This window comes from Camellia sinensis, chromosome 10, assembly GCF_055761805.1.
Source record: "Camellia sinensis isolate YWXY chromosome 10, ASM5576180v1, whole genome shotgun sequence".
In the NCBI taxonomy this organism is placed as follows: domain Eukaryota; kingdom Viridiplantae; phylum Streptophyta; class Magnoliopsida; order Ericales; family Theaceae; genus Camellia; species Camellia sinensis.
In genome coordinates this window covers 160,275,384-160,347,472 of record NC_138970.1, presented here as the reverse complement: position 1 = coordinate 160,347,472, position 72,089 = coordinate 160,275,384, and the positions used below count along the sequence as shown (strand labels likewise).

General features: G+C 39.2%; 3 protein-coding genes and 1 pseudogene across 3 annotated transcripts; 2 read left to right on the top strand and 2 right to left on the bottom strand.

Moving 5' to 3' along the window:
* Nucleotides 1–34,959: 34,959 nt before the first annotated feature.
* Nucleotides 34,960–37,204, top strand: LOC114259296 (F-box/FBD/LRR-repeat protein At1g13570). Its single transcript, XM_028199309.2, has 2 exons — nt 34,960–35,115; nt 36,038–37,204. Exons 1-2 carry the CDS (start codon nt 35,113–35,115, stop codon nt 36,833–36,835), a joined length of 801 nt encoding a protein of 266 aa, XP_028055110.2. The 5' UTR covers nt 34,960–35,112; the 3' UTR covers nt 36,836–37,204.
* Nucleotides 37,205–39,670: 2,466 nt separating this feature from the next.
* Nucleotides 39,671–42,166, top strand: LOC114289405 (F-box/FBD/LRR-repeat protein At1g13570-like). Its single transcript, XM_028199297.2, has 4 exons — nt 39,671–39,850; nt 40,553–41,387; nt 41,493–41,651; nt 41,739–42,166. The coding sequence occupies exons 2-4, from the start codon at nt 40,575–40,577 to the stop codon at nt 42,030–42,032; spliced, it is 1,266 nt and encodes a 421-aa protein (XP_028055098.2). The 5' UTR covers nt 39,671–39,850; nt 40,553–40,574; the 3' UTR covers nt 42,033–42,166.
* A 1,904-nt stretch (nt 42,167–44,070) lies between these two features.
* Nucleotides 44,071–49,995, bottom strand: LOC114259294 (protein CLAVATA3 INSENSITIVE RECEPTOR KINASE 6-like; annotated as a pseudogene).
* Nucleotides 49,996–68,194: 18,199 nt separating this feature from the next.
* LOC145800819 (uncharacterized) lies at nt 68,195–69,772 on the bottom strand. The gene is made up of 2 exons (XM_082890566.1): nt 69,720–69,772; nt 68,195–68,789 (listed from the first exon to the last, which is right to left on the bottom strand). The coding sequence occupies exons 1-2, from the start codon at nt 69,770–69,772 to the stop codon at nt 68,195–68,197; spliced, it is 648 nt and encodes a 215-aa protein (XP_082746692.1).
* Nucleotides 69,773–72,089: the final 2,317 nt, after the last annotated feature.

Below are 72,089 nucleotides of genomic sequence, written 5' to 3'. Positions count from 1 at the left end.
TCTTAAATAAATAATGATTGTTGGATTATAATTGTTGATTACTTAAATAAAGTTCTTGCCTCACAAGTAATTGTAATTGAATGCGTGAAAATTCATATAACTCTTTTAGAAGTTAAATCCGATATAAGTATATTGTTTATATTTTAATGTTTTATGTTTCATTGAAACAAGTATATGGAGATGGGTCCAATTATCTTCTACTGGGGGGAAACATAATTCGGGATCCCGATGAAGGTGTATCATATGATGCTGAGCCGAAAGGGATATATGCGGTGCAACTTGGCACCACGCTTAGCAATTTGGAGGCGATGTTCATGTCTAAGGTGGCAAATTACGGGGAAAGTGTCCGATTGAATTTCAAATGTAGATATCCTTATCGCCAGTGGCAAGCAATCAGTAAATACAAGATATTACCGATCAATGATGATGAGGCGTTGAACACTGTATTAAGTTTCGGTGCAAGTTTCCAACCACCAAATTGTTTGGAAGTATATATTGATAAGGAGGTTGCCCAAAATGTCCTGAATATGACACAGATGGAATCTCGTCCGTTCACTACATTGCTGACACATGGGATTTGTGAGGTCCCAAATTTTTTTTTGAAACGTCATAAGATTTAAATAACGATAACTTGCTAGATAAAGTTTTAACTACTAATTAGGAAATTTTAAGTTCTTACATAGTCAAAGTCCAACAACAAAATAAAACTACAAGTTCACACACAACGTCACAATATAGTTAAATCCTAATACAAGGGATAACAGGATTTTATTTTGATAAAATCTTGACTCTAAGTCAGCCAAGGTTCGATATTGGCAGCAGCTCCAATTTCAGCCTCAGTCCCTTCTTCGACATAATCTGGCATGAAACGCCAGGGCAACAAAATATATGCCATGAGTTTTGCAACACAGTAAGAAAACGTAACCAACCTACCATTCTTTTTAAGAAAAAAATAATAAGATTCTAAACATGAGATTACAATATAATTGTACACATAAATTACAACCATTAGAATAATTTCAGTAATTTTTATAAATTAGGTGACACTCGAAATCTCACCGAAGAGATTTAACTTACCAACCACTAAGCATGGCAACGGTTAATTTGAAACCCTCCCTTGGTCAAATATATAAGTGTTACCAACCGTAACTACCAGGGATGCCCACGTTCGGAGTTATATACCCAAGTAGTGGCATCCGTGGTCTGCCCCAAGGAAACGGTTTGCCAGGGGTAAGTAACCTCCCTGTGTGCCACCTGCACATCCACCCTTATTCCAAAACCGAATACCAAAAAGGGTTCAAATAAGTCTCGTGCCATCTTAGAGTTTCGCAACACAATTTACGTGAGAATTCTCAAAACCAGGGCTCACCATGAACAACCGGTATTGACCGTCAACCCTTAATTTCGTACACTCTTTAAAACCAATACTCACCCTAAACAACTGGTATTAACCGTCAATTGTTAACTTTATATATACCATTATTCATTTAGATTAATTCATAGATCAAACCCATAATCTAAAAATTTATCATGAAACTAGACTTCTCAAGTCTCATCTTTTAGTTAGAAATTACCATATTTGGCTTAGTATAGGATTTTGAATAATTTTTCAAATACATAGTAAAATCTGTCTCACAGTTTCAGATTTAGTTAAAAAATTGTATAAATTCGTAGGAAGCTCAAAAATTGTTTCCAAAAATTTCTAGATAAACTAGACATCATTATCAACAACTTTGTATAAGAAATCATCTCAAAATTTTGAGTATAAAATTATCTAAAAATTCGGGTAACATGATGGTAGATTCAAAACAGATTATTCTCAACACAGTTTCAGATTTAGTTAAAAATTTGTATAAATTCGTAGAAGCTCAAAAATTGTTACCAAAATTCCTGGATGAACTACAAATCATTATCAACAACTTTGTAGAAGAAATCATCTCGAAATTTTGAATATAAAATTGTCTAAAAATTCAGGCAAACATGTTGGCAGATTCAAAATAGACTATTTTCAACACAATTTCAGATTTTTGTTAAAAATTTGTATAAATTCGTAGAAAGCTCAAAAATGGTTACCAAAATTCCTGGATGAACTAGACATCATTATCAACAACTTTGTAGAAGAAATCATCTCGAAATTTTGAGTATAAAATTGTCTAAAATTTCAGGCAAACATGCTGGCAGATTCAACACAAATTATTTTCAACACTGTTTAGACAATGTATCATACGTATACAATCTGAAAATTTCAATTATGTAAAAAAAAATGAGAGGATTGAGAGAGTTTTCTTACTTAGTTGTAGGGTTGAAATGGAATAATGAAATGGTAAGAAAATATGCAACCTCAACCTCCTCCTCTTCTTCCACAAGAATTCCCTGTATTTGGATGTATATGGTTTATGCTTAGCCCAGAAAATATGAACTTTTTGTGCATGCTACTAGGTGCATTATATAGACTCTCTCCGTGGCTAGCTCTCTCTCTCTCTCCCTCTCTCTCACACATTCTTTTCATTAATAAAACCATTCCCTTTCTCCAAGTTCTAAGAATTAGGCTTTCTCTAATTTCTTTGCTCACTTTCTCCAAATTCTATGGCTTTCCCTAAATCCTAAGAAAAATAATGGTTTATGGTTCTCATATCACCATGCAAACAGCCACGAAATTTTTATTTTTTATTTTTTTTATAACAATAATTATTGAACATCCATAACATTTTTATTCTTAATAAGGTCTTTGTTAGTGATAGAATTGGGTTAATTTAAAACTAATTTTTTTTTGTACTATTATATATTTTAGGTAGATTCTGAATACAATTAATTAATTAATTAATTTATTTTCTTTTAAGAATAATTTAAATATGGGTTTTCACAGGATTGACACGACAGCGTTTCAGTCTCCTATGTATGCATCAGATCAATGTTATGCAATGGGCTACACACAACAGACATTTGAGGGCCATGGTGTCGAATCAAGTTCACGTGGTGGATATGATTATGAATTTCAAAACAGTACAGAAGATGTGCCCACCTGCAGCCATCATACCACTCCAGTTGAAGTTGATGGTAATATGGCAGAAACGGTGAACTATGTGGAGCTTGTTGACAATGACATGTATGGTCTTGATGTCACCTTAGAGGATGATGAGAATGAAATGTGTAATGAAGAAAATTTATTGGGCGGATCAAATGATGATGATGAAAAAGGTGATGCTGACGCTCCCGTTGACCCTGAAAATGCCCCCATTCCACCTAGAGCTGAAATCCCTTTCTATGAGAACATTCACATGGGTGGTGATTTTGACATGAGTAGGCGTGATGTCGTTTCCCGTAACTGAATCTAGAACGCTGAAAATCTAGAGTTGGACAAAGGGATGGTTTTCGTTGATAAGAAGCAACTTGTACACACTGTGAAATTGTACCATGCAACAAATAATCAAGAGTATAAGGTCGTAACCTCCAAGCGAGACCTTTGGGTGTCTGCTTGCGAGCATGATTGTAGTTGGTGGTTGCGTGCATCTGTTAGTAGGAAACATGGTCTTTTTGAAATAAAGCAGTACAGGGGTTCTCACCATTGTTTATACCCACAAATGAATAGGGACCACACTAATATTAGCTCCAGTTACATTGCTTCTCATCTTTTGGGACAAGTTGCGGTGAGTATAAAAAATAAATATTTACATATATATACATATTTGTTTGTTTATAGTGTTCACACCCAAATAATCCAACTCATATTTGATTGTCATATGTAGAATGAACCTGATATGCCAATTAAGAATGTCATCGAAGATATCAAAAAGACCATGAACTACAATATATCATACAAGAAGGCGTGGCATTCAAGGGCAAAGGCAATTAGAATCGTATTCGGGGATTGGGATGAATCATATAGGCAGTTGCCTAAATTCATGCATGCATTACAGACATCTAATCCTGGCACCATCGTTCAATGGAAACATAGATATACCGGAGGTATAACCATTATGCCCGTCTTCCACTTTGTTTTCTGGTCTTTCAAACGCGTTATCGATGGGTTCAGATATTGTAGGCCTATTATTACCATTGATGGTACATTCTTATACAGCAAATACACTGGTGTGTTACTTGTAGCAACCATCGTCACTGCCAATGGCAAAGTATTACCGCTTACATTCGCTGTTGTTGACAAAGAGAGTTTGGAGTCTTGGTCGTTCTTCATTTCAAATATCAAGGAACATATTGTCATGGATCGACATGGAGTGACTTTGGTATCTGATTGAGCTGAGAGTATTTTAGCTGTTGTGAGACGGCATTGGCTGAATCCATCGCTCCAATTTGTTGGATATCATCGGCACTGCCTTCGACATGTTTGTAGTAACTTTAATACAAAGTTTAAAAATAAGGAGCTGAAGCAACTTCTATGGAAAGCAGGGAGTGCTCATCAACGATGAAAGTGTAATGCTTACTTAGAACAAATACAGGTTATTGACCAAGATGCCATCGATTGGGTCCGCAAGATGAATCCTGTGGAGCGGGCCCTTGCGTATGACGGTGGATATCAGTGGGGGGTATTGACTAGCAATGACGCTGAGTGCTTCAACAGTGTCTTGAAAGGTGTAAGGAACTTACCTATCGCAGCTATGGTTGAGTTTACATTTCAACGACTAGTAAAATATTTCAATGAGATGGGAGCCCAAGAAGAAATAGATGTGTGGAATGAGTTCCAATACCCTAAAGACATGCAAAAAAATATTGAGGAGGGCATGGCAATGGGGAATACTTTCCAGTTAATATCGTACGACAGGTTAGTTTGTAATGTAAACTAAATTTTGTATTATTATGTTGTGAAGTTAATTACACCTAAAAACATGAACTTCATTAGTTTGTATCAATATTGTCTTATAGGCCCCGCCGCGTATTTGAGGTGCGAACATCTTTTCGCCATGGACGAGGTCGCAATACACAGATTGTGCGCATGAATCAACCCATGTGCAATTGTGGCAAATACGAGATAAGACACTATCCATGTTCTCATATGCTCGCTGTTATGTCTGAATGCGGTGACAATCCATTCGAGTATGTTGATCCAGCATATAGGCTTCCTGTATACATGAGGGTTTGGAAACTAAATTCAATCCAATACCGCATCAAGATTATTGGGATGATCCGTAGTGGACCTTATTGCCTAATGTTCTTCGTCTACGAGAAGTAAAACGGGGTCCTAAATCTATGTCCCGTATTTCGAATGAGATGGATATATCAGATAGGCGTTTGACCGCTCGTTGTAGTGAGGTCCAGCGGACAGGTCATGATAGGCGAACATGTCCAGCGCGGCTTGGTCGATGAAGACTATGTAATGCTTACATGAGTTTCATGAATTGTGAAATTGTAAAATGGTTGCGATTTTTATGAATGAGATTGTAATTGGACAGCCTGTGTGAATTTTTTGCTTGTAATGCAAATGATCACATGTTAAAATATATTGTAATTGTTAATTGTTTAAATAGATCATTATAAAATTATTTGTAATAGATCATTTTTAATTTTTAATTCTTTATATGTTGTAATTGTTTTATATTAAAAAAAAATTTACAAGTAACATACTAAGCAAATAAATTAAATTAAAAATGTAATTATAAAAATATTTAACTGTAGCACATAGGCCTAAGTTTTTTATTATGTACTTCATTGAAAATGTGTATTACAAAATTCTATACTTAATCAAATAGTTCTTCTACCATTTTAAAAATTAATATTTATGAATAAATTTAATATTTTCGAATGCTGCAACCATTATTCACATTTAACATTTAACTATAGCAAATAAATTTACAACTAACATTTAACTGTAGCATTACAAAATCAATAATTAAGTTTTGTCAAATATGTCATAAATGTAATCATCAACCTATTATTGGAAAAACAAAATTTCTCATTCAATTTTTTGGCAAATATTTATATAGGAAAACTATCCACATGTTACTGCACTATGTTCATGGTCATTATTAAGCTATATAATGTACAAATATATATATATATATATATATATATATTTAAAAATCATAAATTATGGAATAATTAGAGTTTTTTTTTTAATGATTATACTTAGATTTGAGTGAATTGCTTCCATATATAGTATTACACAAATTTAAATTTTGAAATAGCTGAGTATACTTTTATTTTACAAATCGTAATTTATGGAATAATTACAGTTTTTATGTTATGATTAAATGAGAATTTTATTGTTATGATCTAGTATTTCACTTGTACAGGCTTCATGGCACATCTACCTGAGGAGGTCCCACTTTTCAGTCATCTACATCGGGCTGACAGTATATGGGAGCGTTCGGTATGCAATAACGTTTGTTGGACTTTATGCATTTTTTTAATATTACGTGATAATGCTATTATTTAAACTAGTCATTCTGTTATGCAGACTCACGCACCGTGTTGACCTGCCGCCGGGCAGATTCTGGCTTGTGGGAGCATCCGTTGGACCATAAAGTCTTGCAGTATATACTATGCGTAGGATTCTATAGTGTATACCGTGTTGGGCATATTAGACTGGACCACCCACTCATCACTGCTCTCGTCGAGAAGTGACGCACAGAGACTCATACATTCCATTTCCCGATCGGGGAAGCCACCGTCACATTGCAGGACGTATCTATCCTATATAGTCTACGGATTGATGGGCGAGCAGTTACTGGAGTTTACCCATAATTGACGAGGGAGCAGTGGATAGCCCTATGTGCTGAGCTATTGGGAGTAGCACCTACACCTGTAGACTTACAGGCAAGTAGACTGAGGGTGAGGTGGATGGCCGAGCAGTTTGGTCCTCTTCCAGATCAGGCTCCAGATGAGTTGGTACAGCAGCATACCTGAGCATATATTCTGTGGCTTATTGGGGGGTACTTCTCCCTGATAAGTCACAGAACCTGCTCAAGCTGATGTACTTGCCACTGTTGAGAGACATTGACGAGATCGGCCAGTACAGCTGAGGTGGCGCGGCTTTGGCATCCTTGTATAGGATGCTATGTCGAGCAGCTCAGGCGGGTGCGAAGGAGATCGGAGGACCACTTGTCTTGCTACAGGTTAGTAAGAATTTTATTACATGTCAATTCATATTGTATGACATATATCAGTATTGTAATTGCGTTGAAACTATTGCAGATTTAGGCGTGGGAGAGATTGATTCGCATTACCCCGTCTAAGCAACAAGTGGTTGCTGCTAGTGAGCTTCCCATGGGGCAAGGAGACATACAGTTGCCACCGGGACCTCGAGGTAGCCGGTGGAGGGTTGACTTTGGCCACGAGGTCGTCTCGACCCATGTAGTAGTAGTTTATAGAGACCAGCTCGACCGGATGATCGAGGGCGAGGTATGAAATTTTGCTCTCAATTTTAGTTGTCTTGTTCATTGTACATGTTTTGAGTTCATGAGCGAATTTTAATATACTTGTCGTTATTGTAGTTTATCTGGCAGCCTTATGTCGAGGTCCTCAGTATGCACCCCGACTACTGCCGACTAGGTCAGGAGATATGGATAGCGAGTAGGGGTGGGCGCGGGTCGGTTGCGGCCACGGAACCTCCAATCCGCCATCCGTCCGCCAAATTGGCGGATTGGAGAAAATCAATCCGCATTCGTCCGCCAATCCAGCGGATGTGGATTGAGCGGATTGGCGGTTTGGTGGATGGATGCGAATCGGTTTGGTGGTTTAAAATTTTATAAATTTTCAACATAATTCAACTTGTGCACTTCCTCAAAAAAAAAAAGTATTTCAATCAATGACTTAAAACAGTATTACAATCACTGTATGCCTTATCCAAAGAAAGAAAGTTTAAAACTTTAGAATATCACAATCACTGCATGCCTCATCCACATATTACAATCATAGCATGATTCATCCACATAAATTATTACAATCTGTGGTTCTTAAAATATAAAAATAATTCAAACCACCAAAATCATGAACAGAGCAGTAGTAGAGATTTTATGTCTTTGTATTGTTACATCTATATATAGTTAGATTTAAAAACCAAAAAATATAGATAAATAATACGTTTATTTTTTTCAATTCAAAAAATATATTCCAGTTGAAAATTTTTTTTTTCAACAGAATATTTAAACTCTTTTTCAATTGAAAACACAAATAAAATATTTAAACAAATTGAAAACACAAAGTCTTATAAATTACTAGGGGTGCTCGCGGTTTGGCGGTTCGGTTGCGGCCAAAGGAATCTCAAATCCGCCATCCGTTTGCCAAATTGGCGGATTGGAGAAAATCAATCCGCAACCGTCCGCTCGTCATCACGCATCTGTCCAAAATGCAGCGGATCGGTTCAGTTCGGTCTGTTTTGGCGGATCGGTATATCCGCTGCTCACCCCTAATGGCGAGAGTGCCACTTATTTGTTTTGACGTGGTTGAGTGACATCTCCCCTATCGTGTCCTCCGACAGTTTGGTCAGGTCCAGTCCGTGCCGGATCGGTTCGACACCGAGTGGCAGTTGCATGTGACTGATAGGCGTGGCCAAGCTGGCACTGACTGGAGTCTATATTATATGTGATATATACAGTTGTGGGATGCCCGTCAGGACAGTATTGTACAGGCTGACTGGAGTGATGAGGTGCTCTTCTCTTCCGACCCTTACATATTGTGGTATCGGCGACATACACGCCTACTAGTCGGTAATCCGAGCCACCTGTCTGAGTCCGGATATCAGGGAGTAGGGCCTTATCTTGAGCCATTGGTGAGTATCATAGTATGTGTCAGATAATTATTAATATCATAATTGGTTTATTTTCAGTCAACTATAGCCTAATACGTCCGAATTTTTGTTCAAGTGGTTGGAGCTGGGAGGTCATATCACTTGGCTGAGGACACCCTTTTCAAACGTGATGGACAGTATGCCTTGCAGGCAGTTGTAGAGATCCGAGACTTATTGTACGAGGCGATCCACCATGCCCATCGGGGAGATCGTCTGCATTTTGGCCACTACGATGTAGACAGTGCAGCAGTTGCTCCAGACACATCAGCGCCGTCCACGTCAGTGCCTTCTACTTCAGCGCCGGCCACATCAGGTCCTTGGACATCAGTCACCCCACCACATGCTACCCTATACATATCTCCAGATTCCCTCCACGTACATCCTACCCAGCATACTGGCATACCTTATATAGCTGACCTTGATTGGACACCGCCCCGATACATGCATGACGTTGTTACCCCACCCAGCCAGTTACCACCACCAGACAGTTCAGGTGTTTGTAGTATTGGGGTTAATACATGTACATCACATAGTCCCACACTACATACACCTACTTTTGTGGGGACTAGTTCGACTGTGACCATGAGTACACATGATGCAGTTCTCACTGACATCTCCCACGTTGAGGATGAGGCCCATATTGAGCCCCCCCAGAGCGCGAGAGAGAGGCCGAGGTTATGGTCGTGGCGGACGTCACAGCCGAGGTCGGGGTGTGGGCAGAGGCAGAGGCAGAGGCAGATGTCGAGGTCGAGGTCGAGGTCTACCTGCAGATCGTGATACAGTTGCACCAGATAAGGGAGTTTCACAGCTCATAGTAGTATCTGATCTTTGGCCACAGACTGGATCAGGGGCAGCACATGCAGGAGAGGGAGGGTCACACTCACAGGCTCCACAGGTAGTCAGTGGAGGGCCACATGCAGGGGAGGGAGTGCCACTGGATACGCATTTACGATTGGGGGAGCCAGATATTCAGAGAGTCTACCACAGGAGACCGATGAGGGAGGTCCATGGTCGGGGTTGTGGGACTGGAGGCAGGTTAGGGCATTAGCGGGTGTGATATAGAGTGTATAGTTTTTTTATTTATAGTTTTTGTAAATCAAACTTGTACAGAGGATGTAATTTTAAAATTTTTTATTCTTACATATCTTGATGATTTCCTAAATACTTCAAATATTCAAATCATGATGTCACAATGGGTTTAAACAGGGTGATTATATACATAAGAGATTCAAGTTGTGCTACATTTGGTACCATGTGAATTTTCGTTTTACAATAATAAACTATATAATTTTTTATACAGTTTTTTTTTTAAATAATTTTTTTTGAACTATATAATTATTTCTTTACAAAAACCACAAAATAAATAATTACATAAATTTTATTTATTATTCTGTACTTTTTTTCCCAAAGAATTTGATAATATAATGATAAATTTAAGAACACTTTTTTTTTTTGAAAAACACACACAAATTTCAGATTACATAAGACTACCCAAAAAAAAAGGTACAAAAATTTGTATTGAAATCGTCAGTTCGAAGTGACTTCTTACTGTATTAAAAAAGCAAGCATCAGAAAACAGTTTACTGTGGTGATATGACAACTAACTGCATTGAAATGGCAGATGCAAGCAACATGTGAAGATTCGTTACGAATTTCTCTTCCTATTGACAAGTCATGTATAAGCATTGCAAAGCCATTATACTGAATGAAAACATTTGGTCATACATGCAACCAAGTTCATTCAGTAGCATCATTATATTCCACATCAATAATGCATGAAATCATGAAAGCCTAGTTCAAGTAGCGTTCTTCAGAATAACAATAACGGAGAGAAAGCAAACGTATTTGTTATTTGTAGAATTACAAGAACTATTCAAAAACTATTGAAATTTCTTCCTTCATTGATAAGTCGTGGATAAGCATTACAAATCCATTACAAGATAAATGGTTTGGTCATTCATCTAAACAATTTCATTCATTATCATCATCATCTGACATCTCAATATCAGATTCATACATAACATCCATGCTCCAGGCAAAGTACTGGTGTGCATCATCCATTAACCCATCTTTGGCACGCTCATTTGCGGTCTTCATTAGTTCAGACCTTTGCAAACGTTGGGTCATGCGATTAACTTCGTCGCGGATACGATGCAATGCCCTTTGCAACAACTGTGGAGTGTCCGTTGGCATACGCATGGCTAACCAGCGAGGAAATTTAATATTAACTTCATGACATAGCTCAACGAGAACGTTTGCTCGAGTTATGCGAAATTTCCACTCAACTCTCATGGTATTGACGGCGGCATGTAAGTAACGCAAATTTGGATTTAATGGGTATTGAAATTCATCTCCATCTGCAACCTAATAGCGACCCATTGATGAATATAGATCAACCACCATATATCTCATGATGATATCGCTCGAAATAGCTATAAAACTTTTGTTGTGGTATGATGCGATATTTATACCACATATGCACATGGTAACTGTATGTTTGAACTTATTATAAACAACTATACATCAGAGTTGTCACGTCAACTTTTATGTCCTGAACAACTATGCATCAACCTTATAGGAGTTGTCACTTCGACTTTTATTTACTTCTCAGTGCGTATCTGAAATTTAAGCAACTTAATTTTGACTTTTAAGCAAAGTTCAAATCCGCGTAGAAATTTAATTTCACTTTTCCGCTTACAAATATAATTCAATTTATTTTGCCTTGACAACATATTTAATTTCACATTTCACCTTACATATTTCATTTAATTTAATTGGAGAAATTTGACCAATTTAATTTGAAGTTAACTATGTGTTGATTTAAGTCGGTGTTGTTCTCGTATGCATAATAGGCTAGCTTTTATCTGTAATACTTTCAACTTCTATACATCGAAAAACCCATTCATTCTAACTCTACTACAAATTAATCTTCAATACATTCTAACTATATAATATTTTGTCTTCAAAGTTTATGAATCTATTTGGAGCTGCAAGGGTGACTTTTTAAACACAAAGGGTCTAATTGTTTTGTTGTTTTGTTCTGACACCCCCGCATCTCATTATGAATTGCATAAATTCACATGGGCACAATAGCTATGGTACGATAATAAATTGTAGCTCAGCGCAGTAATACGTCCAACATTTATCAGTGATGCAAAGACTTTAACAGACGTAATAAATTGTATACTTTATTTTTTTCTCAGATGCTATGTGACTTTGTGCAACGATGCAATGATGCATGTGACTTTTTTCCTCAGATGTAGTGATGCATGTGACTTTGTGCAGTGATGCAGTGATGCATGTGACTTTGTGCAGTGATGCAGTGATGCATGTCATTTTATGCAATGATGTCGTGATGCATGTGACTTTATGCAATGACTCAGTGATGCATGTGACTTTCTGATTTTGTAAATTATGTACTTTGTGACTTTTTTCCTCACACGTAGTGATGCATGTGACTTTGTGCAGCACGACTTAGATGCTTTGTTTTTTCCTCACATTTTCAGAATTCATCTAAGTCACATTAATACGACCACATGGCAATAGTGTTGATAAACAATCATATAAAGGACTAAAGGAGTGAAGTGTAATTTACCGAATACAAAAAAAAGCAAAAAATGCAAAGAGGAGAAAAGGGGATAAGTGTGAAGTTTTGTTAAGTAAAAAAAAGATAAAATATAGACTGCAGTGCCAATCTTCCTTACATATCAGGTGGCCATTTTATTATTTTGTTTTGTTTTGTTGTGAATATTGTTTTGGTGAAAAAATCAACGATAGTTTTGTAGGTCGAAGTCAGTTGGAAGGTTGTGTATTTACTTGCACTATGTTTTGTAGTTGTTTATGAATAGTATTACTTTAAAACAAAGAAAATAAAAGCCGCTGTTTCATTTTATGATTTAATTATAATTTTTGGAAAACACCAATTTGTATTGAAATCGTCAGTTCGAAGTGACTACTTATTGTATTTAAAAAGCAAGCATGAAAAAATAGTTTAATGTGGCGATGTGACAACTCACTGCATTACTGATTAATTTGACAACTCATTGCTCGAATATAAAGGGATTGCATTGTGAAAAAGACGACCTACAATTATGATTTTATTTGACAACCACGTCCGTGACTACATCACAGGTACACAAAGTCACGGGTACTCAGGATTGCATGAAATGAATAAGATAAAATAATATCACGGGTATCACTTCTTCCATAATGCCCCAACATCTCAATTATCGTCACCAGGTCATCTCTAGTTAACCCCCAATATGATGTCTATAAATAGCGCTACCCCCAGTATGATGTTTGTTCAAGTTATAACAATAATAATATATCTACAATTACTATTATTATTAATTTTTTTTTTATTTTATGAACAATGTCTTCAAGAGGTGCAGGAAGTTCACGCCGTCAAAGAAATCTGAAAGTGTGGCTACTACCTCCATTCACTTAAGACTACAAAAGCGAAAATTACTCGAGTCTGAAGGATTATTATGCTGGTATCCGAGCAAAATGGGCGTTCAAGGTAACAGAGCAAGAAGGATTGTTCAATGATCTACGTAACTTTAGGGCACCGGTACCTCACCGTCGTTCATTGACCATGGCTAGACGAAATGTGAGTGGCTATGAAAAAGCAGTTAGCAGAATTAAGAAGGAGAACAATAGAATGTTGATGCGGAGATGTCGACATTTCATGCTTTAGCTAGCCACCGAAATGGCAGAAGCAAGCAACAAAGAATTGATAGTGATTGAGCGAAACAATGTCTTAAAAAATGAAAAATATCTCTCTGACTACTACGTATCAAATGAGGAATGAGAAATCAAACACCTTTATCTTTCATATATGTGTGTATGTTGTGTCGTATCTTCGTTACTGCAGTAAGACAATGTTGTTGTTCATCTAACTTACGGATGTATTTCAACTATTTGTTATATGAACCTAAAGTTTATGAAATCACTACATTTATAGTACACATGTCAAGATTCGTTACGAATTTGTCTTCCTATTCATAACTCGTGTATAAGCATTGCAAAGCTATTACATATGAAGTTAACTATGTGTTGATTTAAGTCAGTGTTGTTCTTGTCTGCATACTAAGCTAGTTTTTATCTGTAACACTTTCAAGTTCTATACATCGAAAAACCCATTCATTCTAACTCTACTGCAAATTAATCTTAAATACATTCTAACTCTATAATATTTTATCTTCAAGGTTTATGAATCTATTTGGAGCTGCATGGGCACAGTAGCTACAGTACGATAATAAATTATAACTCGGTGCAGTGATACGTCCAACATTTCTCAGTGATGCAGTGACTTTAACAAACGTAATAAATTGTATGCTTTGTTTTTTCCTCAGATGCTATGTAACTTTGTGCAGCAATGCAGTGATGCATGTGACTTTTTTCCTTAAATGCAGTGATGCATGTGACTTTGTGCAGTGATGCATGTGACTTTGTTTGTAATGCAGTGATGCATGTGACTTTATGCAGTGATGCTTTGTGACTTTTTTCCTCACATGCAGTGATGCAAGTGACTTTGTGTAGCGCACATTAATACAACCACATGGCAATAGTATTGACAAACAACTATATAAATGACTGAAGGAGTGATGGTAAACACACAACCTTTTCACTCAGTTCGCCCTAGGAAACTATCGTTCATCTATTGAGAAAAAATCAAATGGAGTATAGATTCACGGCAGGGGGTAGGAATCGTAGAGGTGAGAGTTCACGACGAAGAAGAGGAACGAGAAGGGGACTCGCAGCGGGTACGAACTTCAAAAGAGGTGAGAGTTCACGCCAAGGAAGAGGAACGGGAAGGGGAAGTGGCGATGCTGAAAATGAAACACCATTTGCTTTGTTAGATGCCTCTTGTGCTTATCATGATAGGTTTGGGAAGCGACATTTTGTCATGCCCAAGTACTATCGAGATCCATGTGGTTTCGTTGAGGATCTATCTGATAATCAAACAAGATATGGTTTAGTAGACGCTAGACTTCTAAAGTGGCCCGCACTATTTATAGAGCGAGTGCAAATGGAAAGATTATGTCGAAAAAATCGACTGAAGGTGCCGAAAGCACGTTCAGTTGAGATCCAGATAATGTTGATCGACTATGTGAAAGACTTTGACGTGAGATTTCTCAAATGCGCTGTAGGTCAGCCCGCAATATGAAACTTTCTATACTTAAGTCTGATGCCAACAAGAACGAAACAACACCAAATGCTGCAGCTATCAAGGTTATCAAGGACGATCCTGCACTTCTCTTTGACCCTGAGCTCTCTGATTGTTTGGACTTTGAGATTGCCGATTTGAGCGAGGATTAGGCGTCTATCTTTTTACTAAATTATGTTAGGTTATCCATAATTATATGTTGTGTGTGTTAAAATAACTCTTTCGACAATGAGTTTGTGAAAGGTTTGTCTAATATTTGTCTATGTAACTGTTAAGTGTTGTACTCATCGCTTTATTTTATGTTCTGTGCCATGTTGAATGTTTCCACAAATTATTTTTGTGGGATACTTATGTTTGGACTAGCTACGGCGTTCTAAAGTGTTATAAGTGTTATAGTCATACCTTTATTTTGTTTTCCTGTTCGTAGTAATTATTAGCAAATTAGATACTTTATATATGTTGTGTGAAGTTTAATTTAAATATTTCGTGGCAACAAAAATTTAAGGGAACAACAAATATTTAGTTTTGAAAATTCTGCAAAAATAGGCTTAATTTGGAAAATAAATTAGTATAGAGACTTAGTTTAGGAAAAGTCTCGACAAATTCTCTCCGAAACTACGCAAAATGTTCTCCGGGAGGGTGTGTGTCTCGAGGCCATTATTTTCTTCTTCTTTTTTAATTTTTTATTTTTAATTTTTTATTTTTATCCATCATCGATCTTTTTAAAATTATATTTGAATTATATAACAAAATAAAAATTTATTTAAAATTTTATATTTAAATAACAATTTCAAAAATATCAGGTAAATTAAGCAAATATTTAATTTACATTTTTTACAAAATTCACTACTCTTTAGACAATGCATGCTGTTTATTTTTTAAAAATTTCATGTATAAATTATTTATGTAAATATCAAATTGATCTGATAATCATACATATAATTTTATCATTTTCAAAAAAAATAATGGATGTAAAACATAATTTCAAAATCACATACTTTATTTTTAAATATTAAAATAATAAAATTTGGTAGCTAAGATTGTTTATTAATATGAAATTTTATATGAATAATTTATATATATAGATCTAAAAAATGATTGAGCGGATTATAGAACGTGGATTGAATAATAATAATAATAATAATAATAATAATAATAATAATAATAATCGATAAAAGCATACATAATGAATCGCGGGGTGAACAATATAAGCGTGGTTACAAATCACGTTTTCTAAAAAAAATTAAGCATAGTAAAAGCGTGGTTTGGAATCACGTTTTCTGAAAAAAAAAATTACTTAAAAGCGTGGTTTGCAACCACGTTTTATGAAAAACATTTACTTAAAAGCGTGGTTTGCAACCACGTTTTATAAAAAAAAACATTTAGTTAAAAGCGTTAATTAAAAACGTAGTTCGTAACCACGCTTTTACGATTTTACAAAATTTTCGCGCGAGGGCTGTAACAACGGTGAAAGCGTGGTTCACAACCACGTTTTAGCTTAGTTTGGGAATTACGTCCAAACTAGGCCTAGTTTGGAAAATAGGTTGCTATTTTGCATTAGTTTCGGAAAAGCCCCTAAAACCTTTGTCATAAGTATGGATTATGCATGTAATTTAAATAAATTAAATTAAATTAAAAAAATTACTCATCTTATGTGTCACTAAATTAATGAAAGTGTTCTTTATTAGATGTAAGCTCTTTTACTTACTTTTTTTTTTAATTTTTTTTATTTAAATTAGAGTTATGCTACGAACCTCAAATAAATTATTAAATTTTTTATTAAATCTCTCACATGAGTGTGGGATCCACACATATATGATTTGTATGGATTCCACTTATGTAAGAGATTTAATAAAAAATTTAATAATTTATTTGAAATCTATAAAAAAAAATTTAAAAATTATGATCCAAATACAACTTATGAATGGTAATATGAGCCCGCTCATACGCCAGCCATCATTGTCCGCATGGCCAATCGCAGTGGGACCATTCCATAAATCTAAGTATAAAACTGCAAAAATGATAGAGATCCTCTTTTTCTTTGATCCTCACAACCCTTACAAATACATGTCAATAAATGATAAGAGAAAAAAAATTAAAAAACAAAAAATTAATCAATCCTAATATATTAAGGGTGGTACGGATCAAAGAAAAAGAAGCTCTCAACCTTTTTCCATATAACTGCTAGTACCAACCACTGTTACAGATTGGACTAGCTTGGGAGCCCAATGACTTTAATCTCGGACAATTGGAACTAACAAAATTATTTCAGTGCATTTAATTTAAATTTTTAATTTTTAATTCTTATTATATTTGAATGTGGATTTATTAATAAGAATAACATATATTAAATTTTAAAATCAAATATTTTTTTTATGATACACCTCAATCAATTATATATGTTCTTCGTATTCAAATCTCTTCATTTTCTTTCTCAAATTTAAATTATTTTCTCTTCTTCTTCTGCCTCACTCTAAAACTTTAATTCACCCGACTAAAAGTAACCATTATCATTGATATCATTATTTTTTATTATATTATTATTTGCAAATAGAAGAAAATTTGAACAAAATCAAACAATAGATGAGAATAATAATCAAAACAGTTTTTTGAAGCAACCCATCAAAAAAGAGATAAGCATTCACATAAATATCAAAATATAATTATGGAATTCTGTATGTTTTTTTACATAAAAGTAAATATTCAATCTATTTTTTGTCATTATTGTGGAGATATATTTTCTGAGTACCAACACGTGGCCAAGGTGACGCCGATGTGTCAGCCGGGGTGCCGTGTGTCCTGGTTTTAACGCCGAGGTGATCTCGGCTAGGCCGAGGTTATCTCCGAAAATATCGAAGTCCGGAATAAGCGGATAAGGGACAAGAATCCTAGAATGATGAGAGACTTCAGCCTGGATAAGGATAAAACTCTTAGGGAGTTTATCTTTATCTATTAGAGAGTCCAAGATAAACACTGAGCAGAAGTCCATTGAAGCTAGGCTTCTATTGGGACTGGGATTGTGTTGACTATAAAAGAGATGCACCCCCAATGGGTCGAAGGTACGCAATTTATATTCAGAATAGTAAATTAAGCACTTAATTTATCTTTGAGAGATAACTGACTTAATTATCGGAGTGCCCTCGGGTGGACGAACCACCGCCGGAATCTCTTCTTTCTGTTGCAGGTCATTCAGGCGCCATCTATTCTGCCAGTGCTCTCCAGTTGAATACTGAGTTAGCAGTGTGGTCAGAAATTCACTCACATAATTTGGCGTCGTCTGGGGGAAGAAAAGAATAATAGATGGCCAACGACGGACAGAAAGAGAAGTGTGATAACCCTGTTCCGTGCTATGCTAATCGGTCCTTATTATGAATGTGATTATGTGTTTGATATGATTTTGTGTGCCATTTATGTGAAAATATGTGATTTTGAATTTCTATCTGTTCACCGTAGGAATATCTGTTTTGATTATCTGCTTTGGAATTTAAATTGGAGGCCCTATCGGCCGTAGAAATCGAAATTGATTACGCCATTGTGATTAGCGTAATTTTTAGAGCCTACGGTGAAATTTAATTGAAAATTGATTCGGATAAAATAATTAGATTCAGAATGATTAATTAAGTGCCATTAATTAGCTATAATCAAATTTGATTTAGTGGGACTATAAAAGGACCTCTATACACTCAATTCCTCTATTTTATTTCATTTTGGCTGATTTTGGCTCTCTAGAAAGTAAGAGAACCGAATTAGAGAGAGAGAGTGTAGGAGATTGAAGGTTTGATCAAGAAGCTTGAGAATTTGAAGACCAACTCAAGAATTAAGCATAAGTTTGGAAAATTAAAGCTCCTAGGTGAGAAAATTCATGAGTTTGAACTTGTGGTTTTGTGAATTAAAGATTAATTGGTAATCAAGAACAAGAATGGTGAGTTAGATCATGAGTTGAGTTGATTAAGTTGAAATTGTAGTTGATATGTTCATGCATGCATAGAATTGCTATGAATTGCCATGAATTTGCATAATCTAACATGTAGTATGCCAAATATGCAAGATTAGGAGTTTAGATCATACATGCAAGCATGGTTTTGTTGAATTTCATGAGAATGGACACCATATGCATCATTTGAAATGGAATTGAAGCCAAAAATTGGCATGCATGTTTGAACATTGAAGATATGGAGATTATATGAAGTTTGAAGGCATGAGCCTTGATTATACAAAGAAATGTTGATTAATTGTGAAGATTAGACCATGATTTTGAATAATTGGCCTCATGTTGTTTACATCCATATGCCATATGATGTATTTGCATGTTTTTTGTGCCTTAATTTGGGCTTTAAAGCCTTTGAATGTTGAATTTGAGCTCAAGAACAAGTTCTGGAAAACCCAGAATTCTTGAAGTCCGCTCGAGCGAGGGAACCGTCGCTCGAGCGTAAAATACGAGCTCCCAGAAGTTTTGCAGACATGGGTGTCCGCTCAAGCGGGGAGCCATGTAGTGAGGCTTTCAGCTCGAGCGTAAAAATGATGTAACCAGTACTTTTGCAGACCTCATGGGTCCGCTCGAGCGGGGAAGTCCATGCTCGAGCGGGGACCCCTATTTCAGAAATTTTGTATATATGTTTTGTGTTCCATTTTCCGTTCTCTTTCACTTCTAAGTACTCTTAGGCATGCATTAAGCATTGTAAATGAGTTAAAAGGATAAGAATGAAGCCTAAAGAGGAATATGTGAATTAAGAATGGATTGAATTGTTTGTGACCCATTGTGTTCATAGAATGTGTATAGTTGAGCTCCAGGACAAATCATCCAGCCAATCACTGTGAGTAATATCTTAATAAGGATATCTGAAATATGCTATTTGTCCAATTGCATATATTCCTATAAGTCTGTTAATTTGAATTGTGGACAAATGTTTGTTATGCCTAATGAATGATTGGGCCGAAGGCCAGTTTGACACGAATGAATGATTGGGCCAAAGGCCAGTTTGACATGAATAGAAGAATGATTGGGCCGAAGGCCAGTTTGACACGAATGAATGATTGGGCCAAAGGCCAGTTTGACATAAATGGAAGAATGATTGGACCAAAGGCCAATTTGACACGAATGAACGATTGGGCCAAAGGCCAGTTTGACATGAATGGAAGAATGATTGGGTCGAAGGCCAATTTGACACGAATGAACGATTGGGCCAAAGGCCAGTTTGACATGAATGGAAGAATGATTGGGCCAAAGGCCAGTTTGACATGAATGAAAGAATGATTGGGCCGAAGGCCAGTTTGACACGAATGAATGAATAGGCCAAAGGCCAGTTTGACAAGAATGAAAAAATGATTGGGCCGGAGGCCAGTTTGATGTGTTTGGAACCGTAGTTACCTGATACGTATATTCATATACTAAATAGAGATATGAATTGGGCCCAAGGCCGTTTGGTACATGTCGTTCTAAATACTGTTCACATATCTTCTTTATTTGATATTATTCACTGGGCTTTCGCTCACGCTCATTCATGTGTTTGTAGGTGAGCCAAAAGAGGTCCAAACCCAGCCTCAGTGAAGTTTGTGTGGAACAACCAAGGTTTTGAAAAGTCAGCCCTTACGTCTCACGCACGAGACTCGTCTTTGCCCTTTTGCTATCTTGTTTTATTTTGTCATGTTGACTTTGGATACGCCTGTATATAGTTTTGATTGGCTGACCTAGACTTGAATGATCTTGTATGTACAGAACTTTGTGTTAGTACATATTTTGATGTGAGTCATTAACATGTATATGTATGGATTGTTATGACGTGCCATATAAGCATAGTTCTATGGACAAAGTTTTAAATTTTGCTTCCGTTTGGCCCCTTTACTCTGATGAGTTATGTCTGGTTTGGTTTGAGGCCGTAGGTAATGTCAGGATTACTGGCCGGTTATGTCCTTAACCGATGGGGACGGGTTCGGGTCATGACAAGAAGATTGAGGATAACACTCCTACTGGGAGTGGGAAACCTATTGACCTTGACGTCGAAGAAGACAACTGTAACGAAGAAACTCGTGATCAAGATCATGGAGGAAAGGATGTCGGCCAAGAAGGCGACATACCAAAGAAAACGGACCAAAGCGGGTACTATAACGAGGATAATCTCCAGGTATGGAAAGATAGATGCCTATGGAGGGACGAAAAGATGAAGGGGATAGCGAACAAATTGGCAGACCTGCAATCGATCGTCAATTTCATAATGCAAAACATGATGCAAAACAACGTCATGCAGCCACCGTTCCCGCTGTAGGACACGCCGATTCCAGTGGCCAATGCTCAGAAGGGAGGGCAGAAAACAATCCCTATAGCCCCCCAGCACGCCAGGAGCGAAAGACACTCTCACCGGCCTTTAAGGGAGGTTGGGCGAGGAGAACCAAGAAGGGAAGAATCTCAAATGACACATCGCACCAAGGAGGCAGACCCTAGAGAACATCGGCATGTTCAAAGGCAGGAGTTGTGCTTCGATGCGACCAATGGAGAAAGGTCGAAAAGGGCTCACAACGAAGCTAAGAGCAGTGCACCTAAAAGATTGAAATCAGAAGATAGTTGAGCTCCTAGGCGGACCAAGGAGGACTTGAGAGATTACCTCAAGAGGAAGTAACAAAATACCGAGGTAACTTCCCCTGTTAAGTCGAGAACACCATTCTCGGTGGAGTTGGAAAAAATTGAGGCACCAAAAAGATTCAGTATGTCGAGGTTCCAGATATACGATGGGAAGTTGGACCCCAACTTTCACGTCGGATGATACCTGAACTCGATGGCACTGTACACTAGGAACGAGCCGTTGCTCTGCAAGGTGTTCCCCTCATCCTTCGGGGAGATTGCATCGGACTGGTTTCACAAATTCCAGAAGGGAAGTGTGAAGACCTGGGAAGCCCTGGCCGAGATGTTCGTAGCCAGGTTCGTGACAAACAAACTACAACCATTAAGGGTGGATGCCCTGATGGCTCTGAGAATCAGTAAGGATGAAGGCCTTAGGGCCTATGCAAAAAGGTATTATGAGGTGTTCAACCGAATACCCGAATGTAACCAAGAGGTGGCGGTCGTGTCTTTCAAGCACGGCCTAAAATATGATTGTGCACTACGAAAGTCATTGGCAAAGACATTGCCAAAAAACATGGAGGAGCTCATGGCCAAAATTGAGAAATACGCCAAAGTCGAGGAAGACACGCCAGGGATTAAGGCGACAAAGCAAAAGAAAGCAAACGGCTCGCCGAAGCGAGGCCGAGGTAACAACGGATCCAACAAACAAGAGATAGGACTGAGAACCACACAGGCAGTCACGACTGTATTCCGAATCCCAATTCACAAAGTCCTGAATAAAATCCGAACCCAACCCTATTTCAGAGCACCGGTAAGGGTTCCAGGAGAGTTTATGGGAAGAAGCCTTGGGAAGCATTGTGCTTACCATAATGAAGATGGGCATCTGACTCAGGGTTACAGAGCTCTGAAGTCACACCTAGAAGACCTGGTAAGGCAAGGCCATTTGAGGGACCTTGTAGATGAAGCCAGGACAAGGGAAGAGCAAGCAAGACTTTCTCAGGCACCAGCAGCTCCACCTCCCCCAGCACAACAGCCGTAGGCAGGCAGGCAGACCTCGGGTAATTAATGTAATTCACTCGAAGGTCAACGAAAACGAAATATGGGGGGAGACCCAGAAGGTGAAGCACTTGCAGCATGTGTACCAGGTTCGAGAGAAAAAACCTCGGGCCAAGGAGTGCCAGAGACCAGTAATGTTCTTTATTGAAACTGACCTGGAGATGGTACAACATCCGCACAATGATGCCTTGGTAGTATCCCTCCAGGTTGGGGAGTGCCAAGTGAAGCGCATCCTAATCGACCAAGGTAGCTCTTGTGACATCATGTATGTCAGATGTTACAAGGAGCTTGGCCTTCACCTAGATAATATGGAGCAATCCAATGGACCAATGGTCGGGTTCAATGGAACGCCGACATGGCCACTGGGAGCAATAAGCTTGGATGTGCAGGCTGGCACCAAGAAGATAAAGACATAATTCACCATAATCGACACACCCTTCCCTTACAACGTTATCCTGGGAAGGCCATGGTTGCATGCAATCGGGGTCATTTCCTCAACATTGCATCAACTATTGCGGTTCCCAACAGAGCATGGGATAGAGGAGGTCAGAAGAGATCAGCAGCAGGCAAAAAAATGCTCCATGACAGTAATGAAATCCACCTGCAGCATACGAGAACCAAAAAGGGCAGAGATCGAAGACGAAGACGTGGAGGTCCTAGAGGACGTCGGCAAGGAGCCAGCCGAGAAGAGTGAAAAAGCCCTAAAAAAAATCCTCGTCCAGCAGAGAGATGAAGAACGCTTCTTCCTTCTCGGCTCGGGCTTAGCCAAAGAAGAGGAAAAAGAACTGGAGGCTTTCTTGAGAGCAAACATTGAAGTGTTTGCCTGGACGCCTTACGAAATGCCAGGCATTGACCCCGAGGTCACTTTCCATAAACTGAACGTAGATAGGTCGACCAAACCTATAATCTAACGGGCAAGAAGACTGACATTGATGCATGTTAAGGCAGTAGAAAAAGAAGTAGACAGACTTCTAGAGGCCCGAGCCATTTGAGAGGTAAATTACCTGACATGGCTATCGAATACAATGGTGGTGAAGAAAAAGAATGGTAAATGGAGGGTCTACGTGGACTTTACCAGCCTAAACAAGGCCTGTCCCAAAGACAGTTTTCCTTTACCCAAGATTGACCAATTGGTGAATGCCACTTCAAGGCATGGAAAGTGAGCTTCCTAGATGCCTACAGGGGGTACCATCAGATAGCTATGTACCCGCCAGATGAGGAGAAGACTGCGTTTATCACCCCAAAAAGGCTATATTGCTACAGAGTCATGTCTTTTGGGTTGAAAAATGCCGGAGCAACTTACCAGAGATTGGTAACCAAGATGTTCAAACATCTAATTGGCAGAACAGTGGAAGTCTACATTGATGACATGGTCGTGAAGACCAAAGAACCTGAGGGTCATCTGGCCGACCTAAAAGCAGTCTTTGATATCCTTAAAACATATCGGCTCCGACTCAATGCATCGAAGTGCACATTTGGAGTGGGATCTGATAAGTTCTTGGGGTACCTAGTGACCTGTCACAGCCCAAACCCGGCCCTATGGGTTTAGCACCGTAACCGGCCAGTAATCCGAGATTACCGAAGGCCTACTTAACAGTAATACAGTAAAACAGAGTACAGGGCCTGGCGGAAGCCAATACAGTAATTAAACAATGTCCAACGAGTTGTGACAGTCTGTATGCAAAAGATTTTTCATGCATTCACACATAAACAGTACAGAACAGTATGTACAATATTCACATCCATTCAAACTAGGGACTCAACCCTACAAAACAGTACAGAAAACATTCCGTCTGTACAAAACAGTACGGTCTATACAAAATTTACAGTCACACAGTACAGGGACCTAATCCCTGTATAACAGTACAGTAGTCCAAACAGTATGGAGACAAACGGGGGAAAACAAACAAAACACCCCAAAGCCATAGCATGGCAACTCGGAACCTCGCAGTGAGGCACATAGGCTGGCTTGACAAAACTGGAGTCTAACCCGTGCTCCTAGCTCCGGTCTGGTGCCTGTACACCTACATATATATATGAGCAGTGAGCTAAAGCCCAGTGAATAACATAAAGCGTAAAGGGGTTTAGAATGAATGTCCTTACAGTAATGAAGCCAGTTCAATTCAATCAGTATTTCAGTTGTTCAGTACAGTAAACAGTCATATGTGGTACATCCATTAGCATAACAGTAACAGTAGGTCTTAAAAGACCGAACAGTAATGATGGCCATCAGTCAGTAAACAGTAGTGGCTCCACGAGGGAACCGACAGAGATCTCTGTAACAGTAACAGTGACAGTAAACAGTAGTGCTAAGGATGCCACAGTACAGTTCAGAAATAAAGGACATACATTCATTCAGTAAACAATATCAGTTCAGTAAACAGTTCAGTTCAGTAATCAGAAGATAATCATTTGTGAACATATCTTTACACAATCGTTACTCACAGAGTTCTGGGCTACAGTATGCTAGAGCGTGTCCCCCAGTCGCCAACCCTACACAGTTCACAGGTTGAACACACACTAAGCTACACAGTTGGGAAATATCATAACTTAATCCTTAATTTGCCTTGGTGTGTTCTACATCTATATCCTCATTAAGATGCCTTAAACTAGGACTAAGAATGCCTAGGATGGGATGAGGATGCAAAAATACACTTAGAAAACATTTTGCAAAGTTTGCTGAAAATAGGAGCCTCGCTCGAGCGAGACTTTCTCCGCTCGAGCGGGCTTCCAAAATCAAAGGCTTCGCTCGAGCGAGTAATCATTCGCTCGAGCAGTCTGCAAAACAGTAAAAATACTGGATGCTGAGATTTTACGCGCGATGGTCGCTCGATGGTCGCTCGAGCGGAGCCCTGGACAAAGGTGCTCGCTCGAGCGGGAAATCCTTCGCTCAAGCGAGGAAGCCAAATCTGGAATTTCCAGATCTGCCTCCCAAGCTCAAACCAAGCATTCTACCACTCCAAACTCGACCTCTTGGGCCCAAATTCTGGAAAACATAACTAAATTCAATGTATAACAAGTTTCAAAACTCAATTTGTGAATTCAAGCCCCAAAGGTGAGTCAATTAAAACCACATTCAAACCCATTTTCAAGAACAACATTCAAACATGTCATGCATGAGTTTTAAACCAAATTAAAGCTCCAAAGCTTGTTCAAATGATCTCATTTCTTTTCAAAACCAGATGAAAACATGGTCTATAACAACAATATGAGCATGCATGTACTAATGTCCATGTAATCAACCTCAAAATGCAACAATACTAACATGCATGCAAGAAATGAGCTTCAATCCACCATTAATGAACCAAATCATGACTTAGCTCTACAAATTAACATGAACCATGCAAGAACTAGCTCAAACACATCAATGAAGGTTGAGTTCTCTTACCTAGAGCCTCAATTACAAGTGTAGGACCACAAAGCAACAATCAACCTTCAATTCTCTAAGTTGTTTAAGCCAAATCTCAAGAACTACACAAACTCTCACTCTCTCTTCCTCAAGGTCGGCTAGAACAAGAGATATGGCTGATGGAAATGTTCTTCAAGTGTGTACATACAAGGCTCAAGTATGCATTGAGTGGGCCACTCATGTGGCAAAATGGTAAATATGGCAAACTCTTTAATTGGCTTATTTTAATCTAATTTAATCATACCTAATCGGTTTTCAAATACTTATACCATAAAATCACATTAATTATGATGATCATTAACCATCAATCAGTTTCTAGTTCGGCCGCCGATAAGGCCTTCAATTAGCAGTTTAAACATATAAGCATGAACAGATAATCATACAATCAAACAGATAGAATGCAATTTAACTAACATATACTCAATCAATTCAGTTTCCAATTTCAATCAGTCAGTCCAGTACTTTTAATCAGTTCAATTATCAGTCAGTTATCAGTCATTATCAGTTTCGTTTAACAGTAATCGGTGATTATCGGTAATCAAGCAGTCATTAATCAGTAAACAGTATGGGGGTTGTTACATGACCAGAAGAGGCATTGAGGCCAGCCCAGATCAGAACAAGGCCATCCTAGAACTGAAAAGCCCAACATTGGCGAAACAAGTACAGATGTTAACTGGAAGGGCTGCAACCCTAAATAGGTTCATAAGCAGAAGTTCTGACAAATGCAAACCCTTCTTCAGCTTAGTGAAGAAGGCCACAAACTTCTTGTGGACAGAAGAATGCGAAGTCGCCCTGGCTGACTTGAAGAAGTATTTGACCACGGCTCCAGTTCTCTCAAATCTAGAACCTGGAGAGGAGTTGTTCCTGTACTTAGCAGTTTCGGAACATGCGGTAAGCGCAGTGGTAATTCGAGAAGAAAAAGGGGGAACAAAGGGCTGTTTACTATCTAAGCAAAACCCTGGCTGATGCAGAAACCAGGTATTTACCCTTGGAGAAGTTAACGCTGGCCTTAGTAATTGCTTCAAAGAAGCTGAACCATTACTTTCAAGCCCACAAAATTGTGGTGCTAACTGAACATCTTTTGAAGTCCCTGTTGCAACAGGGAGATCTGACAGGCAGAATAACCAGATGGGCAGTAGCCTTGGGCTAGTATGACCTAGAATATAGATCCAGAACAGCAATCAAAGGCCAAGTTTTGGCCGACTTTGTGGCCGAATTCACTCTAGGAGCCATCGTACATCGGGCTCCGTTGAGCCGAGGTGAACGATGTCTAAGCGAGCAAAGAGGAGCCCAGCCGAAGGCAACAGAACAAAGGAAAAACTCAAGCCCTGCAACATTTATATCAGCGACTCCTTTCGACTGTTTGTTGATGGGAGTTCAAACCGACAAGGAGCAGGGGCAGGAGTAGTACTAGTACTGGTATCTCCAGATGGACAGATACTAGAACAATCCATTCGTTTGGGGTTCAAAGCCTCAAACAATGAAGCAAAGTATGAAGCACTGATTGCAGGACTAAAACTGGCAGTAGCAGTAGAAGCAGATGAGGTGATAGTCTTCTGTGACTCTCAGCTTATAGTCAACCAGACAACAGACGAGTTCGCAACCTGAGATGAACGTATATCAGCATACACAAAGGAAGTAGGCAGATTGGTGGCCTTGTTTAGCCGAGATGAGAACAATCACGCCGATGCCCTGGCCAACCTGGCTAGTGCAATACAACCTGGGAAGGCAAGGACGATAATGGTCGACTACTTGTCGGGCTCGAGCATTGAACCACTGACCACAGAGCGTGAAGCAATGTGTGTGGACATGGGACCAAGTTGGATGGACGCAATAATAACATTCCTAAAAGAAGAAAAATTACCAGATGATCACAAAGAGGCACACAAGATCAGATTGAAATCGGCAAGATTCAATCTGACAGCAGAAGGACATCTCTACAGAAGATCCTTCACTGGACCCCTTTTGAGGTGTGTACATCCTTCACAAGTTGAAGATTTTTTGTACGAAATACATGAAGGAATATGTGGAAGCCATGCTGGGGGCAGATCACTTGCTCATAGGGCCATTACCCAGGGGTATTGGTGGTCCTACATGCAAAAAGATGCAGAAGCCTATGCCAAGAAGTGTGAAAAGTGCCAAAGGTTTGCACCTCTGATACACCAACCAGCAGCTGACCTAAACCCAGTATCCAGTCCTTGGCCGTTTGCCCAATGGGGCATGGATCTCGTTGGACAACTGCCCCAAGCAACTAGGCAAAGGAAGTACTTGCTGGTAGCAACAGATTACTTCACCAAGTGGATAGAAGCTGAACCCCTTGCCAAGATTCGAGATGTGGATGTGAAGAGCTTCATATGGAAGAATATCATCACCAGGTTTGGGATCCCAAGAGCACTAGTTGCAGACAATGGAACACAGTTCGATAGTAAGCTAATCAAGAGCTTCTGTGCAAAGTTCAAAATCAAGAACTATTTTTCCACCCCAAGTTTTCCTTAAAGCAATGGACAAGCAGAAGCATCCAACAAAGTCATCTTGGATGGGATTAAGAAGAGGTTGCAAGCAGCAAAGGGAAAATGGGTGGATGAACTGCTAAGTGTACTTTGGGCATATCGGACTACGCCAAGAAGATCAACTGGGGAATCCCCATTTGCCATGGCTTATGGCACAGAAGCAGTCATTCCTCTAGAAGACGGTATCCCAGGAATCAGAACCCAGGGAGTAGAGAATGGGACTAATGATGTATTATTAGCCCGAGATCTGGATCTGCTAGAAGAAAGAAGGGAAAGAGCTGCAATTCAGTTGGCGGCATACCAACAACAGCTTGCCAAGGCTTATAATAAGAAGGTCAACCCAAGAGAGTTTCAAGTCGGTGACCTCGTCTTGAGAAAAGTCGTCGGCAACAAGAAGAATCCCAGAGAGGGCAAGCTTGGCCCAAATTGGGAGGGACCCTATAGAATCATTTCGGTATTGGGCAATGGGGCATATCGGTTTGAAGATAATGAGGGCAAAGAGTTGCCAAGGCCCTAGAATACTTGCAATCTTAAATTTTTTTTATCATTAAATTTTCTTGTTCTTTGTTATTAGCCGAAGTAGTAAATAAAGCTTGATTTTTCACACTTGTGACTGATAAGATAGTTAATGATGTTTCTAGAATACATGCATAAATAAGAACCCAAGTGGAACTTAAGTTCACATTAGGGGGCAGAAAGTTGGAAAATGGTTCCTGGCAAGGTAGAATATACAAGCTAAAATCAGTCTAACACTTGTTGAAATTTGTGAAAAATTTACAAGTTGAAGTTAGACCGAGATCATGTTTAACACTTATTGAAATTTATGAAAAATTTACAAGCTGAAGTTAAACCGAGATCATGTTTAACACTTGTTGAAATTTGTGAAAAATTTACAAGTTGAAGTTAAACCGGTATCATGTTTAACACTTGTTGAAATTTGTGAAAAATTTACAAGTTGAAGTTAAACCGGTATCATGTTTAACACTTGTTGAAATTTGTAAAAAATTTATAAGTTGAAGTTAAACCGAGATCATGTTTAACACTTGTTGAAATTTGTGAAAATTTACAAGTTGAAGTTAAACCGAGATCATATTTAACATTTGTTGAAATTTGTGACAAATTTATAAGTTGAAGTTGAACTGAACACTTGTTGAAATTTGTGAAAAAATTTACAAGTTAAGGTTGCATTAAGAGAAGTACTTATGTACTTGCCGAGGTATATTACCCCGAGAAAATTACATAGATAAGGTGTATGCTTGAAAGTATGCAAAATTATTCTAAGTGGAGAGCCATACAAGAGCAGTAAAGGGAAGACAAACATACAAAGCATTCAAAGAAAAGAAGTTGTATTTACATTCAAAAGAAGACACATCGGCCACAATGAGAGCTTATATTGTTTCAAAGAAAGAAAAAAGTACAAAGAAACAGAAAAACATCAAACTACAACTCTTCGGCGGCACTGGCTGGTTTGGTCTGGAGATCGAAAGACTGCTGAGAAGACATGTCGGCCGCCTTTTCAGGCACGAGCTCGACATCTATTTCTTGGAGGGTTTTGTCGAGGCTCTTATCGGTAATAGGCACGTCCAATGTTGCCTTCTCAGGAGTAGCATCTTTGGGAACCTCCTCACCCTCCTCATCATTAGTCAAGTCCAGGACTTGCTCATTTGGAGTAGGGGACTTGGCCCCAGCAGCTTTCTTTGACTTCCTCACCAAGGCTTCCTCCTCAGACTCAGGATCGTCGTCGGATTGGCTTGGAGTTGGAGGGAATGGCAGGACGAGGATGTCGGTGTTCCTGAGGGGGGAGTCCTCAGGGACTTCAAGCTTTTTCAGGAGAGCCATCCAACCAAGGGTGAAACCCTTGTTGCATGTCTGCTTCACCTGTTTCTCGTAGTCCGCCGTGACATCGGCCACCCCCTCATTATATGCCTTCTCATCGGCGGCCTTGAGCTCGGCGTCTTTTGTCGCCAAGGCATTCTGCAGCTCTTTCTGGGCCTCGGCCATTTTTTCTTCAGCGTCTTTCTTTTGGACCTCAAGAACCTTGTTGATAGCCTCAGCGGCATCCGCCTTTTCCTCGACCTCGTCCTTAGCTTTAACGGCCGACCCAGCCTGGTCGGATAAAGTTTTCATCTTGGCCTCAGTCTTTTTAAAGGTCTTCTGCTGACTAGCAACCCCCCTAGTCTTATTGGCCAACGCCTTCCTTGTCTCAAAAGATTGCATTGAGAAGGAGTGGGCGTGCTGGATCGCCTAAAGAAAAGTGGACAAAACAAGTTATTAGAAAATTCACCAAGTATAAAAAAGAAAAAGAAAGAAAAATACCAAGTATCAAGAACTTACTTGAACGGAACGCTGTAGCATCAGAGCAAAATTTTTGTATTCGCTCATCTGAGTGTTACGATTAAGATATTCGGGCAGAAGCAAGGTGGTGGAAAGTGCAACGCCGACCTCAATATCGTTGGCACTGTCACCAGCCTTAACTGGCTTGTCGTCAATTGTGATTGGCGGGGCCTAAGAGGAATCATGCTTTAGAGACCCTGAGGTGGTTGCAGAGGATGACCTCGGCCTCTTTGATTTGGTGGACTCGGATGGTTGGGCCTCGGCAGGCCTCTTCTCGGCAGCAGAAGAGGTCTTCTCACTCTCTGTCAATTTTGAAATTGGCAAGGTGTCCTCAGTATCAATCTGAGTCACCATTACCTTGGGTTGAGCCTTCTTCAAACGTTTTGGCTTTGGCTTTGGCTTTGGCTTTGGCTTTGTCTAAGGCTGGGTTTGTGCTGGTTGAGCATCAACTAAGTCAGGAATGTTGGCCAAGAGATCTTTAGTGACTGCTTTCTGGCGGCCCATCTCGGCAGCAAAAACAGTTCGTCGACGTCGTCGGCGTTAAGATGGTGGGATCAGTTGTGGAGCTGAGGTGGATGGCTACTCTGCTGGATCTGAGGTTGATCATTGACTCGGGCCGAGATGAGGACGCTGTTGGAGGAGTTATGGCAGAAGGGGGAGATTGGCTTTTCTTCCTCTTTGGGATGTTGGGGAGTACCAATTTGTAGGTTGGGATGAAGTTAAGTACCAAAGGGGCTCTGCGCTTGTGGACTGGCAAATCCAATAACTTCTTCAAACCCTTGCTGGGGAAAAAGGACTTGCGAAAGCTTTTTTCTGGTTAGGGAAGAGCTGCAAGAAAAACAGACATTAGAAGCAAACAAAGTATTGAAGACTTTAAAAACAAGTAAGTATAAACACTGGGCTCTTACTATTACCCTCTACAAAAACTATTCGAGAAAGAGGGTAGAGGTGGAGGTCCTCATTTAGAGCGAACTCCCAGTTCCCCGAGATAATGAAGTAATCATTTTCGGCTCCCTTGTTGGAGTCTGGGAGGTCGGCAACAATTTTGTACTCTGTGGACCTCGGTTTGAGGTGGTAAATATAGCCTTTCTCGTTTTTGAGGCCACACATGGTGTAGCAATATTGGATATCAGCTAAGGTAACCCTAGCATTTTCTTGTTTAGCTAAGGTTATTATACCATTTATGACTTTGTAAGAGTTGATGGCAAGCTGCATTGGGTTCAAGTTATAGTAATGGATTATCTCACAGAAGAGGATGTCGAGTGGGAGCCTAAGTCCACACTCAATGAAAGCTACAACGGGGAAGGGCATAGAATCAGTTGTGGGCATGATAGAGTCATCATCCCCAGCCAACCTCAGATGAACGTCGGCCGGGATGTCAAACTCCCGCCTAAAGTGTTCTAACTTGGTCGGGGTGTCTACCGTATGCTTCCACATACCAATGATGTCGGCTTAATTTTTAGGAGTTGGATTTCAGAAGAAGGTGTTTTGTAGGGGTTATAATGACCTCGACAAAAACCTAAAAGTGAGCTAGGGTAAGAATTTGTGGGGATCGTTTCAATTCTTCTTAGAAATTGTGGGTTCTATAAACAAATCCCAAAACCTAGATCTATGGAAACGAAGATTAGAGGCAAGAATCTGGGAAAAACACAGCAAACAGAAACAAGAGCAATGATTCAGAATCAAGAATATGGGTGAATCATCAAGAACACTGTAACAGAGTGTGTGCAAGGGTGCAAGGCCAAGAACGGTGGCAAAAGTGAATGAGTCTATGAGCAGTATGTGTATTCAAGACACGAATTGAGTAAAACAGCAATGACAACAAATAATAAGGTAAAGCTTTCTCAAGAACTGGAAACCAGGGAGGAACAGTGGCTTACCAGAAAAAGTGAGGCCAGTGTGGGGATCGCCGAAGTCAGACGACGGTTACAAAAGCGACAGAGCGGTGAAAATCACGCCTGAAGAGGTGAACGGAGCAAAGTTGAAGAACTAAGAAAGCTTGAACAATGGCAGATTTTGAAGAAAGAGTTAGAAAGAGAGAAAGCTTCAAAAACGATGGTGTAAAGTGAAAAGACGGAGAAATAAGGGATGTTTTGACTAAAACACAAAAACGGCGGCAAAGAGGCAATTAATATGCCTAAAATGACGTATGCGTCAGACGGCGCACACGAGAAAAAGACGACTTACAAGCGTGTATCAGACACGGTTCAGTGGGGGACAAACGCGTGACAGAAACAGTCGATCTATTCTGCGTGACAGCTCATACGCGTGATAAAACTCTTGGAGTTTTTGATTTAATAAAGCATTGAACTCAGTTGATAAGAATATCTCGGCTAAATAACTCAAATGAACTAGGTTGTTGGTTCTAAAAGCCTTGATGAGATAGACTACAGAAGCTTGTTGTGTGAAGCCGATGTATTGAATGATAGAGCAAGATAACCGACATACACGATATAGGTTCCATCACCTCAAGATGCCGAGGTAATAGAACCTAGGGGGTAATTGTGGGAATATATTTTCTGAGTACCAACACGTGGCCAAGGTGACGTCGACGTGTTAGCCGGGGTGCCACGTGTCTTGGTCGTAACGCCGAGGTGATCTCGGCTAGGCCGAGGTTATCTCCGAAGATATCGGAGTCCGGGATAAGCGGAAAAGGGACAAGAGTCCTAGAATGAGGAGGGACTTCAGCCTGGATAAGGATAAAGCTCTTAGGGAGTTTATCTTTATCTATTAGAGAGTCCAAGATAAACACTAAGCAGAAGTCCATTGAAGCTAGGCTTCTATTGGGACTGGGATTGTGTTGACTATAAAAGAGAGGCACCCCTAATGGGTCGAAGGTACGCAATTTATATTCAGAATAGTGAATTAAGCACTTAATTTATCTTTGAGAGATAACTGATTTAATCATCGGAGTGCCCCGAGTGGACGAACCACCGCCGAAATCTCTTCTTTCTGTTGCAGGTCATTCAAGTGCCATCTATTTTGCCAGTGCTCTCTAGTTGAATACTAAGTTGGCAGTATGGTCAGAAATTCACTCACACAATTATTATTCAGACTTTACAGCCGAACAAAACGGATTTTTTTAGTTCTGGAAGTTTGAACACAAAATTCACTCTCTCATTCTCCTTCTCCTTCTCCTTCGCCGTTCTCTTTTACCAGTGTTGTCAAGTCGTATTCCTTGTATATACGTAAATAAAAGAAAGATTTTAAAAAGTAATTTAAATGTTTTAGTTTGTTTTATGGAAAATTTATTAGAAAATCATTTTTCAAGTGTTTGTATTCCAATTAATTCATAAGATATTTTTATATTCTACTAATAAGTCCTATTATTTAGATATTTGATCTACTAAATTCTAATTCTCATACTTAAGATATTTTATGGACATTTCTACCCTTATAAATATTTTTTGAACAGTTAGTAATTTGTTGATGTGAATATTCACATTGACGTGCGAATGTTCACATTGACGGTGTGAATATTCACATTGATATGTTAACATTCACATTGACGGTGTGAACATTCACATCACGAAACATTCATACTGTAAATATAAATATTATTAGAGGTATTTTAGTAGCTATGTCACCCATAAGATTTATTGGAACATAAGAAAATAATGTGGACTAAATGGAACATAAGTAGGTGAAAATGGACTTATAAAAAAAAGTACCCCTTGTTTTATTTAGGTGTACCTCAAAAAGATAATTTGAGAGACAAAAAAAAAAAAAAAAAAAAAAAAAAAGAGCAAATGACAAATACACCCCCTGAGATTTGCTCAAAATACGAATTGTCCCTTGTGGTTTGGAAAATTACAAATACCTCCCTGTCATAATTTTTTATTTAACAAAATTAATTGAAAAAATGAAATTTCTAACTGTTCACCTATACAATAATAAAATTATCTAAATTATTAATTGAAATAAAATTTTAACATTATTAAAAACTGTTAATTAACTTGATGATTTATTAATAAAATGACCTATTTGTTATCAAATTAGAAATTTTAGGAGGCATAATGTAATTTCTAGAACTATAAGGAATAATTTATAATTTAAATAAATGTCAGAATGTGTATTTGTAATTTATCCAAAAAGAAAAAATCAGATATATTAAAAATAAATTATACTCATAAATAATTTAATAAAATATATTAAAAAATTGAGCTGACTTAGAGCCCATTTACAAAGACCCTAGAAAATCGCTCTTTCGGAGCAGCTGCGGACTCCTCGCCGGCGCGTTGTTCGTTCTCTCAAGTGTTGGTTCTTTCTTCTCTAAGAGCTCTCTCTCTCTCTCTTTCTCTCTCTCGCTCGCTTGCTTGCGACGCCGTCTTCTACAAAATGGTATGTAGAATTATTGTTTATGTTTTATTTCATTTGCAGTTAGATTTAGATATATAGATAGATACAACTATGGTTTGCATAAACTCTTGAGGGGGCAGGTACTAAATTTCTCAAAAAAATCTTGGAGGGGTGAGCCTATGTAAAATATTGATAATTATATTTAAGGAGCCTTTTCAAAACTTAAGGGTGGCCACTGCCAGCAGCAACCCCCTCGGTCCATCCCTGTGTATGTGTATATGATAGAATACATACCATAAAAACGAAATAGCAAAAAGATAAAGAGCTGTTGTAAAATCCAGGATTGTTTGTTTTGTTTGTGATTAGAGACGTTTGGTGAAGAGGCCAAGAGCAGTTGAATAAAAAACAATTTTTTTTTTTTGGGGGTTCTACAGTAGCTCCCCACAATTGAGGAGCAACTGTACAGTTCAACTTCCTATAATAGGGGCCCTCTGTGTTTGGTGGGAGGATTTGGAGAGGGATTTGGAAAGGGAAATGGAAAAGGAAAAGGTGTGTGAAACTATGTGAAATATAAGCATGATTTATTCACATTTCACCTACCTTTTTCATTTTCCTTTCCAAATCCCTTCCCAAATCCTCCAACCAAACACAGCATTAGGGAACCTGCTAGAGTTGGTTTTATGGGGTGAGACTCTCCAAAATATCTAAAAAGTGGAGGATTAGAGATGCTCCAAGAATAAATTCTTAAGTTTCCAACTACTTCAAATTTTCTTAATTTTTAGCATACATTTGTAGAGTCACTTAATTTTGTAAGTGACATTGATGGTGGTTATCAAACGAATTTATTTAATATTCACTTAATACGTTAAGTTTTAAGTTTTGAATTAAGTTATCAAACACTACCTAGATCTGTATGAAGTTTGTTGTCCATTGACTGCACTTGGGGTCCCTTTTTGTTGAACAGGCACTATGCAGAGATGAAGTATTGGTGAAACGGTTTTTCCATCGTTCTCCACCTGCTCGTTCAATTTTAGTTCCCATTGAAACTAGGAGCAACAGGGCTGTCCCTACAGGGGACAGGTTCTGTACCTTGCCAATAGAGATAAAACTCAATATTCTAGAGCACATTCCTTTTGAAGAAGCAGCAAGAACAAGCATCTTGTCTAGTACAAGTAATTGGTCTGAACATTCACAAGTCATACTTGACAAACTCCTCTTTGAAGAGCGCGGCCGATGGATTGCACTCCATCCAACTGCATGGGTGAACAAAGTTACCGAAATTCTCACTATTCATCGTGAAGGTCTCATTCCCATTCGAAAGTTTATTCTCCACATTCCGGACATGCAATTTAACTGGGCCCTATATATAAATATCTGGATATCATTCCTTTCAAGCAATGGTATCAAGGCACTCTCCGTGGATAATTGGAATATTATTACATATAAGCTTTCTTCTTTTCTCTTGGAGTGCTATGAATTGACACGATTGATGCTCCGTAATTGTATATTCAAGCAACCAGTTGAAGGCTTTCGGAATCTCCAATTCCTTCGCCTTGAGAAAATAGCATTTGGTTCCGACATAGTTGGTGATGTTACACTCAGTACCCCATCGCTTGTGCAGGCGGAGCTTGTAGATTGCATGGGCTTTCGATATTTGAATATTCATGCTCCAGAACTCAAGAATTTTGTTGTTGCGAGTAGTGATAGAATGAGGCGTCATGATTTGAATCAGGTGAAGTTAAAAATGGCGAGACCAACTTGACACCGCCACGGCCGAAAGCCGGGTTACAGACTAGAATTTTTTTTCTGTCCCCATAATGATACAAAATTTGTTTTGTGTTCCCGAAGTCAAAGGGCCGGAAGGTGAACCACCTTGAACTATGGACGAAAACAGAAGTTGCTCTCGATTGGGTTGTGATTGATATGGATGGATCACGGGTGGTGTCACACTAGCTACACAATTTAAAGCCTTGTGCTCATAGGGATTACACATGCTCTGTTCATTGGTCATTATTAAGCCTTACTTTGAAGTGGCTTATAAGTAAATATTTTGACTTATTATGAAAAAATATATAAAAAAATAAAGAAGTGATGTGATTTAAATAAGTTAATAAATTTTTTTTTTTTTTCTTATCATTTTAGGTTTGTCATATTCATTTTGTAGAATGTTTAAGACCCAATTTTTTTTTTCTCATAATTTAATTCATAATAATGTGATATGATATAAATCAACTTTTAATTTGTTATATATTTAATTGTGTGAAATTTATATCTCTTACCACATCATTATTGATAAATTTTAGAATTCAACTTTTGAATACGAGCACTACTCATTTCTTTTCTCAAAACGTTTCTAATGTTGGAAGCTTTTTGTAAGAATGGCTACCACTTGGGTTTTGTTTGTGGCAACTGAGGATGAATGCAATGTATTTTTTTTTGGATAAAAAAAGCAACGTACTTGAAACTCCATGATTTGTACTTTTATTCTTATTATATTGTAGAATAATGATTATCTTCTTTTTAATTTTATTTTTTCAATTCCACCTCTAATAATGTGAAATTAGAAAGCTAAAGATGATAGGGAGAAGTGGGTGAGGCCATTTCACATAGGAGCATGTCATTAGAGGTGGAATTGAAGGGACAACATTAAAAGATATAACACTACTCATCTTGGTAAATTAAATTCCTTATTTATGTTTTTCCCTGTGTTTGGATTGTATCTTGAATTTGTGAATGAATTTATAGAAGAGAAAATAAAAAGGGAGGGATTTGTGGGGAAAATAAATTTAGAACTAATTTCTATTTAGGGTTGGTTTCGGACCACTTAAATAAGCAGTTTATTTGTTTATTTGTTACATATTTTTTCATAAAAGTCAATAAGCTAAAAAAATAAGCAAATCTTAAACCGTAAGCCTTAAAGATTATAACCTCAATGTTTTTTGATCAACTCCTAGCAAAGCCAATGCTTTTGTTTTTTACCCCGTCATGAGAAATGGTATTTATATACAAAATGGTATGACTGCACTGAATCTTATTGTTTTGAAATAAAATATTGATTTAAATGACATTGAATTACATAAATATTAATATCAAATTGGATACTCGGGCAATAAATCTAATTTTAAATTTTTTTGCTCAAAGGTCCAAGTGTTAATTTATTATGGCCATAAGGACAAGACAATGCGAAATGGCCAAAATACCCTTACATATAAAACAAACACACGCTTATCTGTTGAATACAAATTTCTCAAAACCCTCTCTCTCTCTCTCTCTCTCTCTCTCTCTCTCTCTCTCTCTCCGTCTCTCACTCTTGTCACCACATATACCACCACTTCTATCTCCGTCGCGACGGCAAGGGTAGAGACAGTGGTGAGGTTTGATAGATCTGGTTGGAGACTCTTTCAGTGGCTCCGAAATCGTTTATGAAAGCACTACCTCACGCTCCACCAATCTTTTTCTCCTAAGGCTCTGGCCATAACTCCCATCGTCGTCACCATGACTCTAAAGTTCATATCCGATCAATGGCAAATATGATTTTAAAAATAAATTGTTAACAAAAATGTGTTTCGATCAAGAGGCTATCAATATCCGATCAACGTGATTTTTTGCAAGCATGAAGTACTTGACAAGCTCTACACATTCAACGGTTCAGATCATTGAAACGGGACCCAAATTGGGCCCCATGGGTCCAACAATACACTTCAGTTCACACAATGGACTAGAGAGAAGTCTTTTTCCTTTAAATATATAACTACCAATATCTGATTATTTAAATTTTTTATATTAATATTCTACTCAATAAGTCTTAAAAAATAAACTGTTCGGATCATCGAGATCGGCCCCAAAATGCGCCCATTAAATCCAAACGCTCTCTTAAATTGAGATAACTAATTGGAGATAATCCAAACCTGGCTCCGCTTGGTTAGAAAGAAATAAATTATGGAAAGTGAAAATGGTAAAAAGTAAAGTGAAAGAAAAGAAAAGGAAAAGAAAATATCATTTCTCGGATGAATTTGATAAGGATGAAAATTTTATAAGAAAATAGGAATTCTAATTATAAGTAACTATTTTTATAACAAATTTAAACTTTCTTACATTTTCGTGTGTTTTTTGCACAAACACTGGAAGCTTAGTTACCATACTATGAAAAATGTTTGGGGGCCCTAATTTTGTGGCTCAAATGTGGCTCAAATGGCCAAAACGACGTCGTTTTGGCCATTTTGATGTTGTTTTGTACTCAAAACGACGTCGTTTTGGCCATTTGAGCCACATTTGAGCCACAGAATTTGGGCCATCTACCATACTATTATGAGTTATATAAGAAAATTAAGGCTCTTTTTGGTAAGCCTCTCAAATTATAGTTCCACCCATTGATTTGAGTGTGATATTTGTTTTGAATTTTCAAATCATAATTCTACACCCATTTTAGAAAAATTTTATAATCCACTACTTTCATACTAAATAAATTTAGAAAAATTTTATTTTTTTCCATTTCTTTCACTTTCTACTATTTTTATCCTCACTAAACCGAGCCTTAAAACAATGGGTGTTAGTATAATTTTAAAAAATAAAAGGGTGTTATCTGTATTTTCAATATACCATATGGGTGATTTGTGTAATTTACAATATTTATCTCCATCTATCAATATGCTTCCAGCCTCCTTCTCTCTCTCTCTCTCTCTCTCTCTCTTCTCGAAGAGGTGGCAATCTATAGCAGAAGAAGAAGAAGAAGAAGATCAATGAAAGGAGTGGCTTTTCTTCATCTTTTCAACCTCTGGTATTTCTTACTTCTTAGTTTTCTCGTTCCTTTTACCTCTTGTTTTATTCTTTTTCAACATCAAAGTTTGGATTTTTTTATATTTTTTTTAATCCTTCTTGTCTGTACATTTCGTTGCCTGTATGATCTGATGCTTCTGGATATGGGTTTGATATCTTTAGTATTAAACATGTTATGAATCATTGGAATTTGGGCCAGTGAGATAGTAACGGAAAATTTAGGAAAACTCTCCGTTTGTTTGTTGACGAAAATCGATGCAAAGAAAAGAAGATTAGCTTTTGAATCAACTGTTATGCGTCATCTGTGTCATCTAAAGAATGAAAATTTCAATAGTTTTTAATCGAAATTTTTGTGTTTGGTTCAGTAGAATTGAGGAATTTTTTTGTCTGAAGTTCCCGATGAGTTTTTTTTTTCCTTCTATTACCTAAATTTTCTCTGCAACCAAACGGAGTGAGGAGAAATTTTTCATGCGTTTGGTTCAAATTTAATCAATGGGAAATGCGAAAGACTGTGTGTTGATGTGTTTTTTTCCTGCCTGTTGGCAATTCGGCTGATGAGGATATTTTTTTTCTTCTTCTATTTCCTAAATTTTCTCTGCAACCAAACAGAGTGCGAGGGGAAAATTTTCATGGGTTTGGTTCATATTTAATTGTTGTGAAATCCGAAAGACTGTTGATGTATTGTTTTTTTCTCTGTCTGTAGGTAATTCAACTGAAAACTGCACATGGATAATGTTATAGGGCAAGATTTGATTAGTGATCTGCCTCAAAGTATTATAGAAACCATCCTAACAAAGCTTCCGATAAGGCATGCAGTAAGAACATGCAGTTTATCGAGTAAATGGAGGTATAAATGGGCCAACCTTACTCAACTTGTATTTGATGACAAGTGTGCAACGCTTTGTAATGACAAAGGAGCTGTCGAGGACAGCCTTGCAAAGTTCATTACTCGGTTTCTTTTTCTTCATGATGGACCAATTCACAAGTTCAGTTTGTCTAGCGCATACTTGCAAAGCTCACCCGATATAGATCAATGGCTGCTTTTTCTATCAAGGAATGATATTAAACAATTGATTCTTGAATTAGGAGAAGGCGAGTGGTTTAGGGCTCCTTCTTGTCTTTTCTCCTGTCGAAGATTGACTCGTTTGGAGCTAATTCGATGTGAATTGGACCCTCCTCCGACTTTTAAAGGATTCTTATGTTTGAAATACCTCAATCTTCAACAAGTTTTGATTGCCCCCGATGTTGTTGAAAGTCTCATATCAAGCTGCCCTCTTCTTGAGAGTTTGACGTTATCGTACTTTGATAGTTTAGCTCTTACTATCTGTGCTCCGAATCTCAAATACTTGTGTCTGGAAGGCGAATTTAAAGACATATGTCTCAAAAATACCCCACTTTTGCTTGCTATATCTGTTGCTATGTATATGACTGATGATATTGCCGAGCATTTTGAACAAAGTTCAAGTTGCAACTTTGATAAGTTTCTTGGCAGTGTACCATGCCTTGAGAGACTTATTGGACATATTTACCTCACCAAGGTAACTTTAATAAATTTCTTTTTTATTTATTTAGGTTCTATGGAAAACATAGTCTAGTGCTTACTCGTAGCCAAAGTGCTTTCTTATGTTATTGTTTTTGTCAAGTATTTGAGTATAGGTAACGACCTAGGAAAACTTCCAGTTGCATATAACCATTTAAAAGTTATTGAATTGTATCAAGTGAGTTTTGAGGACATGAAAGAGATACTGGTGGTTCTTCGTTTGATTGTGAACTCCCCTTGTTTACAAGAACTTCAAATCTCGGTGAGTAATCTTGAACTTATTAAATATTTTATATTTCAGATTACAATGGCCATTCACTTGTTCATTTCCTTGTATTGATTGATATAGGGTTCTTCAAATACATCAACTGCAACAGAAGCTCCTGATTTGGATTTTTGGGAGAAAGAATGCCCGTCTGATTGCACATTCAGTCTGCTTGAAACTGTGAAGATGACAGATATGTCGGGTGTGCCCCATGAGATGGAATTCATCGAATTTTTACTTAGAAACTCACCAATGCTTGAGACAATGAGCATTACACCTAGTGTATATGTTACAGATGGAAGATTGAATATGTTGATTGAGTTGGTGAGGTTTCGAAGGGCTTCTGCACAAGCTGAAATCATCTTCATCCAAGATTGATATGTAAAAACTGTTTTTCTTACATGAAGTCTCTTTGTTTTGTGTTTGTTTTCCTTCTTTTGACAGATCATTGGGCTTCCATTTGTATTTATCTTGGCCAAGTTGTTGCAAATGATGAAATAATATTTACAATCCATGCAAAGTCCCACAAAAAATCATTTAGTTTATTTTGTCTTTTATTTATTTTTGAGATTTTTATTGATAAATCCCATTTAGAAGTCTTCTAATCCAAGAACTCTATGAAGAAAATTTTGAACCCACTTAGTCTCATTTGTTTATACTTTTATTCCATAAAGTCTTTTTTCTTGATTTACATTATTTTTTTAGACTCTTATGCCCTTATATTTAATATTGATATTTAATGTTGGGGGAGGAAAGAGAATGGAAAGGATCAAGGCAATGGAAATTTTATACATAAATTAAACAACATTGATGTTATTATTTATTATTATTATATAATGTGAATATATTTTTAATTGACAACACATTAAAAATAATGTGAACATTCTCTCTCATTTGATGTGAACGTTCATAACACTTTTTCAAAAAATTCTCTCATCAAATGTAGTGATGTGAACGTTCACAACATGTGAACCTTCTTATTTTTAATTGACAAAACATTAAAAATAACATTCATTATATTTTTAATTGACAACACATTTTTATTCACAACATGTAGTGATGTGAACGTTCATAACATGTGAATATTCTCTCTCATCTAATATAATGATGTGATCGTTCACATTCGTATGTTTTAGTATGAATATTCGTATCATGTAATTGACAACACAATGATAAAAATTCATTTCAAATTAATGTGAATATAATGAGGGGAATATTCTTTTCATTTACATGATGTGAATATTCACATCATGTAATTGACAACATAATAGCAAAATTTCATTTCAAATTAATATGAATATAATGACAACATCTTAATGTATGGAAACTACCAAAATATAATGACAATCAATATTAAATATCAACATTAATAGGGGGCATGAGAGATTAAGGGTGTTTTGGTCTTCTTATCTCAAATAGGACCTAATGGAATAATAAAAAAAAATATGAGTTGGATGAAATAAAACTCTTAAAAGAGAATTTATCAAAAAAAGCTCTCTTTATTTATTTAGTATTTATTTTGGTTCCTTTGTTAACAATGAAACTCTCCCTTTGCTGCAATTCCCTATTTGTAGCTTAGAATACACTACAACATTGGGAAGATTTGCAATGAATCATGTGATTGGAAACCATTTTCACCCATCTATGATACTTTGAATGAAAATCCACAATTAAGCAGTTTTGTGTTTTGGTGTATATTAATAAATTTTAATCATATCTTAGGTTGAGCACATCCTGCAAATGTTTCAGCATTTAAGAGGCTAGTGGGGGAAGACAAGACAAAGGTTGCTTCAGCAAGACAAATATTATGAGATTTTCATGAGAGACTTGTGTGGAATTAACAAGTGCAATACTACAAATTTGTGTTGACTATATTTTCTGTAAATTACAAGAGACTTAGGGGAAGGACAGAAGTGAAAGCTTGAGTTATCCAGCAACTGTCAGACTTTCATTTAGGCTGTGTTTGGAATTTGAGTTTGTGGAGGAGAAAACAAAGAAAGGAAAAATGAAACAAGACCAAACACAATATTAGACTGGAGACTGTTTTCTGATATTATTGCTTCTAATACCAAAAACTCTTGAACTCAAGACAAATCTCTTTGAAGTACAGTTGTACTCTATAGAAAACAACTCTTAAAACTCATTCCTTGTTTTCTTACAACATTATTCTTACGAGTTTGAAACAACCAGAAAATTCCTTCACTCATCAATACAAAAAAGAAAAAAGAAAAAAAGTACTCATAAACACACGGCCTAAATGTCAGTAACTGAAATTAGATTCTACACGGTCAGAAGTTGCCACCACTTTCCAGAACTTTGAGAATAGCATGATACTATACAACAAACTCATTTCCACACATACAGTCTTGCTGTTGCATTATGTGACAAATTTCTTTTTATCTCTTCTAGAATTTCATCACCGGGGTCCTGATAGCTCCATTGCCTGGACGAGCAAGGATGAGTCGTCTATGAGATCAGAGTACTGCTCTGATGAAGAGAACTCATTTGCTCTGCATCTGGTTGTGTTGGCTCTCTGTGAAGCTTTCCATTTCTCCGCAAGTCCATCTCGTTCGAGCGTTCTAACTACTTCAGACATCTTGGGTCTACGACTTGGAAGATATTGCGTACACAAGAGAGCCACTTGAACCATTTCTTTAAGCTCAATCCGATCATAGTTGTTTTTCAGGTCCTTGCCGACCAACGTATCAAGTTTCTTTTCCTGATGAATTTTCTTAACTTGCAATGATATACCCATCAGTCAAATGTACGAGGCAAATGTATAGAGTTAAAAATTATCAAAAACACTTGTCTTTGCTCACCCAATCAAGCATAGCTCCTTTCTGGTTTGCTGTTTTCCCAAATTCGAGAGCTCTTTGACCGGTGATCAATTCAAGTAGAAGGATTCCAAACCCAAAAACATCAGTTTTCTCTGATGACTGGCTTGTTAAGAGATACTCTGGGGCTATATGCCCCACGGTTCATCTGACAGCAGTCATGACATGTGAATCTTGGTGATCTAAGAGCTTTGCCAATCCAAATCTCCCACCACAGCTTCATAGTATTCGTCAAGCAATATATTTGCAGCCTTCACATCTCTGTGAATAATCTTGGGATCGCACTGCTCGTGCAGGTATAGTAGACCCCTAGCAGCACCTAATTCAATTATTTTCTGTCACGACCCAAACCCACTCCTATGGGTTTAGTACCGTAACCGGCCAGTAATCCAAGGTTACCGAAGGCCTGCTTAACAGTAATACAGTAATACAGAGTACAGGGGCTGGCGGAAGCCAATACAGTAATTAAAATATACCCAATGAGCTGTGACAGTCTGTATGCAAAAAGACTTTTCATATCATATACACATATACAATCAGTACCAAAACAATATGTACAATATATACAATCATTCAGGACATGGACTAAATCCCTATTTAAAACAGTACAGTACAAAAACATTCAGTCTATACAGAACATAACCAAGAAGGGGGAAAACTAAAACACCCCAAAAGCCCTAGCTTGACAGGCTCGAAACCTCGCAATGAGGCACAGTAGTTGGCTTTGACAAAAGGAGTCTGACCCACGCTCCTAGCTCCGGTCTGGTGCCTGGACACCTATATATATATGAGCAGTGAGCTAAAGCCCAGTGAATAACATAATGTGTAAAGAGGTTAAGAATGAATGTCCTTACAGTAACGAAAACAGTTCATTGAATCAGTATATCAGTCATTCAGTCATAACAGTCATATGTGGTACATCCATTAGTAGAACAATACAGTAAACAGTAGGTCTTAAAAGACCGAACAGTCAATGATGGCCATCGTAACAGTAAACAGAGGTTCCAAGATAGGAACTGACAGAGATCTCTGTAACAGTAGCAGTAACAGTAACAGTAGTTGCTAAGGACGCCACAATACAGTTCAGAATAGAGGACAAACATTCATTCAGTTAACAGTAAACAGTTCAGAAAACAATTCAGTTGATCATTCAGAAAATATTCATTTTCGAACATATCTTTACAACATTGTTACTCACAGAGTTCTGGGCTATAGATAAGCTAGTACGCATCCTCGGATGCCAACCCTACACAGTTACAGAGTGAACACACACTAAGCTACATAGTTGGGAAAAACAATAACTTAATCCCTATCTTGACTCAGTATGGTTCTACATCAATATCCTCATTAAGATGTCTGAAACTAGGCCTAAGAATTCTTAGGATGGAATGAGGATGCAAAGATGCACTTTAAAAACATTTTCAGAAAACAGGGGTCCCGCTCGAGCGTACAGGCAAACAAAATACTCCGCTCGAGCGGACTGTCAAACATGCCAAAAGTACTGGATGTGTGAAAATCACGCTCGATTGGGCGCTCGATACCCGCTCGAGCGTGTGACACAAGTCCTCGCTCGAGCGTCCAATATCCCGCTTGAGCGGACTGTAAAACAGTGTAAAGTGCTGGATGCACAAATTTCACGCTCAAGCGCCAGTCACTCCGCTCGAGCATGAGTCCAAAATCTAGAATTTCCAGATTTGAACCTCAAGCTCAAAAACAAGTTTCAATGTACCAAATTCGATCCTTTTGGGCTAATTTTCTGGAAAACACTTCAAAACTCGTAATATAACATGTTTCAAAGATCAATTTGAGAAATCAAAGCCCAAAGGTAGTTCAATTAAATCCAATTTCAAACCAATTTTCATGAACATAACTCAAACATGACATGCATGAGTTTAAACCAATCCAAAGCTTCAATTACTTGCTCAAATGAGCCTCAACTTCCAAGAACAAGATGAAAACATGGACAATAATATGAACATGCATGTACCAAATTCCATGTAATCAACCTCAAAATGCAACAATGTAGACATGCATGTATGATATATGCTACAATTCAACATTATGAACCAACTCTTAGCTAGAATCTCTAATTTCTCATGGATCATGCAAGACAACACACAAATACATCAAAGAGAGGTTGAATTCTCTACCTTAGGTCTCCAATTCCAAGCCTAGAAGCTCAATTTTGCAAATCTTCTACCAATTCTCCAAGTCTCTAAGCCAATTTGAGATGGAAACAAGCTTTCTCCTATCTCTCTCTCTCTCTCCATAGTCGGCTATGATCACAAGAATGGGCTGAAGAAATGTTGTGTTTGCATGTAATAAGGCTCAACATGTATTGCCTAAATGGTCCACTAACATGGCAATATGGTAAATAAGGCAACTTGTGTAATTTAACTTATTTTAATCTAATCTAATCATACCAAATCCAAATTCAAGTAATTATACCATAAAATCACATAAATTATGATTAATACATATCACTAATCAATTTCTGGTTCGGCCGCCGATAAGGCCTTCAATTTGCAGTTTAAACATAACACGTGAACAGATAGTTTAACAGTCGAACAGATAGAAATGCACTTAAACAGATACAGACAATCAATTAGTTCAGGATTTCAGTCAATTCAGTCAATTATCATAATCAGTCTCAGTTTAACAGTAATTAATGGTTTATCAGTAAACAGTGGTGAGGGTTGTCACATTTTCCTAGTACCCCAATCCGAAGCTGGTTTAGATAAGTATGAATCTAACGTTCCAGTACTAAAAACTGTTTGTTTGCTCAAGCGAAGATAGAGGGAAAAGTCAAGAATCGTTGAAACAAGAAAAGGCAACGGAGTATATGTCTAGGGCTATTAAACGAACCAAGCTACTCCAGCTCAATTTGCATTCGGATCATTGAAAGCCTGAAAACATTTTAAATTTAAGTTTTTAAGCCAAGCTTGAACAATCTACTACTTGGCTGGATAAACTTATATGCACTATAAAAATAAAGCAACTCAAGCTACTCAAACTCGTTAAAAACTCATTTGAGATTGACTCGTATGTAAACAAGTTAAACGTGAATACGTTTTGAAACTCATTAAGTTTTCAATCCAAATTTGAACAACTTAGTACTATGATTGACTCGGCTCGTCTGCATGTTTTCCCAAAGCATGTGTCATTGGTCAAGCCCACATACAACAAGTGAACCTTGCTGACCGCCTTAAAGTACATTTCTTATCAAGCAACGGGTAGAATCCTTTGCAAAAGTATAGTATTGTCATTGTGAAGCAATTTGTAACATTTAGATGGTTTATTGTTTTTAGCAACCTATGTATGATTTGAATAGCAATGATGAATGTTGTTTTTTTTTTTTTTTCACCTTTGAGACGCGAAGCAACGCTCCCATTGGACATGTAGGGGTACACCAGAAGCCTTTCGCTTGATGTCATACAAAACCCATAAAGCCTAAGGAGATTACGGTGCGCTGCTAGGCTGATCATCTTGACTTCAGTCTGAAATTGAATCTCCCCTCCAACAGCATTTCCATCTTTGAGCCTTTTCACAGCTACAACGGTCCCATCTTGGAGATACCCTTTGTACACATTTCCAAAACCACCATTCCCAATTATGCTCTTGCTGCTGAAATTTTTTGTTGCACTCTGAAGTTCTCTGAATTGGAACCTCTTCAAGTTTCCAAGGCATACTTGCTCATGAAGTAATTCTGAAAATTTTCAAAAACAGCATGTTTTTGTTAATGTAGCAGACTTTTATAACCTAGGATTTTTCTCAAATCTGATCAAATCCTTTTTTACTAACCGTTTACATCAAAGAATATTTGCTGGTAGTGTTTTTGCCTCCACCAGAGAAGAAATCCGAACCCAAAAGCAAGTAGGCAGATGCAGCCCAGGCTTGATCCAAATGCTAAGGCAAACTTGTGACCTTTAGGCCTCCCCAAAGGTTGAGATCCTTGTGGAGCAAAGAGACCAACAGATCAGACTAAGGTAAATGCAAAAAAAAATTTAAAAAAAATTAAAAATTAAAACAGTGTAATAATGAAGGTCTTAACCAATCGAAAGAAGGGGGCAGTTTTAAATTTATAATTTCTTACTTTGTGCATTATTCAAGGGGTAAGAAAGTGGCATTGCTGTTGTTCCATTGCAGTCTTTCTCTGTCCCGGTTGCGCATATCATTGGGTTTCCCATAAGGCTGTGCAAATGAAAGAAAATAATTTTTTTTTAAAAAAACAGACGATCTTCGTGTTTCATTTTCCTGATTTGTAGGTTAAAAAAAATGTAGAAGGGTAAGAATCAAAGAACTTACTTAAATGTTTTAGCAAGAAACCTTGGTACAGGACCATTCAAATTATTGTATGACAAGTCCCTGGAACATATTATACAAAGCCCACTTAGACCTTTCTTGAATCCAAACCTCTTCGTTTCTTTCTCTCTCTCTTTTTATGGGTTTCAAATACAAATTTCAATGGAGAAAAGATTTAATGAGACTTACAGAAATGCAAGTTGGGTCATATTAGCCAACGAGAAAGGAATTGATCCAGAAAGACTGTTATTGTTTAGCCTCCTGATCACAATTCAATAAGATTTTCAGAAAAAGAAATCCACTGAAATATAATTTTATCCATGTATGTAAATTTGTTTTTATTTTTATTTTTATGCTTACAGGTATTGAAGGCTTTTCAGATGGGCTAGAGAGGATAGAATTTCACCGGCGAAGAAATTGTTAGAAAGATTGAGTGTTTGTAGTTTTGGAAGCCTCCCAAGTTCAGTGGGAATTGGCCCTGATGTGTTGTTATTCTGCAACAACCTGTAAAATACCTTATAATCAAATCATTTCAATTGAAATTTGAAAACATTGAACTCATTTTGTTTTCTTTTTTTTCTTTGTTTTGTACTCACATAATCTGGAGATTTGTCAAGTGCCCGATGCTAGGTGAAAGACTAGCCAATAAGTTCTGGCTTGGAGTTCCTCTGCAGCCAAAAAAAAAAAAAAAGAAAAAAATTTCATTAATTGAATACATTTTCATGGGTAATTCTCAATTTTCTTGTATTTGTGTAGGACGTTTTCAAGATTATTAAGAGAGTGAAAAGGGTAGATAATATGTTTTATGTTTTGGAACTTACAAGCCAATGACTAGCTTATCAGCTGAACAAGTTACCATTGTCCAACTACATGGATCAACAGCATTAACATCCCAATTCTATAAGACGCCATGTGGATCATCTAATGAATCTCTTATACCCATCAAAGCTTGCACTGCAAATTCATTAAAAAAAAAAAATTTAAATTCAAATACTTAAAAACTTCCTTTCACCACTTAAAGATGACACTCCAAAAAAAAAAACAAAAAATTAAAAAATCTCACTTACCTTCAAAGTTGACACCTTTGGGGGAAAGCAAAGCATTTGCAGAAGCCCAGAAGCTAAAGAGAGCTACAAAGCACAAAACAGAATACCCTCTTCTTGTTTCCATTGAATTTTACATATTCAAAAACCAGTTTCAACTTCTTCAACGAAACCAATTTTCAAAAGGGTTTTTAATTAGTAGTATGTAATATATATATATATATGTGAAATTCACACTATTCGCATGGCAATAGTACTTGTTAGCAGGTATTTCAATATTATAATGTGTTATAAGTTGTTTTTCTTTTCTTTTCTACCAAGTTTGCTTACCATTCAAGTCCACCAAGTCTTGGTCAAGTCTCCAACTAATTCTTATCCACACCAAGTCTTGGTCAAGTCTCTAGTTAACTTATCCACCAAGAACCTTGCCTAACAAGTTTTCAATTTTATATATTGGACTAATCTCCTATGTTGGGGAAAAATGAGAAGAAGTTTTGTTGCTTTGTTATGCTTTATGTGAGATTATCAGGCAAATAAAAAAGGGTGTAGGTGATAAAACTTTGGGTTCAACCAATTGTGCAGTGTTGGTGAACCATACGACTTATTCGGGCTGTTGTATTCTGTGGGGGACAAGTCAAGGTTTTTTCTGCTACACCGGTGTGAGGCTTTGCCTAACCGTAGAGGGCTTGAATCTCCTTAAAGAGAGCGAATTTCCCGCGCCTCAACCCTTATAATAGTTATTGTAACTTTTATTATTTGTATTTTCTGGTGTTTTATTTGTAATTATCACCAACAATTTTAAGGACATTCAAATAGCAAAAGGTCATGGAGCCAGTACTAGAGAAGCCCAACGAGAATACCGGTGATCTCAACAAGCCCTTCCGGTTCAAGGGAGCCCATTTCAAAAGATGGAAAGGCAAGGTGCCTTTCTACTTCAGTCTCCTCAAGGTGGCCTATATCTTGACCGAGAAAAATCCGAACAAAGTCCCCATTGAAGAGATGACCGACGAGGAGTATGCCGCTCATCTTGAAAAAATTGAGAAATACAACGCAGATGAGTATAAATGTCGATATTATCTTTTGAATTGTCTTTCAGATCAATTTTATGATTATTATGATACTACTTACACCACTGCCAAGAAAATTTGGAAAGCCTTGCAGAATAAATATGACACGGAAGAGGCAGGCGCTAAAAAATATGCTGCAAGTCGTTTTTTCCACTATCAAATGATAGATGAAAAATTAGTGGTGGCGCAAGTTCAAGATTTTCAAATGCTAGTGGCTGAAGTTAGATCCGAAGGCATCGAAATTGGAGACAATCTTGTTGTAGCGGATATTGTTGACAAAGTTCCATCATCTTGGAGGGAGTTCCAGAAGTCAATGCATCACAAGCAAAAGGAGATGTCCTTGGAGACTCTAATCACACGGATTCAGGTGGAGGAGGAAGCACGAGGACAAGATGCGCTTATGACACAAGAGCATTCCATTGCAAAGGTAAATTTAACTTCTGGAAATACTTTACCTAAAGGTCAATTTCATAAAAATAGTCACTTGAAGCCAGTTAAGAAAATTTGAAAAAATACTGGAAGGCTACAAAATAAAAATTACCCGAGGCAAAAGAAATGGAACCAAGAACCCCCTTCACAAGATCTGACAAATGTGACATGTTTTGTGTGTGGCAAAAGTGAGCATATTGCTCAAACTTGCAAATTTCAGAAACAACTGTCTCGACCACAGGCTAATGTTACCGAGGAACCATTTGTGGCTATGATTACAGATATTTTTATGGTTCAATCTGTCGAAGGGTGGTGGGCAGACTCTGGTGCCAATAGGCATGTCTGCTATGATAAAGATTGGTTCAAAGATTTCACTCCTTTTAATGAGGAGAGGACTGCTATGCTTGGTGACTCAAGTTTAACCAAGGTGCTCGGGTGTGGGGATGTTGAGCTGAATTTTACCTTTGGACGTGTGCTTTTTTTAAAAGATGTGTTGTACACACCGTCCATGAGGAAAAATTTGATGTCAAGTTATTTGCTCAACAAAGCTGGTTTCAAACAGACTATTAAATCTGACCAATATGTAATCACAAAAAAGGGCATATTTGTGGGGAAAGGGTATGCCTGCGATGGAATGTTTAAATTAAATATTGAGAATAAGAAAGCACATGTTTCTATTTACATGTTGTCTTCTATGAATTTTTGGCATGCTTGTCTGTGTCATATTAATAGCTGATATGTGGGAGTCATGAGTAGTTTAGGATTAATTCCCAGACTAACAAATAAGTTTGAGAAATGTGAAGTTTGCAGTCAAGCAAAAATAACTAAAAGGCCTCATAAAAGTGTGGTGAGAAATACTGAATTGTTAGAATTAATTCACACTTATGTGAAATTGAAGGAATTTTAAAACGCGGTGGAAATAGATATTTTATCACTTTTACTGATGATTTTTCAAAATACATTTATGTATACTTGTTGAAAAATAAAAGTGATGCTTTTAAAAAATTTAAAGAATTCCTTCTTGAAGTTGAAAATCAATTCGGTAAAAAGATTAAAAGATATAGAAGTGATAGAGGCCGGGAGTATGAATCTTTTGGATTCAACTCGTTTGCTCAGTCTTTGGGAATAATCCATGAAACTACTCCACCATATTCACCTGCATTAAATGGTGTAGCAGAAAGGAAAAATAGAACTTTAACTGATTTAACAAATGCTATGCTAATTGAAGCAGGTGCTCCTTCAAATTTGTGGGGAGAAGCAATTTTAACTACATGTTATGTTATGAATAGAGTGTCACATAAAAAAAACAAAAGTTACACCTTTTGAGTTGTGGAAAGGGCATAAGCCAAATTTGAGATATTTGAGAGTTTGGGGTTGTCTAACTTTTGTTAGACTTGTGGACCCTAAAAGACTTAAATTAGGTGTGAAAGCTGCCACTTGTGCTTTTCTTGGATATGCAACAAATAGTACAGCCTATAGATTTTTTTATATTGAAAACAAAATAATTTTTGAATCAAGTGATGCAATTTTTCATGAAGAAAAATTTCCTTTTAAATCTAAAAATGGTGGGAGTCAAAATTATCAAGAAAATATTTTATCTGAAACCAGTTCCTCTACTCCTCTTTTACAAAACCAAGATACTGTAATTTTTGAACCTAGAAGAAGTAAAAGAGCCAGATTAGAAAAAGATTTTGGCCCTGATTATCATGTTTTTAATGTGAAGGAAACTCCATTAACTTTACAAGAAGCTTTGGCATCTCCTAACTCTGTTTTTTGGAACGAGGTTATAAATGATGAGATAGAATCATTATTATCCAATAAAACTTAGGTATTAGTAGATTTACCACCAGGTTGTAAAACTATTGGCTGTAAATGGGTTTTGAGAAAAAAAACTTAAACCGGATGGAACTGTTGATAAATATAAAGCAAGGCTTGTTGCAAAAAGTTTTAAACAATAAGCAGATCTTGACTTTTTTGATACATTTTCTCCGGTTACTAGAGTTACGTCCATTAGATTATTAATTGTAGTGGCTGCAATTTATGATTTAAAAATTTATCAAATGGATGTTAAAACAACCTTTTTAAATGGAGACCTGGGTGAAGAAATCTATATGGACCAACCTGAGGGTTTTGTGGAACCCGGTCAAGAAAGCAAAGTGTGCAAGCTAGTTAAATCCCTATATGGCTTAAAACAGGCCCCTAAACAGTGGCATGAGAAATTTGATTCCTGCATGATTGGGAATGGCTATAAAACGAATGAATGTGATAAATGCATCTACTATAAATCTGAAGAGAATTCACATGTCATTATTAGCCTCTATGTGGATGATTTACTTATATTTGGCTCTAATTTGCATATCATCATGGAAACTAAAAATATGCTTAGTAGCCATTTTGATATGAAAGATCTTGGTGAGGCTAATTATATTTTGGGAATGAAAATGTCACGACCCAAACCCGCCCCTATGGGTTTAGCACCATAACCGGCCAGTAATCCGTGATTACCGAAGGCCTGCTTAACAGTCAAACAATAATACAGAGTACAGGGGCATGGCGGAAGCCAAAACAGTAAATAGACAATGTCCAATGAGCTGTGACAGTCTGTATGCAAAAAGACTTTTCATATAGATTCACATTCAGAAATAAAACAGTATGTACAATATGTACAATCATTCAAGACAGGGACTTAATCCCTATTAGAACGGTACAGTACAGTAACATTCAGTCTATACAGATTATAAACAAAAAGGGGAAAATCTAAAACTCCCCAAGCAGCCTCAGCTTGAACAGATCAGGAACCTCGAAGTGAGGCACAAAGGTTGGCTGGACAAAACTGGAGTTTACCCTGACGCTTCTAGCAACGGTCCGGTACCTGTACACCTACATATATATATGAGCAGTGAGCTAAAGCCCAGTGAATAACATAATGCGTAAAGAGGTTAAGAATGAATGTCCTTTCAATATTGAAAACAGTCAATTGATTTAGTGTATCAGTCATTCAATCATAACAGTCATATGTGGTACATCCATTAGCAGAACAGTACAGTAAACAGTAGGTCTTGAAAGGCCGAACAGTCAATGATGGCCATCACATCAGTAAACAGTAGTGGTTCCAACATGGGAACCGATAGAGATCTCTGTAACAGTAGCAGTAACAGTAACAGTAGTTGCTAAGGATGCCACAATATAGTTCAGAATATAGGACAAACATTCATTCAGTTAACAGTAAACAGTTCAGAAAACAGTTCAGTTGATCATTCAGAAAATATTCATTTTCAAACATATCTTTACAACATTGTTACTCACAGAGTTCTGGGCTACAGATAAGCTAGAGCGCGTCTCCGGATGCCAACCCTACACAGTTCCAGAGTGAACACACACTAAGCTACACAGTTGGGAAAATAATAACTTAATCCCTATCTTGACTCGGTGTGGTTCTACATCAATATCCTCATTAAGATGCCTTAAACTAGGCCTAAGACTGCTTAGGATGAAATGAGGATGAAATGATGCACTTTAAAACATTTTCAGAAAACAGAGTTCCCGCTCGAGCGTTACTTACCCCGCTCGAGCGGACATGCAAACAAAAGTCTCCGCTCGAGCGTAAGATTTCCCGCTCGAGCGGATTGCAAAAGTACTGGATGTGTGAAGATCACGCTCGATTGGGCGCTCAATACCCGCTCGAGCGTGTGACACAAGTCCTTGCTCGAGCGTCCAATACCCCGTTCGAGCGGACTGTAAAACAGATAAAAGTACTGGAAACACGATTTTCCCGCTCGAGCGCCAGTAACCCTGCTCGAGCGGAAGTCCAAATTTTGGAAATTCCAGATTCGAACCTCAAGCTCAAAACCAAATTTTAAAACACCAAATTCGATCCTTTTGGGCTAATTTTTTGGAAAACACTTCAAAACTCATAATATAATATGTTTCAAAGATCAATTTGAGAAATCAAAGCCCAAAGGTAGTTCAATTAAATCCAATTTCAAACCAATTTTCATGAACATAACTCAAACATGACATGCATGAGTTTAAACCAATTCAAAGCTTCAATTACATGCTCTAATGAGCCTCAACTTCCAAAAACAAGATGAAAACATGGACTATAACAATAATATGAACTTGCATGTACCAAATTCCATGTAATCAACCTCAAAATGCAACAATGTTGACATGCATGCATGATATATGCTACAATTCAACATATAGAACCAATTCTAGACTCAACTCTTCAATTGAGAATGAACCATGCAAGAACTAACTTAAATGCATCAATGAGAGGTTGAATATCCTACATTGGGTTCTCAATCACAAGACTAGAAGCTCAATTTGGCAAATTCTCTGACAATTCTTCCAATTTCCAAGCAAACCATCAAGTTAAACTCAATTCTCTCACACTCTCTCACTCTTGGTCGGCTATAGCAAGAAGAAGGTTGATGCAATGTTATGAAATAAAGGCTCAATATGTTTTATATGAAGTGGCCACTAGGTGGTAGTTTGGTAATTAAGCCAACTATTGCAATTTAACATTATTTATCCTAATTTAATCGTACCAAATCACATTTCAGATAAATATGCCATAAAATCCAATTAATTCTAACTAACACAAATCAACAATCAATTCCAGATTCGGCCGCCGATAAAGCCTTCAACTTGCAGTTTAAAGCATAAAACATGAACAGATAGTTTAACAGTCAACAGATAGATATGCATTTAAACTAGCACATTCAATCAACCAGTTCAATTTTTTTCAGTCAGTTCAATTACTTATCATGATCAGTCTCAGTTTAGCAGTAATCAATAGCTTAATCAGTAATCAATGGTGAGGGTTATTACAGAAAATTACCAAAACTTGTGATGGTATATTTCTTGATCAGTCGCATTATGTTGAGAAATTTTTGAAAAAATATAACTTTTATAAGTGCAAGCATGTTCTTTCTCCTTTTGATCCTCATGTATGTTTATTTCCTATTGAAAATGATGAGGATGTAATTAATCAAAAGGAATATGCTAGTATGATTGGTAGCTTGTGTTATGCGACTGACTGTACTAGACCTGACATTGCCTATGCAGTTGGAGTACTTAGCAGGTTTACTAGCAATCTTGGCAGTGATCACTAGCTAGCCATTGAGCGGATTATGAAATATTTACCTGGTACCATAAAATATGGCTTGTTTTATAATAAGTATCCTCCAGTACTTGAAGGTTACAGTGATGCGATTGGAATACCTTGTTAGGTGATTCATTATCAACCACTGGTTACTTATTTACATTGGAAGGTGGTGCTATAAGTTGGAAATCGAAAAAACAAACCATTATTGCTAATTCAACAATGGAGGCTAAGCTTATTGCTTTAACTACAGCCAGTGAAGAAGCAAATTGGTTAAGAGATTTGTTAAATGAAATCTCTTGTTAAGAAAAATCGATTCCACCTATATTGATTCATTGTGATAGCACCGCAGCAATTGGTCGAGTTAATAACCGTTATTATAACGGTAAATCCAGACTTATCAGAAGAAAACACAGTACTGTGAGATCTTATATGAATAATGGCATCATAAATGTGGATTATATTAAATTTGGTGATAATCTTGCAGATCCATTAACTAAGGTCTTAGCAAGAGATAGAGTCTGGAATACATCGAGGGGGATGGGGTTGAAGCCCATTGAATATAGCAGGAGCCATGTATGAGGATACTCAACCCAGGGACCAGAGATCCTGTAACTAGGTTCAATGAGAAAAACGATCATATGATGGCCATGAGAAATGCACTAAATTACTTTTTACCCATCCCTATGATCTAAGTGCATTTATCCTGTAACATTGTAGATGTTGAGTTATTAAAAAACTCTTAATGAATTTCTGTAGCTCTTATTGAGTGGGATGTCATAGTTACAGGAGCACCCTTGACAGAATTCACCTATGTGAGTGTGGTAGTGGGGCCGCTACCTATGAGATTTGGGCTAATTCTCAAACACACTCATGAATCCTGGGATCGCATAAGGCCGTAATGTGCTAGCTTTTAAAGCTTATGTGAACACCTGGAATATTATGTGTGTGCAATAATTATTTATTTCTCTTAAGCAGTCATAGTTCAATGCTGAGCGTACTATTGGCTTTGGAGTAGATATTATTGTTTCACTAATGGAGGTTCAGTGCAGAGCACACCTACCATGATGCATAATATCCTTATTTGCCTAATAATCTCAGTTTTTGCTACCTATAATATTAAAATAGTTGGAGGAATGTTAGCAGGTATTTTAATATTATAATGTGTTATAGGTTGTTTTTCTTTTCTTTTCTTTTCTACCAAGTTTGCTTACCATTCAAGTCCACCAAGTCTTGGTCAAGTCTCCAACTAATTTTTATCCACACCAAGTCTTGGTCAAGTCTCTAGTTAACTTATCCACCAAGAACCTTGCCTAACAAGTTTTCAATTTTATATATTGGGCTAATCTCCTATGTTGGGAAAAAATGAGAAGAAGTTTTGTTGCTTTGTTATACTTTATGTGAGATTATCAGGCAAATAAAAAAGGGTGTATGTGATAAACTTTTGGGTTCAACCAATTGTGCAGTATTGGTGAACCATACGACTTAGTCGGACTGTTGTATCCTGGGGGGACAAGTCAAGGTTTTTTCTGCTGCACCGGTGTGAGACTTTGCCTAACCATAGAGGACTTGAATCTCCTTAAAGAGAGCAAATTTCCCGCGCCTCAGCCCTTATAATAGTTATTGTGACTTTTATTATTTGTATTTTCTAATATTTTATTTGTAATTATCACGAACAGTACTATATCTGTCTCTTCCTAAAGCTTCTGGGAGGCCCAACCAAAAGAACTAGTAGTAGGGTTTTTGGTAGCAAAGTGAGAGGGAACTAACATGGTTGCCACTTGTTCTGCAAAGTGAAGAGAAAGAACATAAATACGAAAAGCTAAGCTAAACTAACCCAATCTCAGATAAATTCTAAAGATGATCGAAAATTCCTTTAATCATTCATTGGTTTTAAAAATAATTAAAAAAAAATTTTAAAAAAAAGTGGTGTTCTTTAGAATTTTCTATGCTATTATTCTCTTGAATTTAAAAATGTGATATCTGTGAAGCACTGTTACGTTTGTTTATTAACTGATTCAATTAAAAATCTTGGCAAAAATCTGTAGTTCACTGCATATTCCCTCGGTTATGACGCAATATGCTGAAATTTACAATTCAATTATATTCTGTTTCAACTCCAACTTAATCACATTATGTTGTAACTTATATAATCACGTTATAATTTAAAATTATAATTTGATATATATTACAACAAAGGATAAATATTTTAATTGTCAAAAGTGCCATTATTATATTTTTAATGATGAAGATAAATAAAGATAGAAATTAAATAAATACACTGGAAAAAAGCAAAAATTAAATAAAATTAAGAATAGAAGAATCAAATTAAAATCTAAAGATAAAAATTAGATAAAGATGAAAAAAATTAAAAAATTAAATTAAATTAAATTAAAAATAGATGAAATGATGAGGGGAATGGGTTGGAAGATAATCAAAAGAAAATGCCGTGTAATCTTTTAAATTTTAAAAATTATAGGAAATTAAGAAAACTTATTTGATTGAGTGAACTGTGGTGATGGATATACCTGAGTGGATTGTGGGAATGGAAATTGTGGGAATTGTTGATTTATTTATTTATTTTATATAATAACGTGACAAATAATGGATATTTGTAATTTAATTTATTGAAAACGAGAGTTGTGAGAGTTGTTTTATTTTATTTTATATTTAAAATAACGTGATAGAGTCAAAGATGTGATATGTGATATTTGTAGGTGTGATAGAGTCAAAGATGTGATATGTGATATTTGTAGGTTTGATGTGTGAATTGTGGACGATGGATATAGATGTATTTTTTAATATTTTTTATTTTATATAGAAAGAGAGAATGAGATGGTGTTTAGCAAGTGGTTTTGGGGTTAAAATAGTCACAAAAAACAAAATAGGTTATTTTAGCCACAACAAATAAAATATCACATCCAACCCATAATCATTAGGATAAGGGGTCACTGCTATGCGTGAGGCATAGCAGTGACTGTGGTGCCTCCATTTGAGGTATATTATGGCCTTATTTTTATGATCCAAACCGTCCATTTTGTAGGGTTTGTTGAGTACTTCATGCCTACCAAAAATCATATTAATCGGATATCAACAACTATATGATCGAATTGCATATTATTTATGTTATTTCTCAAAATAAAACTTATTATTTATTTTTTTGGTTATCGATCATATAGTTGTTGATATCCGATTAATATGATTTTTGGTAGGCAAGAAGTACTCAACAAACCCTACAAAATGGACGGTTTGGATCACAAAAATAACGCCATAATACACCTCAAATGGAGGCACCACAATCACTGTTGTGCTTCACGCACAGCAGTGACCCCTTATCCTAATCATTATACTCTTCTCTCACAAAAAAAGTCAAAAAAGTCAAAAAGTCAAAAAGCCCTTCCCAAACTAAGCTTTTTAGCCCAGGCTAAAATAGCTAAAAAAATAAAAAAAACCAAAAAACCAACCTACTTCCCAAACGGAGGCTGAGAAGACTTGAAAAGTGAGAAGAGAGATGAAGGGATGTGTCACATAACTTTTATTTTTTTTCAAAATTATAAGAATTTAAGAATGAAGTTTTGAAGTCTTTTGACATAGCAATTACATTTGATTATATATATACTAGCATATCACCCGTGCTATGCATGGGACAATTATAGATATTTATATTTGTTTTAAATTTTTTTAATATATAAATTATGTTTTTTAAGATTTTTTATAAAAATAATTTAACAATCTTATCACTAACCATAGTGTATGAGAGAAATTGAAAAAGGTACTACAGTAACTATACACGGATTGTATCTATAATTATTTGTGGTGAGGCTCCAGATGGAGCAAGTCGGAATGATCCACGCTTCCTAAGCCGTTGTCCGAGGGTTGTACCTACAGAGGATACCTGCAAAAGAGTTTAACGGGGAACGAAGAGTCCCCCAGCAAACCCTCTGATGAGCAAGTTAGAGAGGTGAGAAAGATGAAGATGTAGGGAGAGGATGGAGATAGATAACTTAACCTTCTTTTTGTCTTAGAAACTTGCTTATATCATTTGCTCATCATTCCCTTGCCTGCCTCGACCTGTCACGTTGGCCGAAAGTCTACGTTTTAGCTCGCCTTGTTCGTAGTGAAGTCGTCCTGCCCTGACGTGAAGGGGTTATCGCATTAAATGCCGAAATGAAACTCATTAATGGTTGATGTGTGGTGTAAGAACTTTGCAGGATCTTTGTCTGCTTATGTGGCTGGTTCTTCTCTTGACAAGTGTTCTGATGCCATTGGTCCTGGGTGTAATGTTGGATCCCAGCAATGTTGGGCTTTAGTGTTTAAATTATGTATTGGGCCCTAAGTAGTGGGTCAACAGTCCTTGTAGGCCCACTTACGTCAGTAATCCCCCATTCCCGAGTGCAGCTTCAGTCCAGCAAAGGGAATAAGATAAAAAATGGGGTTGTGAGAAGTCGACCAGGCGGGGTCCGACTAAAAGGAGGGTTGGCCGTAAAGGGTGACCGAGTGGGAAGGTCACCTAAGAGGAAGGCCGACCGCTAAGGGTGACCGAACGGGAAGGTCGACAGAAAGGGGGTTCGACTGCTAAGGGTGACTTAGCGGAAAAGATCGATTGAAAGGGGGGCCGACCGCTAAGGGTGACCGAGCGAGAAGGTCGACTGAGAGAAGGGCCGACCACAAAGGGTGGCCGAGCGGGAAGGTCAACTGAAAGGGGGGCCGACCGCTAAGGGTGACCGAGCAGGAAGGTCAACTAAGAGGAGGGCCGACTGCAAAGGGTAATCGCGTGGGAAGGGGAAATGGCGGCGCGCGGGGCTCGAGGTGTGGCGTAGCACGTGATGTCGTGAAGTGGGAAAGACAGGGGAAATGAAAGGAGTAGGGATCGTGGTCGTACATGTGGCGTAATCCTTTAGTTGGGAAGGTGATGCGTCAGTGCAAAGTGAAGGGGAGAGGTGATATAGGGTAGTGAAACAGGAGGGGAGGGAGTTTTTCGAAATATTTCAAACTGGCGAAGTTGAATATTGACCCTTGGAATACGGGTAAGCCGCGGGCCTTTGGGGTTATCCATTTTACTTACTTTTTCACAAAAAACCAACACATCCCTGAAGTGAGCTCATTTGTCTCCGTATGATACGCCTCTGCAACACTTTGTGAACTTCCTTGTGCCAGCATCCGAAGCAATACGTAAAAACGTAGGAGAAATGGCAGAAAAGGAAGTGTCTGCCGCAAGGCTTGATTCGTTGGGTGATGACGACGCAGTGGACTTAGCGGAACAATATCTGGTGGAGCGGAGGGAGGAGAGGGGGACTGGTCAGGGCGTGCGGGCCCCTCCTCCTCCGACGACAATGATCGCGGCCACTAGGCCTATAAGCCAAGTGGAACCGGACCACTGGCACACCAAACCAGACAGATCCACATTCATAGCGGATGAGTTGGAAGAGGTACGAAGGAAGTACCAAATTTCAGTAGAGATAGAGTTGAGGGTGCCTACTTCTAAGGAGAGGGCGTCAGATGCGCGGCTGGCAGAGTTCGCACTGTACGAAGAAGCGCTGTGGGCGGGGCTGAGGTTGCCTATCCCCAAGTTAGTGGCAGAGATACTTAATCGACTGGAGGCAGCGCCGGGGCAGCTGATGCTTAATGCATGGAAAATTGTAATGGCCTGCGCGATCGCGTGGCCACGGGCGACCAACAGATCGGCGATGACAGTTGAAGAGTTCTTTTCATGCTACAAAGCATCTGGTCAGCAAGAGACGTGAGTGACTTTGCAAGCGGTGGCAGGCAGGGGGTTAGTAGTTGGGCTACCATCGTCTGTAAAGAGGTGGAGGCCGAGGTGGTTCTTTGTATCGGTGAGTGGGGCAGAAGGGGTACGGACGGTATGGAAGGTCCCCACGAAGTCGGTGGAGTCGAAGTTGGTGGTGGAGACAGAAGAGAGGGTCAAGCAGGTGAAGGAGTGGAGGGAGAAGGAGGGTGTCAGATGGGACGACCTAGTCCGCCCTTCATTCTTATATGCCTTAGGGCTAAGACCGCAACCAACTGAAGGAGACCCTGCAGTGGAGAAGGTGGAGGCGAGGCGAAAGACGGAGGAAGCGGAAGAGCGGAAGACTTTCGCCATAGTTGAAAAGTACAAGGAGGCACAATTGGGGCCTGCCCCTAAACTGACGATGAGGGAGCGGGTCCGACTGCGTCCCAAACCATTGGGCGACAAAGACTTAGCTAGTTTCGCCCCACTGCCACCACCAGCAGGCCTGTTGAAGGAGAGGAGCAAGCAGGAAGTGGAGGCAGTGCTGAATAAGCCAAAGAAGAGGAGGGCGGCTGTCGAGGGGGGAAAGAGCGCCCTTGCCGTGAAGAAGACGAAGGTTGGGGGTGAGAACGCCCCTATAGTGGAGAAGGTGAATGAGGGAAGGGTGTGGGCAGCTCCAGAAGGGGAGATCGGCTTCGCGGCGAAGGAGGATAAGGGTCCCAGCGCCCAAGTGTTGAAAGAAAACTTGGAGACCGCCCAGGTGGCGAAAGAAGACAAGGGGCCAAGCGCCCAAGTGTTGAAAGAACATGTGAGCCCAAGCGCCCAAACGGTGGTGGCAGTGCCTGTACTAGAAGGAACCTCCAGCCCCATAGGAGGGAAGACTGGGGCCAGCACGCTAGGGACAGGTGTCATACTGACGACCGCATTGTACCACGCGCACGCGTTGGCAGGGCGTTCCGTGGAGAAAGGGGGGAAAGCCAAGGCGGCGGCCGACCGCCTAGTTAGAGTATTGGAGGACGCCGCCGTGTGGTCGATGGCACGGTTGAGGGAGACTGACCTCCTAAGAGAGTTGTGCTTAGCCCAAATGGAGGCAGCGACCTTGGCGGCTGCTTTGTTGAATAAATCAGCACGTGTGAAGATGGAGATAGAGCCGCTAAGGGTTCAACTAGAAGGGGTAAAGAGGCAACTGCAAAAGCTGATGGAGGAGACAGCGGGTTAGAATGAAAGCGCTCGAAAGGCATGTGTACAGGGTGTGGAGTATGCCTAGAAAGCCAAGAAAATGGAAGTGTTGGCGATGGTGCAGGGCTATTCAGCAGAGCATGCTAATGCTGAGTTTCTCACAACCAAGTTAGAGCTGGAAACGGAACGCCGCAAGATGGTATCGCTTGAGTTTCAGTTGGCTGGCGAGCAGAAAAAACTTGAGGAGGCCTAGAAAGCCTGCACCACCGCCAACGAAATGTGGGATGAGGCTATGACCTGTAATGAGGATCTGTGCACCTAGTTGAGCAAGGACAAGGAAGAAGCAGATCAGCGGATCGCTGAGTTGGAGAAGGCCTTAGGGGAGGAAAGGGCCCAATTGGCGTCTGAGAGAGCGGCGTACCCCGACTTGTGTAAAGCAGCGGTAGAGCAATTCAAGGAGTCCGCCGATTTCCAGATTGCCATTAATGCCGCGGTCGCCAGGGGCTTGGGAAGAGAGGGGGATGGTGGGGTTGGGCCGTCGGGAGCAACCGCTGGAAGTAGGAGTGAAGAGGAAGTGATCCAGAGCTTCCAGCGATCGGACTTCTACAAGCATGAAATGGCTGAGTTCTGGGACAACGGCTGGAAGACCTTTAAACGTAAAGCGGAAGAGCTGTTCCTAGACTTGGACTTCAGCAATGTGAAAATAGATGAAGACGACGTTGCCCAGACCCCTCTAGACGAGGGGATTGAGGAAGAAGACCTGGCCTCAAATGAGGAAGAGTGACTTATGTAAAGATTTTTTTTTTTTTTTGTGTAATTTCTGTAGTGAATTGTAGGTAACTGTAATTTTTGTAAATGAAACAACAAGTTTTCTCTTGTACCACTGTTGCCCTTATTTCTTCTGGGGTGTAAGTTTGAAAATAATGAAAATGGCAGAGCAGAATTTAATGAAGAACGACTATAAAAGTAAGACGTGTGTATGAATTGTGAGACTTGCTAGTAGATTGGTCTGTTAAAAATTTAGAAGTAAGTAACCAGCCTAACTTGCGAGAAAACCATGATATAAAAAGCGTTTAAAAATAGGCATGCCTGAAAATGTTGAAAGTGTTAGAAATGAAAGATTGGCTTGGACGGCTATGGGCCTAGATTTTAAACGAATTAAAGATGTAGAGTTAAAACAATAAAGAATGTTAAAAGATCAAGCTCTTCGTTCGTGCTTAGTCTGGCTGGGGCTAAGCCCTTCGTGCTCAGGCTGGACGAGGCTTTAATTAACTCAGTCTGGCTAAGCCCTTAGTGCTCAGTCTGGCTGAGGCTTTAATTAACTCAGTCTGGCTGAGGCTTTGAATAACTCAGTCTGGCTGAGCTCTTCATGCTCAGTCTAGCTGAGGCTTTAATTAACTCAGTATGGCTGAGCCCTTCTTGCTGAGTCTGGCTGAGACTTTGAATAACTCAGTCTGGCTGAGCCCTTCGTGCTTAGTCTGGCTAAGGCTTTGAATAACTCAGTCTGGCTAAGCCTTTCGTGCTTAGTCTGGCTGAGGCTTTAATTAACTCAGTCTGGCTGAGCCATTTGTGCTCAGTCTGGCTGAAGCTTTCTTGCTTAGTCTTACCAAGTCGTTATTGAAACACAACGCAGATAAGGGAAATGCAAAGTCATTGTCATTTAAAGCGTAGCCTATTGATCAGATATTTATATTATGTATGAAAAGGACAAAAGTAACCAAATGTGTAGATCGTCAAACAGTAATTGATTAAATACAAAAATAGGACATGGTATTTTACTGGAAATAACGTTTCAAGTGTTCGACGTTCCACGGGTGAGGGAGGTCATAGCCTTCCATATCTTGGAGTCGGTAAGTGTCTGGGCAAGGCCTGGCCTTAATGACGTAAGGCCCTTCCCATTTGGCGGCGAGCTTGCCCTCGGCTAGATTTTTGGTGGCGAAAGTTGCCTCGCACAAGACTAGGTCCCCGACTGCGAACTCCCTCGGTCGAACCATGCGGTTGTAGTGTGTTCTCATATTTTGTTGATATGAAGCTCGTCTGACAGCAGCTGTCTCTCGGAGCTCTTCAATCAAGTCTAAGTCAGCCTGACGCAAGTCTTCGGTGAGCTCTGAATCTGGGTGCAGCACCCTCGGGGTTGGCAGGCCAATTTCAACTGGGATGACCGCCTCAGCGCCATATGTTAAGCGAAAGGGGATCGCCCCAGTAGGGGTTCGGGCGGACGTGCGATAGGCCCAAAGTACGTTTGGCAGTTCCTCAGCCCAAAGTCCCTTAGCGGCTTCTAACTTGGTTTTGATGATTTTCAAGATAGAGCGATTGGTGACCTCGACTTGCCCATTGGCTTGGAAATGGCCTGGGGAAGAGAAGCATGGCTGAATGTAGAGCTCTGCACAAAATTTTATGAATTTGGCATTGTCGAATTGCTTGCCGTTGTCTGAGATGATGGCTTGGGGGATTCCAAATCGACATATAATCGACTGCCAAATGAATCTGGTTGTGTTACGTTCAGTGATTGTGGCGAGGGGTTCCGCCTCCACCCATTTGGTGAAGTAATTAATGGTGACCACAGCGAACTTGGTTTGGCCCCTACTAGTGGGCAATGGACCGACTAAGTCTATGCCCCGCTTGGCAAAAGGGTATGGACTACTGAGCGTAATCAGTTCTATCGACGGAGCATAAGGGAAGTTGGCGAAGCGCTGACACTTGTCGCACTTAAGTACGAACTCAATGGCGTCTTGGTTGAGAGTAGCCAGAAGTAACCGGTGCAGAGTATTTTATGGGCCAACGACCTGGTGCTCGAATGGTTACCACATACACCCTCGTGAACTTCCCTTATCACATAGGTCGCTTAAGCAGGGCTGAGGCACCTAAGGTATGGGCGTGATGAGGACGTAATTGGATGACCGGGCACTTACTTTGGCAGCCTGCTGTTTGTCTGCTGGTAACTCCCCATTTGTCAAGAATAGAAGGATGTTCACTGCCCATGGGATAGGTTCATTTTGGAGGAAGTGGACCTCCAGTTATGTTGGCGAAGTGGCTGAAGGAGTCAGGTATTCAAGGCGAACTCCGTGGCTGAGGTCAGACTGGTCAGCCGAGGCTAGTTGCGCCATTTCATCTGCCTTGGAGTTTTCGGACCGAGGGATGTGTTTGATGTGGAAAGTGTTGAAAAGGTGAATAAGAGGGAGTGCAATGTCCCTATAAGCTCGCATTGTGTCGTCCTTGGCGTCGAATTGCCCCATGATTTGACCGACGATCAATTGGAAATCACTGAACACTCGAATTTGGCTCACCCCAATGTCTCTGGCTAGGCAAAGACCTGCTATCAGGGCCTCGTATTTAGCCTCATTATTGCTTGCATTAAATAGGAAGCGGAGAGCACACTTGAAATAACCATCCTCAGGGGCGGTGAGGATAAGACCAGCCCCACTGCCTTCTTTATGGGATGATCCATCGACATTGAGGGTCCAAGAGTGGGGATCTTCTACCTCAGTGTTGAATTGCTTGGGCGGGAGGGCGGTGGTTGGAGTGGGATTAGTGAATTCCAGGATAAAATTGCGCGACAGCCTGCTCTTTGATCGCTGTTCGAGGTCGGTAGGAGATGTCAAATTGGCTGAGCTCGATTGATTATTGCATAAGTCTGCCAGACAACTTTGGTTGTTGCATTATCTTCTTCAAAGGTTGGTCAGTGAGGACCACTATGGAGCGGGCTTGGAAGTAAGGACGGAGTCGTCTTGAGGCGGTGACCAAGGCCAAGGCCATTTTTTCTAGCAATGGGTAGTTCTGTTTTGCGCCCTTGAGAGCCTGGCTAATGTAATAAATCGGGCGCTGTATTGAACCGTCCTCTCTGATGAGGGTCGCACTGACTGCGGTGCTCGATACGACTAAATAGAGAAAAAAGGGCTCACCCGTGAGCGCTTGAGAGAGTAAGGGGGAGTTGGCCATGTACTGCTTCAATTGTTGGAATGCTTCTTCGGATTCGATCGTCCACTCGAAAGCCTGCCGAAGAACTTTGAAGAAGGGGAGGCACTTGTCCATTGCACAGGAAATGAAGAAGTTGAGGGCGGCAACTCTGCCGGTAAGCCTTTGAACCTCTTTAATCGTTCTAGGTGACTGCATTTCTATTAGGGCCTTGATCTTTTCGGGGTTGGCCTCAATACCTCGCTGACTGACTATGAAACCCAAGAACTTCCCAGATCCTACGCCGAAAGCACATTTCTCCGGATTGAGCTTCAATTGATACTTTTGTAGGGTGCCGAAGGTCTTCCGCAGGTCGGCCAGATGATCAGAGGAGAGTTTGCTCTTGACTAGCTTGTCGTCGACGTATACTTCCATGTTCCGACCTATCTGATGATGAAAGACGGCGTTGACCAACCGTTTGTAAGTTGCTCTGGCATTTTTCAACCCAAATGGCATGACACGATAATGGTAGGTTCCCCAATCGGTGATGAAAGAGGTGTGTTTCTGGTCAGACGGGTGCATCAGAATTTGATTGTACCCAAAGAAGGCGTCCATGAAACTGAGCATTTGATGACCGGCCGTGGCGTCGATAAGCAGATCTATGCGAGGAAGGGGGTAACTATCTTTGGGGCAAGCTCGATTGAGGTCGGAGTAGTCGACGCAGAGTTGCCATTTACCGTTGTTTTTATGGACCAAGACCACATTCGACAGCCATCTGGGGTAGTCCACGTTCTTGACAAACTGTGCCTCCAGTAGCTTATCTACCTCAGAAGCAATAAGAGCGTTGTGTTCCGGGTGGAAGATGCGCTGTTACTGACGGAAGGGTCGGAAATGGGGTTCGATGCTCAAACGATGAGTGATGAATGAAGGATCGATACCCGGTATGTCAGAATGGGTCTAGACAAACACATCATTGTGCTCAGTCAAGAGGATTGTAAGATCGGCCTTGGCTTGAGGGAATAGTTGGCTGCCGATCTTGGCTGTCTTTGCTGGGTTGGCAGGGTCGATGGGGACTTCAACAAGTTCTTCCACTGGTTCCCCTCTGACTAACTCGTCTTCGTCTCTAACGTCGAGTCCTTCGATGATCATGGTCTCCTTCAGCTTGACCTCTTTGAGTGAAGTGACGTAGCATTCTTTGGCCACAGTCTGTTCTTCCTTCACGGTACCGACTCCGAGGTCGGTAAAAAATTTCATGGCCAGATGGTACGTGGATGTGACGGCTTGAAAAGCGTTAAGGGCGGTGCAACCGAGGATGATGTTATAAGTAGAGGGATAGTCGGCGATGAGAAAAGTGAGCAACTTAGTGGTCTGCTGTGGGTATTCTCCAATGGTGATAGGAAGATCGATGGAGCCTATGGAGGTCACCCGGTCTCCAGTGAAACCAACCAGTAGGGTTTGGAGAGGGGACAAACTTTCTTCCCCGACCTTGAGCTGGCGATAGGCGTTTAGGAAGATGATGTCCGAAGAGCTACCGTTGTCGACAAGCACCCGTCTGACTTTGTAATTGGAGAGGAGAGCAGAGATAGCGAGGGGGTCGTCATGGGGGTAACGGATGCCTGTGCAATCGACCTCCGTAAAGGTGATGGGCTCCATTCATTGCTTGGGGTGTTTAAAGGGGCGGTCCAATGTTGCAACTTCTTTATCTGAGCCTTGTCTTGTTTTTTCTGAGTTTTGCCCATTGAGCCGAACGGGATGGTCCTTCACAAGCAAGCCCGCCGGCAATAACTCTGATCTCTCCGACCGGGGAGGCAGGGTTGCCTTGTGCCCGGGGTGGCTGTGGCGGCCGATCATGGCCTTGGTTAGGTTATGCGTGTTGTCGAGGAGGGGTGCGCTGGTGGTTGTTTTTGGTAGGTCCGGTCCTTTGCCTTTGCTGAGGGCGGGCTGCTATGAACCAATTGAGACGTCCCTGGCGTATCAAGCCCTCGACCTGGTCTTTGAGGTTAACACACTCCTCGGTATTATGGTCGTGGTCCGGATGAAAGCGGCAGTATTTGGACTGGTCTCGCCGGTTGGAAGGAGACCGCGACGGTTGGGGCCATTTCAAGGGATAATCTCGTTGGATCTGATTCAGGACTTGTTCCATGGGGGAATTGAGGGGTGTGTATCGTTCGAACCGGCCAGGCAGTCGGGTAGGTGCCGACCGATCGGCTTGGGCAGGTCGGTCGGTATACTGAGGTGTTTGGCGAGTGTATTGGGTGTTTTTGGTTTCAGAGTCCTTTCTTTTCTCTCTGGGGGTCGGGTTTTTGGTCGTAAGATCTTGTCGGGCGGCTAGGGAATCTTCGGCGTTCATGTATTTTTGAGCTTTAGAGAGTAGGGTTGCTATAGAGGTCGGGAGGTTTTTGGAGAGAGAAAAAAAGAAATCAGATTATCATAGACCGGCCATAAAAGCTGTGAGAATGACCTTGTCGTCGTTTTTCGCTACCTGCAGGGCTTCGGTGTTGAAGTAGGTGACGAAACTGCACAGCGACTCCCCATCGGTCTGATAAATGTTAAGGAGTTGGGTTGCCGGACGCCGTTGGCGCTGGGCACCAATGAAATGGCTGAGAAATGAGTCACTTAGGTGCTGGAAAGTGGAGATAGAGTCTGTTGGCAGTTGACTAAACCAAAGTTGAGCCGACCCCTTAAGTGTTACGGGGAAAGCCCGACACATGATCTCGTCAGGGAATGCATGGAGGACCATGAGGGTCTTATAAGTTTCCAAATGGTCGACTAGGTCCGTTGTACCATCGAAAGAGTCGAGCGAGGGCATTTTGAACTTTGGAGGTAAGGGTTTGTCCTTAATAGAGGAAACAACTGGTGAGTTGGCTGTGGTGGAAGGTTTATTTTGTATGTTCTGCATGACTCCTTGAAGTTGGAGTTTCATGGCTTGGAGTTCTGCATCCCAAAGGGGAGCATTGTCATCACCAGAAGGTAATGGAGGCTAGACACTACTGGCCTCTCCCTCGGGGGTTGTTGCTTAGATCGGTGGATGTGGGGCTTGAGGTGGCGGGTTCATATCTTGGGGAGGGGTTCACAAGCCCTCCAAGTTGGAGGGGTGGGATTGTTGGCTCGGGGCTCGTTCTCGGTTGGGTGGTATGTCTTGAGGTGGTGGAAGGGGGCATAGGAAGGTTTCTCTGAAGTAAAGTATTGATTGGGGCTTGGTTTTGTTCGGCTAAGCAGTTAATGCTGTTGGTGAGTTCTGTAAAATACTGCGGTGGGTTGTTTGGGTTAGGAGGGTCGGCTTGGGGGTCGGTAATGTTGCGTTGAGAAGCCATGGATCTAGTTTGTGACCATCCACCTTGGTGGGTGGCAGGTGAGGATTATCAGGAGTGGGTCTCCGGCGACAATGAACACAGTTGCTAGACAGAGCAAAAAGTTTCCCACAGACGGCGCCAACTGATGAGGCTCCAGATGGAGTGGGTCAAAATGATCCACGCTTCCCAAGCCGTTGTCTGAGGGTTGTACCCATAGAGGATACCTGCAAAAGAGTTCAATGGGAAACGGGGAGTCCCCCAGCGAACCCTCCGATGAGCAAGTTAGAGAGGTGAGGGAGATGAAGATGTAGGGAGAGGATGGAGATAGATAACTTAACCTTCTTTTTGTCTTAGAAACCTGCTTATATCCTTGCTCATCATTTCCTCGCCTGCCCTGACCTGTCACGTTGGCCGAAAGTCTACGTTTTAGCTCGCCTTGTTCGTGGTGAAGCCGTTCTGCCCCAACGTAAAAGGGTCATCACATTAAATGCCAAAGTGAAACTCATTAATGACTGATGTGTGGTGTAATAACTTTGCAGGATCTTTGTCTGCTTATGTGGCTGGTTCTTCTCTTGACAGGTGTTCTGATGCCATTGGTCCTGGGTGTAATGTTGGGTCCCAGCAATGTTGGGGTTTAGTGTTTGAATTATGTATTGGGCCTTAAGTGGTGGGTCAACAGTCCTTGTAGGCCCACCTACGTCAATTTGTATGAGGGGATTTTAAATGCTGATCAGGGGATTTTGACTAAATCAATAAAGGGAAACTTACTGATAAGTCCCATGTACAAAGTTCAAGACCCAGCTAATCCTCAAACAAAACACTTGCACTAATTAGTCCTATACATTTTTAATTGTTACCAAAAAATCCTTTTTTTTTAAAAAAAAAAATTTACAGACACTGTTACATCTTACTACTGTCGGACTTCCGTCAAACGGTCGCTGGAGACTCGTCGGAATGTTCAACATCGCCGGGAAGTCGCCGGAGTATCACCGGAAAGTCATCGGAGTTTCGCCGGAAGTTCACCGGAGTGTTAAGAACGTTAATGGAAGTCGCCGGAATGTTCAGAATGTTCACTGGACGTTAAGAACATCACTGGAGACTCACCGGAATGTTTAGAATATTGCCGGAAAAAAAAAAAAAGAATAAATGGAGAAATTAGAGCAAAAAAAATATAGCAAAACGTGCTAAATATTGATAAACTAAAAGGAAAAAAAATGAAACGACAAAAAACAGCAACAATGGAAAAAACATATGCTATTTTTCAATTTTTGTAAGGTTCAAGCAATAATCTCCAATATTGATCAAACTGAAAAGTAAGTTTTGAAACTGTAAAATGTTACAGTTTCAAAGAAAAAATCTATTAAGCATTTATCCTTATTAATCAAACTGAAAAACATGTTATGAAACTATAAAATTTTATAGTTCTAAAGAATGTTATAAAACTGCAAAATTTTACAGTTTTATACCATGATTCATTCCAGCACCAAAAAATTTGAAACTGCAAAATTTTACAATTTTAAACCACGATTCATTCTAGCACCAAAAAAAATTTGAAACTG

Excerpts from the sequence above, each read along its gene's own strand:
- LOC145800819 (XM_082890566.1), bottom strand. The coding sequence starts at position 69,772 with ATGGGGAGTCGCTGTGCAGTTTCGTCACCTACTTCAACACCGAAGCCC. Across the intron at positions 68,790-69,719 it reads TCAACACCGAAGCCCTGCAG|ACGGGTGCTTGTCGACAACG; the intron begins GTAGCGAAAAAC and ends TTACAAAGTCAG.
- LOC114289405 (XM_028199297.2), top strand. The coding sequence starts at position 40,575 with ATGGATAATGTTATAGGGCAAGATTTGATTAGTGATCTGCCTCAAAGT. Across the intron at positions 41,388-41,492 it reads GACATATTTACCTCACCAAG|TATTTGAGTATAGGTAACGA; the intron begins GTAACTTTAATA and ends GTTTTTGTCAAG. Across the intron at positions 41,652-41,738 it reads TACAAGAACTTCAAATCTCG|GGTTCTTCAAATACATCAAC; the intron begins GTGAGTAATCTT and ends TGATTGATATAG.